This window comes from Aquarana catesbeiana, linkage group LG01 (assembly GCF_042186555.1).
Source record: "Aquarana catesbeiana isolate 2022-GZ linkage group LG01, ASM4218655v1, whole genome shotgun sequence".
Lineage (NCBI taxonomy): Eukaryota > Metazoa > Chordata > Amphibia > Anura > Ranidae > Aquarana > Aquarana catesbeiana.
In genome coordinates this window covers 652,345,803-652,406,750 of record NC_133324.1, presented here as the reverse complement: position 1 = coordinate 652,406,750, position 60,948 = coordinate 652,345,803, and the positions used below count along the sequence as shown (strand labels likewise).

Below are 60,948 nucleotides of genomic sequence, written 5' to 3'. Positions count from 1 at the left end.
TGTGTTCCCTCACCATGTTCTAACTGTAGTGGGGATGGGCTACCTAGGACATGAGAGAAATCACTGCTCCCAATGACAGGGAGCAGTAGATCCCTGTCATGTCACTAGGCAGAACAGGGAAATGCCTTGTTTCTGCCTCTCCTCATCTCTTCTAGGCATTTCCCCATTCTGCCTCTCCTTGTCACGATCGCAGGCCGCCGGTGGACATCGAGTCCGCAGGACCCATGGGCATGCGCCACCGGCCCAGGATTACGAAGGGATGTATGGTTACGACCTTTAGCACACCTGTGCCATTTTGTCAACGTGCATTGGCGTGCGGCGCTCGGGAAGAGGTTAATGGCTGTGTATGCTGGGCATAATTCTCAGTATCTGTTCTTATTCTGTATGTATGGACCCTGCACAGTACCACTTCTCTTGTCCTGTATGCCGAGTGTAATTCTCGGTATTGGTTCTTATTCTGTATGTATGGAATCTAAGTGCCACTTCTCTTGTCCTGTATGATGGGTATAATTCTCAGTATCTGTTATTATTTTGCATGCATGGACCCTGACAGTACCACTTCTCTGGTCTCATATGCTGGGTGTAATTCTTAGTAACGTATTATTGTATGTAACTTCATACTGCGTCACTGAATGATCCTGAGCAGGGTCGTCATCGGGGTTGTTCCACGGTTCTCCTATAGGGGGTATGGACAGCAGGCAGATCAGATGGTGGGGTTGGTAAGAGCAATTGCAGAACGATGCCCTGTGCTGCTCTCTGCAGCAACCTCTCTCCCTCTTGCCAGCTTTCAGCTGCTGGGTGGAGAGACACAGACAAGGCGGATCCAGGGGGCTGCTAATTTCCACCCAGATTTCAGTTGTGCCCCCTCCCCAGCCCTTCCTTCGATGTGATGCCTGAGTGGCTGCTGATCTCCCCCCCACCATCGCCCGCACTCAGAGCTGGGAAAGGGGAATGGCATCCTGGAGCAGTGAGAAGATAAGTGGCAGAGTGGGGAGATGGCATCGGACTGTACACACACACACAGTTTGATTACCGTCCCCCATCTCCTCCAAGGGCTGCTCATCTCCCAGCAGTAAGAAATGTGGATGGGGGGCGGTAATCAAACTGTGTGTGTGTGCAGTCCAATGCCATCTAAGAGCGATCCTCTCTCATGTGCTGGAGGAGTGCTGTAGTGACAGGAGAGGGTGAAGAGGGGAAGGTTACAGGGAAATTGTACACAATGAGGGGGCAATAATAGTTTGTGCTTTGGATGGGGGGGATTTGTGCTAGGAGAAGGGATTGGAGGGGATTTGTGCTAGGAGTAGGGATTGGAGGGGATTTGTGCTAGGAGGAGGGATTGGGGGGGATTGGTGCTGGGGGAGGAATGGGGGATTGGTGCTAGGAATTTGTGCTAGGAAGAGGGATGGGGGGATTTGTGCTGTGAGGAGAGATTGTGGGGATTTGTGCTGTGAGGAGGGATTGGGGGGATTTGTGCTGTGAGGAGGGATTGGGGGGGATTTGTGCTGTGAGGAGGGATTGGGGGGGATTTGTGCTAGGGGGAGGGATTTGTGCTAGGAAGAGGGATGGGAGGGAGGAATTCGTGCTAGGAGGAGGGATGGGGGGGATTTGTGCTTGGAGGAGGGATTGGGGGGATTTGGACTTAAAGAAGTGATGGGGGGGGGATTTGAGCCAGGAGAAGGGATTGGGGGTATTTTTGTTAGGAGCAGGGATTGGGGGGGGGGGGGGTATTTGTGCTGTGAGGAGGGATTGGAGGGGATTTGTGCTAGGGGGGGGGATTGGGGGGTTGTGCTAGGGGGAGGGATTAGGGGGGATTTGTGCTAGGGGGAGGGTGATTGGGGGAGATCTATGCTAGAAGAAGTGATTTGGGGGATTGTGCTGGGGGGGGGATTGGGAATATTTGTGCTGGGAGGAGAGATTGGGGGGATTTGGGCTAGGAGAAGGGATTGGGGGGATTTTTGTTAGGAGGAGGTATTGGGGGGGTATTTGTGCTGTGAGGAGGGATTTGTGCCGGGAAGAGGGATTGGAGGGGATTTGTGCTGGGAGGAGGGATTGGGGCAATTTGTACTTGGAGGAGGGATTGGGGAGGGGATTTGGGCTTAAAGAAGTGATGGGGGGGATTTGGGCAAGGAGAAGGGATTGGGGGGGGGTCTGTGCTAGAAGAAGTGGTTGGGGGGGATTTATGCTGCGAGGAGGTATTTTTTTGGGGTGGGAGATTTGTGCTAGGAGGGATTGGGGGGATTTGTGCTGGGAGGAGGGATTGGGGGGATTTGTGCTGGGAGGAGGGATTGGAGGGGATTTGTGCTGGGGGGAGGGATTGGGAATATCTGTGCTGGGAGGAGGGATTGGGAATATCTGTGCTGGGAGGAGGGATTGGGGGGATTTGTGCTGGGAGGAGGTATTTTTTTGGGGGGGGAGACTTGCGCTAGGAGGAGGGATTGGGGGGGATTTGTGCTGGGAGGAGGGATTGGGGCAATTTGTGCCGGGAGGATATCTGTGGGGGATCTGTGCTAGAGGAAGTGATTGGGAGGATTTGTGCTGAGAGGAGGGATTGGGGGGGGATTTGTGATGGGAGGAGTTTTTTTTGGGGGGGGGGAACTTGAGCTAAGAGGAGGGATTGGGGGGGTTGTGCACACCATGTGTGATGTCCATCCATGTTACCTGCCCCCCCCCCCCCCATGTATCCATCTATAAACTATACACAGTGACAGATCTCAGATCATTGCATTGCAATGTCCCCTCCCCTTCCTCCTCCTGGGTGTGTCTCTCATCTCCCCCCCCCCACTGTGTGTGTCTCATCTCTGCCCCCCCTCCTGTGTGTGTCTCATCTCTGCCCCCCCCCCCCCTCTTCCTGCATGGATGTGCACCCTGGAGCCAAATGAAAAAATCAAGTACAGGCACGTGATTTTGCGCACAAGGGCCACCCTGCTGCAGTATATGTACATGGGGCGGTCCTTAATGCAGACCTCCACCCAGCACTCCTCTTGCACAATTGGCACTTTTGGGGAGGAGGTGGGAAGCATAACCTGATTTTGAATAGGTACCCGCTTTCCACTTCCGTTCCGAGTTCCCGCAGCGCTCTGAACGGAAGTTCTCCTCCCTCCCCCCCTAAGTCTTCTGGGACACTGACAGGTCCCAGAAGACTGCATCCACCAATCACAATGAACAGCGTGACTCACGCATGCACAGTGGGCATCCTGCTTTAAAGCTGCAAGCTGTCACAGCCGGGTGCCCCTAGTGAAGATGCCAGCGATGGGGACCGAAGACAGCGGGTGATACTGGTTGGGGTGAGCACCCCGCTGGATCATGGGACGGGTGAGTGGTTTGTTTTTTAAAATTAAGCAGCTGCAGTTTTTGTAGCCATCGATTTTTATTTTTTCCATAGGTGGCTGGAACTCTTCTTTAACTGCTTCCCACCCACCGCACATCATATGACGTCATCGGGTTTGAGCGGTGATATCTGAATGATGCCTGCAGCTACAGACATCATTCACATATCTTCTTTTAGCGCCAGATGCTGACCATAGAGATTTCCGGCAGACCTGATGGTCCCCGGAGTCTCTATGATCTTTCGGAGGCCAGGCGCGATGTTATGATGTCACGCCCGGCCCCTGCATTTGAAAAAATGTCGCCCGGCTCAGCTGGGAAGCTGAGGTCTTCTTCCTTCTTTTTTTTATTTCAGGCTTCCCAGCCTAGAGGTGAAATGTGAGGACTTATTGACGCAATATGTCACTGCAAAGAGGACCTGTCATGCTTATTCCTAGTACAAGGGATTTTTACATTCCTTGTACTAGGAATAAAAAGTGTTAAAAAAAAAAAAAAAAAAAGTAAAAAAGTTTCAAACTAAAAAAATAAAAGTAAAGTAAAATGAATAATAAAAAAAAAATGTTTAACCACTTGCAGTCTTAATTTGCCAGGAGGGTGTCCCTGGACATCCTCCCGTGCTTGAGTGGCTTGCGCGCCCCCTGCAAGGCGCTCTGTGATCAGCGAGTCTATGAGACTCGCCTGATCACAGATCGTAGTAAGGGTTGAGCTATTTTTCCTCCTCACGCTGATAGCGTGAGCAGGGGAAAAAAAAGCCAGTCACCGGCGGCTGCAAGAGGGACATCGGTCCCAATCGTGGAGGTACCTACCAGTGCCCACCACCGCCACCTACTAGTGCCCACAGTGTCACCTACTAGTGCCCACAGTGCCGCTTATAAATTAATCACTGCATCATTACCAGTGCTGCCTATCAATACCATCTACCAGTGCCACCTATCACTGCCACCCATGAGTGCCACTCATCAGTGCCACCCATCAGTGTCGTTTTATCTGTGCCTTTCAGTGTCGCCTTATCTGTGCCCATCAGCGAATATCAATGAAGGAGAAAAATTACCCGTTTTATTTATAATTTTATAACATATATGGGTGGTTATGCCTGTCTTGCCACTATTTTTGATCTAAGCGCTTTTTATTGTTTTATACCTGACTTCAATCTTTAAGTCAGGGTGTATTGTATTGCCTTGTTTTTAAATAAAGCTTTTCAAAAAGCTGATTCACACTATGGGGAAGTCTTCTTTTTGATCCCCATTTTACTTGAGGGCCTATATCCACTCTATGGAGGCAACATCCTTGTAAGCAGTTTCTCACTCGCATCTTGGATACCGGGAGTTGCCGAGACCAGAGAGGTTCGGTCGGGGAGTGCCGCAGTGTTTCTCCATCATCTCCAGCCGCTGTGGAATCACCTCTCATCTCCATCTTAAGCCTGTCTGACTCCTAAGCCACTGGCTGAGGGGTCCACCATTGCCGGTAAGGGTATTTTTGCCTATCCCCTTTTACACATATGTTGGATACCTTATCCTGTGGATGCCATCCCCGGATCTAAGGACCCCATACCATTGGTTTCGGTTGCTGTTGACCTTCCAGCCACATTCCTAGATGCCTACCCATTCATTGATGTTGGACTTCTAGCTATGTCAGCTACTTATAAGTTCACGCTGGACTTTTAGTTTTGACAGCAGTTCATGTTGTTATTGTGTCATATTATTTTCAATTTTATCTGTTCACTTCATGTTTACCATATATTTGTGCCACTGCACCTTTAAGAGGTCCTTGTTAGTTTAATTTTTCACGCTTTTCCAAAGTAATTTGGGATCTATAGTGAGTAATTACCCCTTGCAATTTTTCTATCACTACCCCACAGTGACCCAATTCTGCCAATGTTAGCTACCACTTTATGCAGGATCCTTTAGTGTCTTATTGTTACGTTTTAACACACAGATTGCCCCCATTATCACTTTCGCACCACGCATTTTGATTAACGCTTAGTTATTAGTCTATACACGATTAATTTTGTGTTTCATTAAATACACTTTATTGGGCTGTTGTCCTTTCAGATATCTATTCTGTCAGGCTTTGCCCAATAACGCACATGTATTGTTTAGCGCCACACTTATCCACCTTATACCTTCGTTACAATTAGTCTGATTGTCGTGTTGGCTGCTCTTTTCACTCTGTTTTGGTTGGCGCACTATTATTTTTGTTTTTTAGTTATGAAACGTTTTTGTTTTTTCAAAAATTTCTGTCTTTTTTTGTTTGTTTAGCAAAAATAAAAACCCAAATGGTGATTAAATACCACCAAAAGAAAGCTTCATTTGTGTGAAAAAAAATGATAAAAAATTCATTTGGATACAGTGTAGCATGACCGCACAATTGTCATTCAAAGTGTGACAGCGCTGAAAGCTGGTCTGGGCAGGAGGGGGGTTTAAGTGCCCAGTAAGCAAGAGGTTAAAGCGCCCCTGTCCCCATGTGCTCGCATGCAGAAGCGAACGCATACGTAAGTCACGCCCACATATGTAAACACGTGTGAGGTATCACCGTGAAGGTTAGAGTGAGAGCAATAATTCTAGCCCTAGATCTAGTAAAAAAAATTAAAGTGTCGCTCATGGGAATTTTTAAGTACCGAAGTTTGGCGCCATTCCATGAGCGTGTGCAGTTTTGAAGCATGACATGTTGGGTATACATTTACTCTGCGTAACATTATCTTTCACATTATGTACAAAATTGGGCGAGATCAAAAATTGCAACAACCGCCGTTTTATTCTCTAGGGTCTCTGCTAAAAAAAAAAAAAAAAAAACATATATAATGTTTGGTGGTTCTATGTAATTTTCTAGCAAAAAAAAAGGATTTTTACATGTAGAAATGTCAGAATTGGTCTTGTAGTTAAGCGGTTAAATTGGGGCACTGGGTGTGGGGGGGAGGGGGGAGAGAAGATACCCCCCCAGTGGTGAGGCTGCATCAGGAAATGTGCAGACTCTGCTTATTCTATATAAAAACAAAATGAATTAGAATGCCCAGACAGAGTGCCTATGTACACGGGTACAAAATATTCTGCACTCAGGTCTGTAATGTGTACATTTTATATGGATCTGAATGCAGCTGTGTGTTATTCTATGGTGCACACAGCTGAGCTCGGCTCTCTCATCTGCATTTATAAAAAATAATAATCAGTTCCCTCGGTCCTCCATATGATTTATTATTATTAATGATGTACACTTGTAAACATTTGTACTTACATTTACATGCATACAGTACTGAGTGTAAATATACGCCATCAGCCCTGAATGGCCGCCGAGCATTTTTACTTGCAAGTGGCCTGAATGGAAGTTTGTGTCCTAGCTTGTATAAATGCTGTGTGGACGGGGGGGCTACCTGCGTCCTAGCAGTCAAGGAGGTTAGGTGGGGGGGGGCTTCCTAGTAAATAGGGGAAAATTTGTACTCCATGCATGTAACATTATTACAGACATTGCATGCTAACAGATGTTACATAGGGTATTACTGCCAGCAAGATCACATATATATATATATATATATATATATATATATATATATATATATATATATATACACACACAAGCAGTATCTCATAAAAGTGAGTACATCCCTCACATTTTTGTAAATATTTTTGTAAATATTTTCTTCTATCTTTTCATGTGACAACACTGAAGAAATGACACTTTGCTACAATGTAAAGTAGTGAGTGTACAGCTTGTATAACAGTGTAAATTTGCTGTTCCCTCAAAATAACTCAACACACAGCCATTAATGTCTAAACCGCTGGCAACAAAAGTGAGTACACCCCTAAGTGAAAATGTCCAAATTGGGCCCAAATTGTCAATATTTTGTGTGGCCACCATTATTTTCTAGCACTGCCTTAACCCTCTTGGGCATGGAGTTCACCAGAGCTTCACAGGTTGCCACTGGAGTCCTCTTCCACTCCTCCATGACAACATCACCAAGCTGGTGGATGTTAGAGACCTTGCGCTCCTCCGCCTTCCATTTGAGAATGCCCCACAGATGCTCAATAGGGTTTAGGTCTGGAGGCATGCTTGGCCAGTCCACCACCTTTACCCTCAGCTTCTTTAGCAAGGCAGTGTCCGTCTTGGAGGTGTGTTTGGGGTCGTTATGTTGGAATACTGCCCTGCAGCCCAGTCTCTGAAAGGAGGAGATCATTCTCTGCTTCAGTATGTCACAGTACATGTTAGTATTCATGGTTCCCTCAATGAAATGTAGCTCCCCAGTACTAGCAGCACTCATGTAGCCCCAGACCATGACACTCCCACCACTATAGAACAGAGAGAAGCACACCGCTCCAGGCAAACTCAGGTGCAGGATGGATCACAGGTGCAGACCTCGGCTCACCACCGTGGAAGACGAAGCAAGACAAGGAATTGGTCGCACACTGGAACTCCAAATTATCTCGATGTCATCTTTATTGTCAAAAAAGGGTCAGACAGATACAGGAAATGGTAGACGTTTCACAAGCGATAGCTTGCTTGTTCACAACCCTGGGTTGTGAACAAGCAAGCTATCGCTTGTGAAACGTCTACCACTGCCTGTATCTGTCTGACCCTTCTTTGACAATAAAGATGACATCGAGATAATTTGGAGTTCCAGTGTGCGACCAATTCCTTGTCTTGTTCGACTCCCACCACCACCATGCTTGACTGTAGGCAATACACACTTGTCTTTGTACTCCTCACCTGGTTGCCGTCACACACGGTTGACACCATCTGAACCAAATAAGTTTATCTTGGTCTCATCAGACCACAGGACATGGTTCCAGTAATTCATATCCTTAGTCTGCATCTCTTCAGCAAACTGTTTGCAGGCTTTCTTGTGCATCATCTTTAGAAGAGGCTTCCTTCTGGGACGACAGCCATGCAGACCAATTTGATGCGGTGTGTGGTGTATGGTCTGAGCACTGACAGGCTGACCCCCCACCCCTTCAACCTCTGCAGCAATACTGGCAGCACTCATACATCTATTTCCCAAAGACAACCTCTGGATAGGACGCTGAGCACGTGCACTAAACTTCTTTGGTCGACCATGGCGAGGCCTGTTCTGAGTTTAACCTGTCCTGTTAAACCACTGTATGGTCTTGGCCACCGTGCTGCAGCTCAGTTTCAGGATCTTGGCAATCTTCTTATAGCCTAGGCCATCTTTATGTAGAGCAACAATTCTTTTTTTTACTTCCTCAGAGAGTTCTTTATCATGAGATACCATGTTGATCTTCCATTGACCGGTATGAGAGAGTGAGAGAGATAACACCAAATTTAACACACCTGCTCCCCATTCTCACCTGAGACCTTGTAATACTAACGAGTGGGATTTCCCTATCAGAGTCAAATGACACCGGGGAGGGAAAAAGGCAAATTGGGCCCAATTTGGAAATTTTCACTCAGCGGTGTATTCACTTTTGTTGCTAGCAGTTTAGACAGTAATGGCTGTGTGTCAAGTTATTTTGAGGGGACAGCAAATTTACACTGTTATACAAGCTGTACACTCACTACTTTACATGGTAGCAAAGTGTCATTTCTTCAGTGTTTTTGCATGAAAAGATATAATAAAATATTTACAAAAAAGTGAGGGGTGTACTCACTTTTGTGAGATACTGTATGTGCATGAAGCCAGAGATGGTATTGCGAAGCATTTCCTTGTTCCCATAATGCTTGTTCTGCCACTCTGATTTGTGAGGTGTAATGAGGAGTCCTAGCAGTGCTGAGAGCCTACACCCGGGGGAATGTATTCCTTACCTCTTGCTGCTCATCTTATACACAAGATTTAGTACTCGTGGTGTGGAAGAAGAAGGTGCATTCATGAGGTATCTGGGATACTTTCTCCCAAAGGAAACCGTGAACCTGAATCTGCCTGCAGCACCACCTTCCAGAGAATGGGGTGAAGTATATTCTTGTGCTGTGTATTTGTGTGTGGAACTGGTTGGCTCTATACACGGTTTCACCCCTAGTATTTGTTGGGTGACCGGGTCAGTGGGACTTCCGCTTTACCTCCTGAATGCATTCTTGAAGCAATAATTGTGCTCTACTGCTTTGTTTCACAATGCTAGTATGGGAGTATGTGGGGTATAATTTGTCTCAGAAGTTAAAGCAGAGTAATAATATGGAGCCACTGAGGGCTCCTCCTAGTGTCTAAACTGCAAAATGCACTAAGATGTGTTAGGCCCCTTCCACATGGAGTCTGTCTGCTTAGCAGGGAATCCTTCAGCTAATCCCCACTGAGCAGGCAGATGGTTGGTCCATGTCCGCTCCGCTTATGCAAATGTAAACAGACCGTCTGTCTGTCTAACCCGACTGTTATCTGATCTGCCAGATGGATGGGGAACAGATCCCGACTGTTTTTAGTGGATTGGATGTCCATAGAGCAGACTGGAGGGTCCAATTGAGTCCACCCAATAAACTGACAGGTGGACCCGATCGATCCTCTGCTGTGAAAGAAACCTCAAAATATCCTACCCATTTTCTGGATTAAATGTCAGATTTTTACACAAAAAAATAAAAAGATATGCAAATATGTGCTCAAAAATAAACCCATGGCAAAAAGTCCCAGCAATCTTTCATGCATGAAACCCAATGTGTTATTGTGCTGCCATCCCAGTAAGTGGGAAATGTGGTGGGAAAACATAAAGGGGTCTGTCTATATATGTTGCATGAATGTAACAAGAATTTGCCCATCCTTCACAAATTCTGACTGTATTTTGCTTAATTCAGTGACCTCATCAGCTCCATCTAGCAGCCATAATGCAGTATTTTCCTGATTGAAGTATTCCAGGAAAAATATCACATTATAGACACTAGATGGTGCTGATGATCATAGGAAATCAACGTATTAACCACTTGACCACTGGGGACTTAAACCCCATTCCTAACCAGACCAATTTTCAGCATTCGGTGCTCTCACACTTTGAATGACAATTACTAAGTCATGCAACACTATACCCATATGTCCTTTTTTCACACAAATAGAGCTTTCTTTTAGTGGTATTTAATCACCGCTGGGTTTTTTATTTTTTGTGCTATATATCAAAAAAGACTGAAAATTCGGTAAAAAAAAAAAAAAAATCTTTGTTTTTGTTCAAATTTATTGGCACTGAGCAGCGCTGTGGGCACTACAGATCCAGCCCACAGCGCTGCTACAAAAGATCTCCCCCCCTCTCCCCTCGCACTGTACAGATCGGTACAGAGGGGGGAGGGAGGAACTGCCGTCATTTGACGGAGCGATCACGTGGTAAACGCCCGCTACCAGCGGCCATTTACTGTCATGCGCCAGGTCTTCCGGACCCAGCGGTCATGGTTATTTCGGGGAGCGCGTCCAAGGGGGCGCACGAGAGCAGCATTCTGGGAGGATATCCTCCCAGAATAAGCCGACCGCGCTGTAGCCGTCTTTCGGCTATGGCCTGGTCGGCAAGTGGTTAAAGTGATACTAAAGTCTCCTTGTGTATGAGCTGTTTTTTACAGCCCCTTTCACACAAGACGTACTCCGCTTCCATGGAGTCCGCCGGTTCATCGGGAGATCTCTCCGTTGATCTCCGCTGAGCCGGCGGATGACAGGTCCCTCTCTGCTCACTGAGCGGGGAGGGGCTTGTCGAGCGCCGCTGCTGCCTATGGAGAGATCGGACGAAAATGGACAGCATGTCCGTTTTCATCAGATCTCACCCGATCCGATAGCGACGGATCCGAACATAGAGCCATCCGTCTGCTTTTAGCGGATCGGACCGGGTCGGATGTCAGCGGACATGTCTCCGCTGACATCCATCGCTCCTTAGGTCTGATCGTGTGAAAGGGGCCTAAAGCTTTTTACACACTGATCACCAGCATAGTAACACACAGTGTAAAACACAATGTCCCAAAACAAACACGTCCCCAAAACACATATGTTCCAGTAAAATTACATGTCCCAATGATTATCTGCACTCACATGTCCGTGATCACCTGCGCACATCTGTACATGATCATTTGCGTACATCTGTCCGTGATCACACGAACCAATTATTATACACTTAACTTTTTTTTACTAAAGACATGTAGCAGAATACATTTTGACTGAAATTTATGACAAAATTTGATTTTATTGGATGTCTTTTAAAATAGAATAAAGAAAATATTTTTATTTTTTCCAAATTTCCGCTCTTTTTTCGCTTATATCGCAAAAAACTGAGTCGTGAATAAGTACCACCAAAAGAAAGCTCTATTTGTGCGAACAAAATGATAAAAATTTCATTTGGGTACAGCGTAGCATGACCGCGCAATTGTCATTGAAAATGCGAGACCGCTGAAAGCTGAAAATTGGCCTGGGAAGGAAGGGGGCAAAAGTGCCCAGTATTGATGTGGTTAAAAATAACAAACATGTTAAACATACCTGCTCTGTGCAGTGATTTTGCACAAGGCAGCCCAGATCCTCCTCTTCTTGGGTCCATTGCTGGCACTTCTGGCCCTTCCCTCCTATCGAGTGACCCCACAGCAAGCAGCTTGCTATGGGGGGCACCCGAGCCGCTGCTTTGTTTGTCCATTCAGACACGGAGCCGCGGTTCAGCCCCTTCAAGTAACGCTGTAGCCAAATAAATATTATATCCTTTTATAGATTTTACATATAATTAACCACTTATCTACTGGGCACTTCCACCCCCTTTCTGCCCAGGCCATTTTTCAGCTTTCAGCTCTGTCACACTTTGAATGACAATTGCGCGGTCATACAACACTATACCCAAATGAAATTTTTATCATTTTTTCACACAAATAGAGCTTTCTTTTGGTGGTATTTAATCACAGCTGGAATTTTTATTTTTTGCTAAGCAAACAAAAAAAAATGGAAAATTAAAAAAAAAAAAAAATCATGTTTCATAGTTTATTATAAAATTTTGCAAACAGGTCATTTTTCTCCTTCATTGATATGCGCTGATGAGGCGGCACTGGTGGGCACTGATAGGCTGCACTAATAGGCACAGATAAGGCGGTACTGATGGGCACTGATAGGTGGCACTAATGTGCAGCACTGTTGATGGGGCACTGATAGGCGGCACTGTTGTCTACTGCTAGGTGGCACTGGCGGGTGGCACAGGTGGACACTGAGGAGCTGGCGGCAGCTCTCCGTGATTGTTCCTCTCACAGCCGCCGGTGATTGGCTTTTTTCTTTCTCCTCATGCTGTCAGTGCGAGGAGAAGAAAATAGCCTATTACCGGCTCTGTTTACATCACATGATCAGCTGTCATTGGCTGACAGCTGTTCACGTGGTAAGGGGTTGGGATCAACCCCTTACTCTGATCTGTGATCCAGCGAGTCTCATGGACTCGCTAATCACAAAGCGCCACACGCCCTGCAGGAGGTGCGCAGGCCGCTCGGGCACGGGAGGACGTCAATAGACGCCCGCCCGGCAAAGCAGGTCTGCGCTGTAGCCGTCATTCGGCTATAGCACGGATCTGAAGAAGTTAAACTGTACTATGGTAATTTTAATGGCTGGGCACCCCTGTGATGAGGACACAGAGGGAACCTTCTGACATGTCCTATGCTCATTGGTTCTCTGTGGCAGACTGAATATCTTTCATTTCCTCTGCACAAATCCCCCCCCCCCATGTATCCATCTATAAACTAAACACAGTGACAGACCTCCGATCATTGTCCCCTCCCCCTCCTCCTGGGTGTGTAGATGAGAAGGGGGGAGGGGGTTCCTCGGTGTACAGCCGGTCAGTGGGGAGGAGGGATGGAGGGACGATCGCTGTGTGTGGGGGGGTCCAGGCATCCTACAAGAGATGCGGGGAACGGGGGAAGGTGTCCGGGGTGACCACACTAGCGCGCCCCCTTCAGGCCAGCCGGTTACCGGAGCTCAGTGTCAGAACTTGCACTGGGCTCCGGACTTTATTCAGCACAAACTCGTCAGGACAGAGGTGACAGAAGAGTCTCATGGGGCCCCTGGAGACACTCGGGGCCCCCTACATCTGTACTGTCTGTCCCCAGAAGCGGCTCTAGGCTTTGTGAGGCCTTAGGCAAAACTTAGACATGAGGCCCTACTCACTGCCCCTAATGGGAAAAATAATAGAAGCGATAAAAAATAACTGTGTGCCCCTCCCCCACAGCTCTGCTGGCTTCTCTCCGCTGACTGCTATAGGGGATCTTTAGGATGGAGACCGGGAAAAGGGGCTGGTAAATGTAATTTACAAACTCCTTCCTTTTCTAAATGAACACAGTGAGTGATCGGTACTGATCACTCACTGTGTTCATTCATAACTGAGGCATAGTAAACTGTGTTCACTATGCTTTTGTTTATGAATTAACAGGAGCCTCTGTCCCCTGTTCATTAAACTGCAGTACAGCTGAGGCTACAGAGAAGGACTGGGTTCTCAGTCCCTTTCTTGGTTTTAAAAGAAAGATATCAGGGCTCTGTAAAGACCCCTGATATCTCACAAAAAAACAAAACATTTTAAAAATTATAATAAAAAAACTAAAAAAATTACATCCAAAATTTCTACTCAAAGTAAAAAGCCATGCCCAATATGAAGCATCATTTAGCCACACTCACTGTTTTCTGTGGTGCTCTGTGTATGCCACAGACCACCAACTCCCTAGTAGGGGCCCCAATGCATTACTTTGCCCATGATGCTATTATGATGGCATTCTACAATGGCAGTAAACCTGAGTAGGAAAAGAAAAGTGGAGAGTATGATGGCGGGTAGTATGTAGATGAGAGGAGTGCGGAGTGTAAAAGGAGAGAGAGACCCCAGAGAGTTGAGGCTCCTGTGCACAGTACTGGGAAAGGACTCAGGTAAGTACCAAGGGGCAGCACACAAAATGGTTTTTATTTTCATGCATAAAATGGATAAAAGATAAAAACCTACAGCTCTTAGGCTGGCCATACATTATCCCTTTCAGGACTAAGCCTATTTTTGACATTTGGTGTTTACAAGTTAAAATCCGTATTTTTTGCTAGAAAATTACTTAGAGCCCCCAAATATTATATATATATTTTTTAGCAGAGAATCTAGAGAATAAAATGGTGATTGTTGCAATATTTTATATCACACGGTATTTGTGCAGCGGTGTTTTAAATGCAACTTTTTGGGAAAAGGGACACTTTCATGAATTAAAAAAAAAAACAAACAGTAAAGTTAGCCCAATTTTTTTATATAATGTGAAAGATGATGTTACACCGAATAAATAGATACCAAACATGTCACGCTTTATAATTGCACGCGCTCGTGGAATGGCGACATACTACGTTACCTAAAAATCTCCATCGGCGACGCTTTCAATTTTTTTTACGGTTACCAGGTTAGAGTTACACAGGAGATCTAGTGCTAGAATTATTCCTCTCACTCTGACGGTCGCGGCGATACCTCACATGTGTGATTTGAACACCGTTTACATATGCGGGCGCGACTTCCCTAAGCGTTTTCTTTGCTGCGCGAGCACGCGGGCGCTGTAAATAAAAAAAATGTTTTTCTTAATTATTTTTATATTTATAAATTGTGTTTAAAAAAAAAATTTGATCACTTTTATTGCTGTAACAAGGAATGTTAACCTCCCCTGTGACAGTAATAGGTGGTGACAGGCACTCTTTATGGAGGGATCAGGGGTCTAAAAGACCGATCCCTCCATTGCACTTCAAAGTATTCAGATCGCCGTTTTCTGCGATTCTGAATACTTTTTTTAAAACCGGCGCCATTGGCAGCCGAGTAAACGGGAAGTGACGTCATGATGTCGCTTCCGTGTTTACTATTAGGAGGCCGGAATGAAGCCGCTTACGTCTTCGTTCCAGACTGTCACTAGCCGCCGGAGGCAGGGGATTGGTGGATCGGGAGGCCCGGTAAGAGCGGCGGGAGGGGGGGGACGTCCCCTCCCGCTCCTCCGGTATAACAGCCGATCGGCTTTGAACGCATCGGTTGTTATACCTGGAAAGCTGATCACCGGCTCTAAAAAAAAACGGTACCGGGATGATGCCTGCTGCTGTGGGCATCATCCTTGTATAACCCCCGAAAGCCGAGTACACACATCTGCGTACGCTCGGCGGGAAGGGGTTATACAATTTTCTTGTACAACTTTCCTTTAGATTTACTATATATTTTAGGAGGTCAAATCTAAACACTTTCAGTTTGTATGCAGTCAGGCAGGCCCTTGCACTACATAGTTGAAGATAAATCTAATGAAAATTGAATAAGACAATTGTATAGTGTATGGCCAGCTTTATAACCATTTTAACTGTTTGGGGGGGTGGAGGTTATTTAATTTATAATGCTATTTGTAATAGGCAGCATGGAGGGGAGTATCTGCTGTGAGGCAAACAAGGCATTTGCCTGGAGTGGTGCCACCCCCCGGGGGATCGCACGTAGCAGAATGACGGCTACAATGTGGTCATCCAGGTGTGGCGCACACCTAATGCACTCCGATCACTGTGTCCTTCAGAACAGCTGATCAAAAATTGGGGTTAAAAGCCAATCACAGAAGTTCTTTACTACGTGATCAGCGGAGTTCAATCATCGCTGATCACCATGTAAACTTGCCGGTTATCGACATTCCTTTCCTCCTGCTGTCACAGTGAGAAAAGAGGAGAGAGCCAGTAAACGGCCAGTGTAAAAGGAGACATCTACACTGATAACCAGGACACCGATTGTCCGTGTCCAGATGATCAGTGCAGCCCCAACAGTGCCCATCAGTGCTGTGTATTAGTGCCCATCAGTGCTGTGTATTAGTGCCCATCAGTGCTGTGTATTAGTGCCCATCAGTGCCACATATTAGTGCCCATCAGTGCCACATATTAGTGCCCATCAGTGCTGTGTATTAGTGCCCATCAGTGCTGTGTATTAGTGCCCATCAGTGCTGTGTATTAGTGCCCATCAGTGCTGTGTATTAGTGCCCATCAGTGCCACATATTAGTGCAGCTTCATCACTGCCTCCTTATCAGTGCCAACCAGTGCCGCATATCCGTGCCCACCAGTGTTGTCACGTCCTCTGTCCTGCTAAGCCCATCCTCTGCCCTCATGTCTCGGGGTCTGATGAGGAAGCCGCAGCTGATCAGTGTGAATATCTGTGTCTTCCCATCAGACCCGGAGACAATACCAGTATACTGCGCCTGGGGGGGGGGGGGCACATTTAGATGGTGGGAGGCGGGCACTCAATTTTAGTTTGCCTAGGGTAGCACAAAAATGGCACTGATGCTGCAGCATACAGGAGTTAACCACTTGTCATCCGTGCTATAGCCGAATGACGACTACAGCACGGACCTGAATTTCCAGGAGGCCGTCATAAAACGTCCTCCCCTGTGCATGCGCCCTGCGATCACTGAGACTCAGGTGATCACCAATCCGAGTAAGGGGCTGGTCCCGCCCCCTTACCATGTGATCAGCTGTCAGTCAATGACAGCCGATCACATGATCAAAACAAAAGCTCTGTGATCGTTTTTTATTTCCTCCTCACACTGACAGCGCGAGGAGGAAAAAAAGCCGATCACCAACTTATCAGCAAGAGACATCGGTCCTGAAGAGGAAGAGGCAATTCTGCCTCATATGTGCCACCAGTACCCCCTCACAGTGCCCATCAGTGCCACCTATCAATGCCCATGAGTGCCACCTATCAGTGCCCACCAGTGGTGCCAATCAGTGCCACCGATCAGTGCCGCCTCTTCAGCGTACATCAATGACGGAGAAAAATTACCTTTTTTAAAATTTTATAAAATATAAAAACATTTTTTTTTTTTTTAACAAAAAATAAAAACCACAAAGGTGATCAAATACCACCAAAAGCTCTATTTGTAGGAAAAAGTGATAAAAATGTCATTTGTGTACAGAGTTGTATGACTGTGTAATTGTCACTCAAAGTGCGTCAGCGCTGAAAGCTGAAAATCGGTCTGGATAGGAGGGGGTTTAAGTGTCCAGTAAACAAGAGGTTAATGAACCTGACACTGGGGCCACTAATGCAGCACAGAGGGGTTAATGAACTGCCACTGGTCACTCTCCCTCCATGCTGCATATTACTGATAGCATTACAAATGAACGACCCCCCCCCCCCTCCTGCACGGGGCTTCACTGGCTCCTCGCGGTACTCACTCTCCTCAGCCTTCTCATCCCGCATCCCGGCCTCTGTATGACATCACGCGGGGCGGGACTAGAAAGTTCCTGTGGGGTGGAGATCACTCGGCCTCACACAAGTGATGGCTCTGGACTTTGTGTGCTGGTGATGTACATAGAACATATCGCTATGTGCTCCGCCCACATAGAACACAGGGGGGAGGGGCCGGCGCGTGTCTCTCCTGCCTGCAGCAGGGCGGCGCGAGCGGCCTTTTTTAGGAGGCATCAGAGACCGCCCCGCCCCCTCAGTCCGCCCCGCCCCCTCCTGACAGGTTCCGCCTCCACCCCTACAACTCACAGCAGGCAGCGCTCTAATGCCCCGTACACACGATCCGAAAATCGTACGAAAAATGCCGCATTCGAAACGATCGTACGATAATCGGATCGTTAGTACAGAGCTTTCGAGAGCCGATCAGGACAGTTCATCCGATATTATTCTATCGGACATGCACGGAAATTTTTTCCGTACGATGCCCGATCGTACGATTTTCGTTTAATCGGTACAGCTATCGTTCGAAAATGCAATACAAATGCATTGCAACACATGACATCGTTTCCGAATTTTTATTCTGTCGTACGGGAATTTTCGGGACTTTAGTAAACTCATCAGATTCGATGTGAGATTAGCAGGCAAACAAAAACGGACGATCATTTGTCCGATATTCGGATCGTGTGTATGGGGCTTAAGATGCTTTACCAGTCCGGGCCGCTCTCCCCGCCAGCTTAGGGACATTCTCTCCCACACACCTATCAGGCAAATTAGAGAGCCCCCTCTGGCTGTCCCCCCCCCATAAGATTACATGAAAGTAATGACACTTACTATCTCTCTCCGATGAAAGAGCTGCGGTGTAGTGTCAGATGACTCCGCTATAGGGCGCTGTTCTCTGTCACAAGAACTCCGAGAAGATACTTCCTTACCGGTCGCTGGCGAAGTCAAAATGGCGCCGGCTCAGCCTTCGGGAGGTTGATATGATGCATTTCTCAGCCCTCTCCGCCAATCAGAGGCAGCGCGCGCGTCAACACGCGCTGCCTGTGAGTTTCCAATGTACGCTGACCGGAGTAGCGGCAGCTGCAGTGCTTTGTGCCTGAGGGGGGCAGAGAGTATGCAGATCCCGGAGGAGGAACAGAGGGGTACCATGTCTTACAGGTAGGTGAAGTGTGGAGGCCGGGGAGTGTCTGTGTGGGGGAGGGGCTGTGTGTGTCCCGACAGTGCTCTGTATGTGACAGATATCCTTCCTCCCGTGTGTCATTTCTGTCCCCCCTCCTGTGTGTCATCTCTGTCCCCCCCCTCCTGTGTGTCATCTCTGTCCCCCCCCTCCTGTGTGTCATCTCTGTCCCTCCCCTCCTGTGTGTCATCTCTGTCCCCCCCTCCTGTGTGTGTGTCATCTCTGTCCCCCCCCTCCTGTGTGTTTGTCATCTCTGCCCCCCCTTCTGTGTGTTTGTCATCTCTGTCCCCCCCTCCTGTGTGTTTGTCATCTCTGTCCCCCCCTCCTGTGTGTTTGTCATCTCTGCCCCCCCTCCTGTGTGTTTGTCATCTCTGCCCCCCCCTCCTGTGTGTTTGTCATCTCTGCCCCCCCTCCTGTGTGTTTGTCATCTCTGCCCCCCTCCTGTGTGTTTGTCATCTCTGCCCCCCGCCTGTGTGTTTGTCATCTCTGCCCCCCCTCCTGTGTGTTTGTCATCTCTGCCCCCCCCCTCCTGTGTGTTTGTCATCTCTGCCCCCCCCCCTCCTGTGTGTTTGTCATCTCTGTCCCCCCCCCTCCTGTGTGTTTGTCATCTCTGTCCCCCCCTCCTGTGTGTTTGTCATCTCTGTCCCCCCCTCCTGTGTGTTTGTCATCTCTGCCCCCCCTCCTGTGTGTTTGTCATCTCTGCCCCCCCTCCTGTGTGTTTGTCATCTCTGCCCCCCCTCCTGTGTGTTTGTCATCTCTGCCCCCCCCTCCTGTGTGTTTGTCATCTCTGCCCCCCTCCTGTGTGTTTGTCATCTCTGCCCCCCCTCCTGTGTGTTTGTCATCTCTGCCCCCCCTCCTGTGTGTTTGTCATCTCTGCCCCCCCTCCTGTGTGTTTGTCATCTCTGCCCCCCCCTCCTGTGTGTTTGTCATCTCTGCCCCCCCTCCTGTGTGTTTGTCATCTCTGCCCCCCCTCCTGTGTGTTTGTCATCTCTGCCCCCCCCCTCCTGTGTGTTTGTCATCTCTGCCCCCCCCCTCCTGTGTGTTTGTCATCTCTGCCCCCCCTCCTGTGTGTTTGTCATCTCTGCCCCCCCTCCTGTGTGTTTGTCATCTCTGCCCCCCCTTCTGTGTGTTTGTCATCTCTGCCCCCCCCTTCTGTGTGTGTCTCATCTCTGCCCCCCCTCCCGTGTGTCATCTCTGTCCCCCCCCCTCCTGTGTGTTTGTCATCTCTGTCCCCCCCCTGTGTGTTTGTCATCTCTGCCCCCCCTCCTGTGTGTTTGTCATCTCTGCCCCCCCTCCTGTGTGTTTGTCATCTCTGTCCCCCCTCCTGTGTGTTTGTCATCTCTGCCCCCCCTCCTGTGTGTGTTGTCATCTCTGCCCCCCCTCCTGTGTGTGTTGTCATCTCTGCCCCCCCTCCTGTGTGTTTGTCATCTCTGCCCCCCCTCCTGTGTGTTTGTCATCTCTGCCCCCCCTCCAGTGTGTTTGTCATCTCTGCCCCCCCTCCAGTGTGTTTGTCATCTCTGCCCCCCCTCCTGTGTGTTTGTCATCTCTGCCCCCCCTCCTGTGTGTTTGTCATCTCTGCCCCCCGCCTGTGTGTTTGTCATCTCTGCCCCCTCCTCCTGTGTGTTTGTCATCTCTGCCCCCCACCTTCTGTGTGTGTCTCATCTCTGCCCCCCCCCTCCCGTGTGTCATCTCTGTCCCCCCCCCTCCTGTGTGTTTGTCATCTCTGTCCCCCCCTCCTGTGTGTTTGTCATCTCTGTCCCCCCCTCCTGTGTGTTTGTCATCTCTGTCCCCCCCTCCTGTGTGTTTGTCATCTCTGCCCCCCCTCCTGTGTGTTTGTCATCTCTGTCCCCCCCCTCCTGTGTGTTTGTCATCTCTGTCCCCCCCCCTCCTGTGTGTCATCTCTGTCCCCCCCTCCTGTGTGTTTGTCATCTCTGTCCCCCCCTCCTGTGTGTTTGTCATCTCTGTCCCCCCCTCCTGTGTGTTTGTCATCTCTGCCCCACCCCCTCCTGTGTGTTTGTCATCTCTGCCCACCCCCCTGTGTGTTTGTCATCTCTGCCCACCCCCCTGTGTGTTTGTCATCTCTGCCCCCCCCTCCTGTGTGTTTGTCATCTCTGCCCCCCCCCTCCTGTGTGTTTGTCATCTCTGCCCCCCCCTCCTGTGTGTTTGTCATCTCTGCCCCCCCCCCTCCTGTGTGTTTGTCATCTCTGCCCCCCCTTCTGTGTGTTTGTCATCTCTGCCCCCCCCTTCTGTGTGTTTGTCATCTCTGCCCCCCTCCTGTGTGTTTGTCATCTCTGCCCCCCCCCCTCCTGTGTGTCATCTCTGCCCCCCCTCCTGTGTGTCATCGTGTGTCATCTCTGCCCCCCCCCCTCCTGTGTGTTTGTCATCTTTGCCCCCCCCTCCTGTGTGTTTGTCATCTCTGCCACCCCTCCTGTGTGTTTGTCATCTCTGCCCCCCCCCCCTCCTGTGTGTTTGTCATCTCTGGCCCCCCCTCCTGTGTGTTTGTCATCTCTGACCCCCCCTCCTGTGTGTTTGTCATCTCTGACCCCCCCTCCTGTGTTTGTCATCTCTGCCCCCCCTCCTGTGTGTTTGTCATCTCTGCCTCCCCCTCCTGTGTGTTTGTCATCTCTGCCCCCCCCCGTGTGTTTGTCATCTCTGCCCCCCCTCCTGTGTGTCATCTCTGCCCCCCCCCTCCTGTGTGTCATCTCTGCCCCCCCCCTCCTGTGTGTCATCTCTGCCCCCCCCTCCTGTGTGTCATCTCTGCCCCCCCCTCCTGTGTGTCATCTCTGCCCCCCCCCCGTGTGTTTGTCATCTCTGCCCCCCCCTCCTGTGTGTCATCTCTGCCCCCCCCTCCTGTGTGTCATCTCTGCCCCCCCCTCCTGTGTGTCATCTCTGCCCCCCCCTCCTGTGTGTCATCTCTGCCCCCCCCTCCTGTGTGTCATCTCTGCCCCCCCTCCTGTGTGTCATCTCTGCCCCCCCCCTCCTGTGTGTCATCTCTGCCCCCCCCTCCTGTGTGTCATCTCTGCCCCCCCTCCTGTGTGTCATCTCTGCCCCCCCTCCTGTGTGTCATCTCTGCCCCCCCTCCTGTGTGTCATCTCTGCCCCCCCCTCCTGTGTGTCATCTCTGCCCCCCCCCCTCCTGTGTGTCATCTCTGCCCCCCCCTCCTGTGTGTCATCTCTGCCCCCCCCTCCTGTGTGTCATCTCTGCCCCCCCCTCCTGTGTGTCATCTCTGCCCCCCCCTCCTGTGTGTCATCTCTGCCCCCCCCTCCTGCGTGTCATCTCTGCCCCCCCTCCTGTGTGTCATCTCTGCCCCCCCCCTCCTGTGTGTCATCTCTGCCCCCCCCTCCTGTGTGTCATCTCTGCCCCCCCCTCCTGTGTGTCATCTCTGCCCCCCCCTCCTGTGTGTCATCTCTGCCCCCCCTCCTGTGTGTCATCTCTGCCCCCCCCTCCTGTGTGTCATCTCTGCCCCCCCTCCTGTGTGTCATCTCTGCCCCCCCGTGTGTTTGTCATCTCTGCCCCCCCCGTGTGTTTGTCATCTCTGCCCCCCCCGTGTGTTTGTCATCTCTGCCCCCCCCGTGTGTTTGTCATCTCTGCCCCCCCCCCGTGTGTTTGTCATCTCTGCCCCCCCCGTGTGTTTGTCATCTCTGCCCCCCCCCCTCCTGTGTGTGTCTCATCTCTGTCCCCCCCTCCTGTGTGTTTGTCATCTCTGTCCCCCCCTCCTGTGTGTTTGTCATCTCTGTCCCCCCCCTCCTGTGTGTTTGTCATCTCTGTCCCCCCCCTCCTGTGTGTCATCTCTGTCCCCCCCTCCTGTGTGTTTGTCATCTCTGTCCCCCCCTCCTGTGTGTTTGTCATCTCTGCCCCCCCCCTCCTGTGTGTTTGTCATCTCTGCCCACCCCCCTGTGTGTTTGTCATCTCTGCCCACCCCCCTGTGTGTTTGTCATCTCTGCCCCCCCCCTCCTGTGTGTTTGTCATCTCTGCCCCCCCCTCCTGTGTGTTTGTCATCTCTGCCCCCCCCTCCTGTGTGTTTGTCATCTCTGCCCCCCCCCCTCCTGTGTGTTTGTCATCTCTGCCCCCCCCCTCCTGTGTGTTTGTCATCTCTGCCCCCCCTTCTGTGTGTTTGTCATCTCTTCCCCCCCTTCTGTGTGTTTGTCATCTCTGCCCCCCTCCTGTGTGTTTGTCATCTCTGCCCCCCCCTCCTGTGTGTCATCTCTGCCCCCCCCTCCTGTGTGTCATCTCTGCCCCCCCTCCTGTGTGTCATCGTGTGTCATCTCTGCCCCCCCCTCCTGTGTGTTTGTCATCTTTGCCCCCCCCTCCTGTGTGTTTGTCATCTCTGCCCCCCCCCTCCTGTGTGTTTGTCATCTCTGCCCCCCCTCCTGTGTGTTTGTCATCTCTGACCCCCCCTCCTGTGTGTTTGTCATCTCTGACCCCCCCTCCTGTGTGTTTGTCATCTCTGACCCCCCCTCCTGTGTGTTTGTCATCTCTGCCCCCCCTCCTGTGTGTTTGTCATCTCTGCCTCCCCCTCCTGTGTGTTTGTCATCTCTGCCCCCCCCCCCGTGTGTTTGTCATCTCTGCCCCCCCCTCCTGTGTGTTTGTCATCTCTGCCCCCCCCTCCTGTGTGTTTGTCATCTCTGCCCCCCCCCTCCTGTGTGTTTGTCATCTCTGCCCCCCCTCCTGTGTGTTTGTCATCTCTGCCCCCCCCTCCTGTGTGTTTGTCATCTCTGCCCCCCCTCCTGTGTGTGTCTCATCTGTGCCCCCCCTGTGTGTGTCTCATCTCTGCCCCCCCCTCCTGTGTGTTATCTCTGCCCCCCCTCCTGTGTGTTATCTCTGCCCCCCCTCCTGTGTGTCATCTCTGCCCCCCCTCCTGTGTGTCATCTCTGCCCCCCCCTCCTGTGTGTCATCTCTGCCCCCCCTCCTGTGTGTCATCTCTGCCCCCCCCCTCCTGTGTGTCATCTCTGCCCCCCCCCTCCTGTGTGTCATCTCTGCCCCCCCCTCCTGTGTGTCATCTCTGCCCCCCCCTCCTGTGTGTCATCTCTGCCCCCCCTCCTGTGTGTCATCGTGTGTCATCTCTGCCCCCCCCCTCCTGTGTGTTTGTCATCTCTGCCCCCCCCTCCTGTGTGTTTGTCATCTCTGACCCCCCCTCCTGTGTGTTTGTCATCTCTGACCCCCCCTCCTGTGTTTGTCATCTCTGCCCCCCCTCCTGTGTGTTTGTCATCTCTACCTCCCCCCCCCGTGTGTTTGTCATCTCTGCCCCCCCCGTGTGTTTGTCATCTCTGCCCCCCCCCTCCTGTGTGTTTGTCATCTCTGCCCCCCCTCCTGTGTGTTTGTCATCTCTGCCCCCCCCCTCCTGTGTGTTTGTCATCTCTGCCCCCCCCTCCTGTGTGTTTGTCATCTCTGCCCCCCCCCTCCTGTGTGTTTGTCATCTCTGCCCCCCCTCCTGTGTGTGTCTCATCTGTGCCCCCCCTGTGTGTGTCTCATCTCTGCCCCCCCCTCCTGTGTGTTATCTCTGCCCCCCCTCCTGTGTGTCATCTCTGCCCCCCCCTCCTGTGTGTCATCTCTGCCCCCCCTCCTGTGTGTCATCTCTGCCCCCCCTCCTGTGTGTCATCTCTGCCCCCCCTCCTGTGTGTCATCTCTGCCCCCCCCTCCTGTGTGTCATCTCTGCCCCCCCCTCCTGTGTGTCATCTCTGCCCCCCCTCCTGTGTGTCATCTCTGCCCCCCCTCCTGTGTGTCATCTCTGCCCCCCCTCCTGTGTGTCATCTCTGCCCCCCCCTCCTGTGTGTCATCTCTGCCCCCCCCTCCTGTGTGTCATCTCTGCCCCCCCCTCCTGTGTGTCATCTCTGCCCCCCCCTCCTGTGTGTCATCTCTGCCCCCCCTCCTGTGTGTTTGTCATCTCTGCCCCCCCCTCCTGTGTGTTTGTCATCTCTGCCCCCCCCTCCTGTGTGTTTGTCATCTCTGCCCCCCCCCTCCTGTGTGTTTGTCATCTCTGCCCCCCCCCCTCCTGTGTGTTTGTCATCTCTGCCCCCCCCCCTCCTGTGTGTTTGTCATCTCTGCCCCCCCCTCCTGTGTGTTTGTCATCTCTGCCCCCCCCTCCTGTGTGTCATCTCTGCCCCCCCCTCCTGTGTGTCATCTCTGCCCCCCCTCCTGTGTGTCATCTCTGCCCCCCCCTCCTGTGTGTCATCTCTGCCCCCCCCTCCTGTGTGTCATCTCTGCCCCCCCCCTCCTGTGTGTCATCTCTGCCCCCCCTCCTGTGTGTCATCTCTGCCCCCCCCTCCTGTGTGTCATCTCTGCCCCCCCCTCCTGTGTGTCATCTCTGCCCCCCCTCCTGTGTGTCATCTCTGCCCCCCCCCTCCTGTGTGTCATCTCTGCCCCCCCCCTCCTGTGTGTCATCTCTGCCCCCCCCTCCTGTGTGTCATCTCTGCCCCCCCTCCTGTGTGTCATCTCTGCCCCCCCCTCCTGTGTGTCATCTCTGCCCCCCCCCCTCCTGTGTGTCATCTCTGCCCCCCCTCCTGTGTGTCATCTCTGCCCCCCCCTCCTGTGTGTCATCTCTGCCCCCCCCTCCTGTGTGTCATCTCTGCCCCCCCCCTCCTGTGTGTCATCTCTGCCCCCCCCCTCCTGTGTGTTATCTCTGCCCCCCCCTCCTGTGTGTCATCTCTGCCCCCCCTCCTGTGTGTCATCTCTGCCCCCCCCTCCTGTGTGTCATCTCTGCCCCCCCCCTCCTGTGTGTCATCTCTGCCCCCCCCCTCCTGTGTGTCATCTCTGCCCCCCCCCTCCTGTGTGTCATCTCTGCCCCCCCCTCCTGTGTGTCATCTCTGCCCCCCCTCCTGTGTGTCATCTCTGCCCCCCCCCTCCTGTGTGTCATCTCTGCCCCCCCGTGTGTTTGTCATCTCTGCCCCCCCCGTGTGTTTGTCATCTCTGCCCCCCCGTGTGTTTGTCATCTCTGCCCCCCCGTGTGTTTGTCATCTCTGCCCCCCCCCCGTGTGTTTGTCATCTCTGCCCCCCCCCTCCTGTGTGTGTCTCATCTCTGCCCCCCCCTCCTGTGTGTGTCTCATCTCTGCCCCCCCCTCCTGTGTGTGTCTCATCTCTGCCCCCCCCTCCTGTGTGTGTCTCATCTCTGCCCCCCCTCCTGTGTCTCATCTCTGCCCCCCCCTCCTGTGTCTCATCTCTGGCCCCCCCCTCCTGTGTGTCATCTCTGCCCCCCCCTCCTGTGTGTCATCTCTGCCCCCCCTCCTATGTGTCATCTCTGCCCCCCCCCTCCTGTGTGTGTCTCATCTCTGCCCCCCCTCCTGTGTGTGTCTCATCTCCCCCCCCCCCTCCTGTGTGTCATCTCTGCCCCCCCCTCCTGTGTGTCATCTCTGCCCCCCCACCTCCTGTGTGTGTCTCATCCCAGCCCCCCCCCCCCCCCCCCAGTAGTGAGGCTGCATCAGGAAATGTGCAGACTTTGCTTATTCTATATAAAAACAAAATGAATTAGAATGCCCAGACAGAGTACCTATGTACACGGGTACAAAATATTCTGCACTCAGGTCTGTAATGTGTACATTTTATATGGATCTGAATGCAGCTGTGTGTTATTCTATGGTGCACACAGCTGAGCTCGGCTCTCTCATCTGCATTTATAAAAAATAATAATCAGTTCCCTCGGTCCTCCATATGATTTATTATTATTAATGATGTACACTTGTAAACATTTGTACTTACATTTACATGCATACAGTACTGAGTGTAAATATACGCCATCAGCCCTGAATGGCCGCCGAGCATTTTCACTTGCAAGTGGCCTGAAAGAAAAGCCCGAAGCAAAGCAAATGAAATGACATAGGCGGAGGGCTTACATGACTGGGGAAACAGGGTAATAGTATCAGGAGAGGGAGTGTATCAGGTTGGTGCTGGGGGGAGGGGTTGGAGAGGAGATAAAAGGGAGGCCCCTCCCTATGAGTCATCACAGTTTTGGGAAAAGTTCAACAGAAGCATGTCAGAGGTGGAGCAGCTCTTGGCCCAGCTCAGGGAGGAAGCAGCATTGCAGGGTCTCTGGTTGGCTGCAGGACACTTTGAGGCTTATTTTACCATGAACAGCAGCAGGTGACATTACAGGGGGGAGGTAGGGAAATCAGGCGTGTAGGCCCAGGCCGCTGGAGCGATTTTCTCACCGGACCGTCGCTCTAGGCCACAGCGTCAGTCGGGGGGTACCCTGCCAGGGACTCCCGACGGGACCCTCGGCCTAGTGGGCAGCAGCGTGGGATGGGGGGAGTCCTGTGCGGTCTCCCCTTTAGCACAGGAGGTCACCAAGAGGACAGTCTGGGGGCTCCGGGGCGGCATTGCGGCCTACTAGGCAGTGGAAACAGGAGGGCACGGGCCCGCCCCTAGCGCTACGTCAGTCGGCCTGAGGCCTACCATTGAGGAACAAAGCAAAAGGGGTTCCCGGGCTTTCTTATGCACCGCCAAGGGACCTTAGGAGGAGCAGTGGGGGACAGCCGGGGAGGACTTCCAGGCAAGCGGAGGCCAGCAGGACTGAGGCCCCACACACTGGTCCTGGTAAGGCCGTCCAGAAGCCGGTGAGCGGGTACGCAATGCGGGGGGGTTTGGAGGTTGGCGGAACCATCGGCAACTGGTGCTGTTATGCCTGGTGGGCTCTCAGAAGAGGAAGAGGGGTCTGGACAGAGGTCGGCAGGAGAACTGGGAGTCGGAAGAAGAGGCTGCTCCCCCCCCCAGCAGTGCAACGTCGTTGGAAAGCAGATGGTCGGCTGATGGGGCAACTCCTGTGCAGCCCGGTAAGTCACCTTTACACTTATATCATGAGGGATTGTCTGTTAGCATAGGGCAAGAGGGCAGGACAGATGGGTCCGGCGGGAAGGACAGCGGTGGCTGAGGCAGCTGGGGGGGCTGCAGGGTTACTGGGTTTTCTTGCTGGGACATAGGAATTGATGCAAAAGTTGGGGCATGCGGATAGAGCCCCCGCTGGGCTGGTGTCAGCCTGGGTCCCGCCAGCAAGAGTAGTCGGCCAAGCCATTTTGCTGGGGGGTGCGGTAGCTCCGGCCTTGACAACATGCCCATCACAGGTAACACAGGTGGGGTTGCGCAGGGGACGACCAAGGTGGTGGTGGCGGGGGAAGCTGCGGGCAGACAGGCAGTCATCAGACTAGCTGGTTCTGCAAAATGCGAGGTCTATGTTTACTATGAGGGGCCATTGGGTGCACACTTGAAGCCTGAAGTATGAGAAAAGATGTGGTAGGGTGAGTATGCGGAGATTTTTTCCCTGCTGCAGTTAGCAAAAATTTAACCTGGATAGGGTTAAACCGGATCATTCAAAGGAGGACGGACAGAAGAGGGGATACCGGTTGATCCCGACGACATTTGCCAACTGGCTACAGGAGTTTTACCATCAGTGCAAGGGTAAGTGGGGAAAAGAACCCCGAATACTGTTCGGCACTCTTTTGTTACTAGGATTTGATAGGGGAGGCGGATAGAGCTTACGGGGGCACGGAGTGGCTGAGGTATGTTGAGCATTTTCGTCAGTGGAGAGTTATCCGGCCGGCGTTGAGATAGGACCACAAGGACATCAGCCTGTGACTGTGCTTGAGGACGGCTGCGTGGGCTCCGCACCAGTTAATTTTCAGGGGAGGCCGGTGGACTTTCGGCTCAGGGACAGGCGGCCGGCAACAAAAAAGGGGTATGCTGGCAGTACAATGCTAGGACCTGCACGTTCAGAGGGATGTGCCGATACAAGCACTAGTGTTCAGGGGTGGATGGTCTCATCAGTCGTCCAGAGGTTACAAGCAAGGAATAGGTCGTGCTGGAGAGGCTGGACACAAGAGGGAGGACCACAGTGATGGTGAAAAGCATGTGGCCGTTTTCTCTGTAGGTATCCGGATTGGAAAGTGGCTCAGTTGCGGGATTCAGGTTTCACAGCTGGCGTTAGGATTCCATGTATTTTAGAGGTGATTCCCTGGTGTCTTGCACTTTGTGATCAACCATGCGACAGCCAGATGTAGTTTCTGAGGAACTTAGTAGGGAAGTTGCATGGGGTTGCATGGAGGGCCCCTTTCCGTCTGCACTGTTTCGCTGATTTGGTAGTTTCCTCTTTGGAGTAGTGCCAAAGTAGGAGCCCAACAAATTTAGGTTGATTCACCACTTTCTTTTCGAAAAGGGGGTCGGTTAATGATGCCATTGACCAGGAGACATGTTCGGTGAGTAGTACATCGTTCGCTGCTGCGGTGGGTTGGGTGCGTCATTACGGCAAGGGGGCATTGATGGCAAAGGTGGAGGTGGAATCAGTTTTTCGGCTACCCCCAGTTCACCCGGATAGCTTCCGGTTGCTGGGGGTGTCATTGGAATGAGTAATTTTGCATCGTCCAATGCCCACCGATGTGTTGCTATGTATTCCTGTGCACTGTTTGAGCAATTTAGCTCAGTTGTGGGAGGGGTGGTAAGGGATGTGTTGGGTGGGAATTCGATCATCCATTACCTGGACGATTTCATTTGCATGGTACCAGCTTCTTCCAGAATCTGCGCGGGGCTCCTGGCTACGTGGGAACACAGAGCGGACCGGTTTGGCATTCCGGTGGCACCTGAGAAGACGGGGGAGCCTAGCACGGTCATCATGTTCCTGGGCGTTGTCTGGGACTCGGGTTCAATGGAACGCAGGTTGTCGGTAGATAAGCTGGCGAATTTAAAAGCGGAAATTGCAGGTGTGATTGGTTTAAGCGTGGTCATCACGTTCCTGGGCGTTGTCTTGGACTCGGGTGCAATGGAACGCAGGTTGTCGGTAGATAAGCTGGCGAATTTAAAAGGGGAAATTGCAGGTGTGATTGTTTACGCAAAGTCAGCTGCGAGTACTGCAATCGTTCGTGGGTAAGCGGAATTTGGCATGTCACATTCGACCAATGGGGGCGGGTTTTTCTATCATTGGTTTTGGCAAGTACAGCTGGGATCAGGTCTCCCACGAGCATTGTGCGCTTGGTTAAAGCGCACAGGGAGGACTTGAGGGTATGGCATACCTTTTTTTGTTTGGGAATCCTTTCATGGACGGGCTCTATGGATTTTAGGGCCCGTTAGCGATTTTGACATGAAAATTATTACAGATACTGCTGGCTCTACAGGTTTTGGGGTTTTTTATTCCAGGGTCAGTGGAGTGCTGGTCCATGGCCGTGGTCATGGCTTGAAGCGGGAGTTAGGAAGAATTTAGTGTTGCTGGAATTGTTTCCGGTGGGGCTGGCAGTGAAATTGTGGGGTGCTTCGTTCAGGGATCTGAAGGGGATGGAAGGAAGGGCTGGCGTTCGTTCAAAAGGCTGGTGAAGGGTCAGCTGGCCTGGCAGTTCGTTTACTGGTGTTGTATTTCAGGTGAGGCATATGGAAGAGGGGGTGTCCACTCCTGCTGTGAATATGAAGTTAGCTGGTTTAGCTTTCCTATTCAAATTACAAGGTCAACCTGATTTCACACGAGATTTTGGGGTGAGATGGGCGATTAAGAGTTACCGGCGATCGGTGGCCCGCCAGGAGACCAGTAACCTTTGTCATGATGCGGGGTATGGTAGCATGTTTGGGGGAGTGTGTTGATCTGAATATCAGGCCATCTTGTTCAAGGTGGCCTTTTTTGTTAGCGTTCTTTGGGGTGTTTCGGATAGAGGAGTTGGTCAGTCCTTAAAATGGTTCATGGGGGAATTGGGAGTCACAAGGTTATATGTGGAGATGACGGGTTGGCTTTATTTTTGCGTAGATCGAAGACCGATCAAATGGGTAAAAGGGTCAGTACAGGTTCTCCAGTGCCAGGCTCACTGCTGTGCCTCATGTAGATGGATCTACTGTATCGCGCTTTCATATTGTTGATGATTTTTTGTAAGAAAATGTTTACGGGCATTGGGGTGGGTAGAGAAGGAGTTTTCCTCTCATTCATTTTGGATAGGGGCTGCTACGGAGGCAGCCAGAAGTGGACTGGATGTGGATTCGGTAAAAGCGTATTGGGTGGTGGGAATCAAGGAGGTCCCAGACAGCAGTTCGGCCTTATGTTAGGCCCTGCGTGGTATGGAATACTATTTGGTCATGGTGGCTGGGTTTTGCTCTCTTATAATTTCAGAATCGGTGGCAGGAATGGTCTGGATAATGGGTCATTCCTAGGTGTTCTGGGGGGCCAGGAGGGGTGATGTTGGGTAAGAAGGCAGGCATATGGGTTTTTATAGATGGAAGGCTGTATTCGTGGTTGGGAGTCCCCGGGATGTTATGGGGTAGGATTGTTACTGAAGTGCATCGGTATGCCAAAAGGGACAGGCTGCCCGACGTTTTTGCACGTGGGCGGCAACGGTTTGGGGGTTAGGTCCATGTTGGACATTACGCGGGACATCAAATTCGATGTGTGGCGGTTATTGAGGGATTTTCCTGGCATGGTCATTGTTTTGGTCGGACATGGTGGCTCGTACAACATGGCGGATGGCCAGGTCGGTGGAAAGGGTTAGTAGGGCCAGGAGAAAGATTAATAGGGATGTGAGCAAGTTCATGGTTAGGCATGGGGGATTGGCTAGTAGGCACGTGGAATTGGAGTTTGAGAAATGGAGATACCTGAGGGCAGATGGGGTGTATTTGCATGAGGTGGGTATTGACATGTGGGTGTTCGGATTACAAGAGGGTATTCAGAGAGCACTTCGGGTGTGGAGGGGCACCCATAGGTAAGGTGTTTCCTTTGGGTGCTGTGGCGGGTGTTGGTCTTTGCAGGGGAAGGAAGATATTTCAGAAGGAAGAGTTCAGGAACTATCGTTGCTATGGGTCCTGATGGTGGTTTCCAGCTAATGGAGATTAGCTGGAAAGTGTTAATGGGGGCACTGCGGTTAGTGGTTGTCTCTGAGCCAGCATGTCGGCTTGAGGCCTATTAATACACTTGGAGAGGTACCGCAGTGCAGTATTGTTTTTCCACAGATGGTTATGAAGTTCCTGCAAAGACCAACGCTAGGAGATTGATGGGTTGATTAACAGATGTTTTAATGTTTTATGTTATTTTGAATATATATATTTGTTTAAATAAATTAGGCTGCTACGGCCTTGTTAACTCCAACTTTGGTGTGGTCTCAATTAATAAGGTAAGGTTAAGAGGTTGGGGTATATAAGTGGTGGTAGAGTTACCTCTGTTATACAACAGTCAAGAAAAGCCCGAAGCAAAGCAAATGAAATGACATAGGCGGAGGGCTTACATGACTGGGGAAACAGGGTAATAGTATCAGGAGAGGGAGTGTATCAGGTTGGTGCTGGGGGGAGGGGTTGGAGAGGAGATAAAAGGGAGGCCCCTCCCTATGAGTCATCACAGTTTTGGGAAAAGTTCCCGCCCACCCTCCCTTTGGCTTCATTGTTTTTGGCTGTTTTGTATTTCTTGCTTTTCATTTCGGACAGGTTCGTTGAATCCTGCAATGTCGTGGCAGTGGCGGGTGTTGGTCTTTGCAGGGGAAGGAAGATATTTCAGAAGGAAGAGTTCAGGAACTATCGTTGCTATGGGTCCTGATGGTGGTTTCCAGCTAATGGAGATTAGCTGGAAAGTGTTAATGGGGGCACTGCGGTTAGTGGTTGTCTCTGAGCCAGCATGTCGGCTTGAGGCCTATTAATACACTTGGAGAGGTACCGCAGTGCAGTATTGTTTTTCCACAGATGGTTATGAAGTTCCTGCAAAGACCAACGCTAGGAGATTGATGGGTTGATTAACAGATGTTTTAATGTTTTATGTTATTTTGAATATATATATTTGTTTAAATAAATTAGGCTGCTACGGCCTTGTTAACTCCAACTTTGGTGTGGTCTCAATTAATAAGGTAAGGTTAAGAGGTTGGGGTATATAAGTGGTGGTAGAGTTACCTCTGTTATACAACAGTCATGGAAGTTTGTGTCCTAGCTTGTATAAATGCTGTGCGGTGGGGGGGCTACCTGTGTCCTAGCAGTCAAGGAGGTTAGGTGGGAGGGCTTCCTAGTAAATCGGGTACATTTGTACTTCATGCATGTAACATTATTACAGACATTGCATGCTAACAGATGTTACATAGGGTATTACTGCCAGCAAGATCACACATATGTTATATATATATTACTATGTACATGAGCCCAGAGCTGGACTTGCTAACCATTTCCTTGTTCTGCCACTCTGATTTGTGAGGTGTAATGAGGAGTCCTAGCAGTGCTGAGAGCCTACACCCGGGGGAATGTATTCCTTACCTCTTGCTGCTCATCTTATACACAAGATTTAGTACTCGTGGTGTGGAAGAAGAAGGGGCATCCATGAGGTATCTGGGATACTTTCTCCCAAAGGAAACCGTGAACCTGAATCTGCCTGCAGCACCACCTTCCAGAGAATGGGGTGAAGTATATTCTTGTGCTGTGTATTTGTGTGTGGAACTGGTTGGCTCTATACACGGTTTCACCCCTAGTATTTGTTGGGTGACCGGGTCAGTGGGACTTCCGCTTTACCTCCTGAATGCATTCTTGAAGCAATAATTGTGCTCTACTGCTTTGTTTCACAATGCTAGTATGGGAGTATGTGGGGTATAATTTGTCTCAGAAGTTAAAGCAGAGTAATAATACGGAGCCACTGAGGGCTCCCCCAAGTGTCTAAACTGCAAAATGCACTAAGATGTGTTAGGCCCCTTCCACATGGAGTCTGTCTGCTCAGCAGGGAATCCTTCAGCTAATCCCCACTGAGCAGGCAGATGGCTGGTCCATATCCGCTCCGCTTATGAAGACACAGCCCGCTCTATGGGCGGTCCAATGTAAACGGACTGTCTGTCTGTCTGTCTAACCCGACTGTTATCTGATCCGCCAGATGGATGGGGAACAGATCCCACCTGTTTTAGCAGATCAGATGTCCGTAGAGCAGACTGGAGGGTCCAATTGAGTCCGCCCGATAAATTGACAGGTGGACCCGATCGATCCTCTAGTGTGAAAGGAGCCTTAAAATATCCTACCCATTTTCTGGATGAAATGTCAGATTTTTACACAAAAAAAATTTAAAAATCTGCAAATGCGTGCTCAAAAATAAACACATTGCAAAATAAAATAGCAAAAAAGCCCCAGCGATCCTTCATGCATGAAACCCAACGTGTTATTGTGCTGCCATCCCAGTAAGTGGGAAAACATAAAGGGGTCTGTTTATATAAACAAAACCAAAAAAGTGTTGCATGAATGTAACAAGCATTTGCCCATCCTTCAGATTCTGACTGTATTTTGCTTAATTCAGTGACATCATCAGCTCCATCTAGCAGCCATAATGCCGTATTTTCCAGATTTGAAGTACTCCAGGAAAATTATCACATTATGGGCACTAGATGGTGCTGATGATCATAGGAAATCAACGTATTAAAGTGATACTAAAGTACAAATTTTCATTTTCTTTTCTTTAAAAATTACAAACATGTTAAATCGTACCTGCTCTGTGCAGTGATTTTGCACAGAGCAGCCCAGATCCTCCTCTTCTTGGGTCTCTTGTCGGCGCTTCTGGTCCTTCCCTCCTATTGAGTGGCCCCACAGCAAACAGCTTGCTATGGGGGCACCCGAGCCGCTGCTCTGTGTGTCCATTCAGACACGGAGCCGCGGTTCAGCCCGCCCCCACTCTTCTCATTGGCTAACTGATTTTGACAGCAGCAGTGTCTCAGCCAATCGGGAGGGAGAATCCCGGACAGCAGACACACTTGTGCAACATTGTTGGATTGAGATGAGGCTCAGGTAAGTATTAGGGGGCCTGCTGCACACTGAAGGTTTATCTTCATGCATAGAATGCATGAAGATAAAAAAAACCTTCTGCCCTTACAACTTCCTTCAAGCTGTTTTTTAATAATAAAAATCTTTATTTTATATAGTGCCTTTTTAAAGGTAGCTTCTCAACACGCTTTTAGACCCCACATGATTGAACTGCTCTAAGTAGTTATTTATTGTGCATTACAGCAAACTGCATTCCTAAAAAAACAGGAGGGGGGGGGGGACAAGGGAAGGAGGGAGGGGATACTCGGTATAGAGAATATCGAGTGAAAAAAGGTTACTCTAGCAACAAAATTGATCAGAATATAAATATATAAAAAATGGCAAACATATAGAGGCATTCAAGAAGGCAAACACATTATGACTAATGGCAGGTAACCATATCAAAAAGATGATGTTACAGACAGGACAACATGTAAAGACAAAATACACAACAACACATAACACGGTCCGGACTTAGTATGGTGGTCAGCAGCTATGGAATTCCAATTGGTCAATGCAATCACAATACAGGATTACAGTCATATAATGGGTGAATTCATTAATTTGGTATAACGGGCTGCTGAGCATCATACAGCTGGGAGAACAGGAGGGATAGAAGGACGGGTTGAGGGATAACCAATGACAAATGTCTGGCAGGACCCGCTCATAGGGGGTGGCTGGGTGTGAGAATTGTGACTGTAAGTATCTTCAATGATGGGGACTGTAAGGGCAACCTCAAATTCTCAGGCAGTCCATGGAGTACAAATGTCACTTAATTGGCCAAGTCCACATCATAGTGATTTGCAGGGTATTAATAATTGAATGTTCCCGATTGTCAAGTTAAACGTCCAAGATGAAGCTATGCTACTAAGCTCCAGCGAAACGCGCTGACGTCATCAACGGCGCTGTCACGCTTCACAGTGCTATGGGAGCCGAACAGCCGTGAGGAACAAGACGAACGCCATAGCGGACGCTAAACGGCTTTTAGCCATCTAAGAGATTGGGAACACCAACGACGAATCTATACAACAATAAGCCTGGTAACATATGGTGATCGCCATCGTTGGCTGTGAGAATCCTGCTGCTATTAAAGCCTCCTGGATCACACTACCAAAGAAAGACATCGGACCAGCCCTCTACAACACATATGAGTGGTAATGTATGAACACTCCGAGTAGTCATCAATTGGTGTCTTTACATGCCTGCATCTTGAAGCACAGTGCATTAAGCTTAGTCACTTGGCATTATAAAATACTGGAACACCGTGCACAATGCCTTACTGCTTCTAGTGACCACAATAGGAGGCCGTCATTAAATACCAGGAGCAGTGACCTGTAATTTAACTTGACAATCGGGAACATTCAATTATTAATACCCTGCAAATCACTATGATGTGGACTTGGCCAATTAAGTGACATTTGTACTCCATGGACTGCCTGAGAATTTGAGGTTGCCCTTACAGTCCCCATCATTGAAGATACTTACAGTCACAATTCTCACGCCCAGCCACCCCCTATGAGCGGGTCCTGCCAGACATTTGTCATTGGTTATCCCTCAACCCGTCCTTCTATCCCTCCTGTTCTCCCAGCTGTATGATGCTCAGCAGCCCGTTATACCAAATTAATGAATTCACCCATTATATGACTGTAATCCTGTATTGTGATTGCATTGACCAATTGGAATTCCATAGCTGCTGACCACCATACTAAGTCCGGACCGTGTTATGTGTTGTTGTGTATTTTGTCTTTACATGTTGTCCTGTCTGTAACATCATCTTTTTGATATGGTTACCTGCCATTAGTCATAATGTGTTTGCCTTCTTGAATGCCTCTATATGTTTGCTATTTTTACCAATAAACTGCCAATTTTGATATATTTATATTCCGATCAATTTTGCTGCTAGAGTAACCTCTTTTCACTCGATATTCTCTATACCAAGTATCCCCTCCCCCCTCCTGGTTTTTTAGTGTCTGGTTTTGGTTACAGCAACAACACCACACTAGGTGTTTGGTCAGTAACTGGTCAGTCATTTGATTGACCATTCATTTAGATAGGACTTGCCCTGTGTCCCTTCCCTCCCATCCCCCACTCTTTAAAACTGCATTCCTAGTATAGAAATATTCTCTCTTATTCCTTGATCACACATCTTCATCACAGCCAAAGTGGAGGATCAGAGTTCAGATTGGCTTATTGTTCATTTTAGCGGATGCCGGTGATGGTCCTTTTAGACAAACTTCTACTGAAATGTGAGGACTGCCATTGCCAACCTTCTTAATTTGCTAGTTGCTTACCTTTTCCTTCAATATCTTCTTAGTCACGGGCCTGGAAAAATCCTGCACAAAAAGACATCATAAATCCTAGTGTGCATATTAGTTTTGCGTCGGTAACTTTACAAAGTTGTGATGTCCGAGGATCAGCATTATAGCCGGGCAATGAGTGCACTGGGAGCCCTGAAGGAACGATTGACAGCGGCAGCCACTATATTCACTCCATAAGTCCTAAATCTGTTGGTTTCAAGTCAAAGCACCAACAGCCCTCACATCCTACACAGTACAGTTCAGATTTACTGTGATAATAAATCAAAAATCTATCCAAATCGATGACTAAACAGACTCCGCTTCTCTCAACAGGTACAAGAGAACTCTCCTGGACACAGAGCTGGGCTTGAACCTTTCTTTGACTTCATTGTTTCAATAAATGGCCTTAGACTGGTAAGTTGAAAATGTTCTAGTCTGTATTCTATGTTTACATTATGTGTGTCTTACAACTTCACACACAAACCTAAAAAATGTTAAAAAAAAAAAAAAAACTCCTGCGCTGCTATGTCCATCTTTAGCACTTGTTTAAAATGGAGTAGCAGCTCACATTTCATGCCATTCAACATAGTTCTGTTCAGATCAACACAAACTTTGGGTTCGATGAGGAAAATCCATCCACTTATGGGCTAATACAAGCTGGGTGGTATGACTGGAAAGACCTGTTATTTTGTAGTATCAGAGGCAGAACAAAATAGTGTTGTCTGGAGACTCCGCTCTGGCTTAGAAATCCGTTACCATTAGACCCCTTTCACACTGAGGCGCTTTACAGGCGTTTTTGCACTAAAAATAGCGCCTGAAAACTGCCCATTCTGCAGCCCCAGTGTGAAAGCCCGAGTGCTTTCAAACTGGGGCGGTGTGCTTGCAGGACAGGAAAAAAAAGTCCTGCAAGCAGCATCTTTGGAGCGGTGAAGGAGCAATGTATACAGCACTCCTCTGCCCATTGAAATTGAAAGCAGCGCTAAGCGGTCACTTTTAACCCCTTCTGGGGGGTTAAAAGCGTGTCGCTATAACAGTGGTAAAGTGCTGCTAAAATGCGCAGTGCTCCAACGCCACCCCAGTGTGAAAGGGGTCTTAGATTTCTGAGCCGGAGTTGTGCCTTGGAAAAAAAATTCATAAGTCTCTGAGCTGGATCAGCAGGGGGTCCAAACTGAGAGACCCACATGAGACCTCAAGTGGAGGGGATTCCACTTAATTCTTGAATGTGAAGAATACGTTTTAACAACTCCAGAAGATTTACCCCCTTCATGACCAGGCCATTTTTTTGTGACATGGCACTGCGTTTACTTTAACTGACAATTGCATGGTTGTGCGACACTGTACCCAAATAAAATTTATGTCGTCCCCCCCCTCACAAATAGAGCTTTTTTTTGGTGGTATTTGATCATCACTGCAGTTTTTCTCTTTTGCACTTTAAACAAAAAAAGACCAACTGTTTTGCAAAAAACAATATTTTTTTTTATTTCTACTATAAAACATCCAATAAAAAAATTTAAAATCTAATTTCTTCACCAATTTAGGGCAAAATGTATTCTGCTACATATTTTTAGTAAAAATAATCACAATAAGTGTATATTGATTCGGGGTTCAAGGGGTTGAATGCGTGGCCAACATGTGTTACTGTGTGTGTTTTTTTTTTTTTTTCTTTTTGTTTTTTTTTTTGTTTTCTTTCTGAAGAAAAGAAAACAGCACTTTGCTGCTGTCAGAGGAAAGACGTGTGTGTTTACCTACACAGGGCTGTTTTTGGTAATGTCCAGAGCCGATCGTTAGGTGTCTGTGACCAATCAGCGGCAGGCAGCTGCTGATCGGTTGGCGCTGCAGCCAATTGCAGCACAGCTGGGAAGGCGGGGGGTGTGCAGGTCACATACTAGGTACATGATCCATGATCTAGCGGCCGCCCTGCTGAAGTATATGTGCGGTAGGCGGTCATAAAGTAGTTAAGCTGGCCTCACTTTGACTCATGGATTCATATTTTTGGAGGGGCCTTTGTTTTAGGATTTGTACTAAAGAGCTTTCCTGTTCTCGTCAGTCTTTGTCAGGTTACAAAACGACAAATAACTTCCCAGTACACTTACACAGTTGGATGGGGCTAATTTGTTTTTTTTTGCTGGCTGCTATGGTAAAGACAGAGGGTTTAGTTGTACACATTTTCAAATCTATGTGAAAGCCACAATGCGTCGCCAAGGCTCCTCTGTATACTGTGTTCCTAACTGTATACTTTTCAGTCTCCCAAGTTAAAGCACATGTAGCAGGGGATACATTAAGGGCAGGTTTGCCTAGAGGGGGCGCCCCCTCCTTTAAAGATTCAGGGACAGGTTGGACACCCAGCAAAAGCACAATGACAGCTGAAAGCATCCAATGTGTCCCCACACACAATGCAGCCGAAAAGCTGTGCAGATAAGTGGCAACCACCCCAATCTATAACTAGCCTTTACAGTAAGGTGCACTTGGTGTATTACAAAATAACAAAAATATTCGCAGCACACTTACCAGCTAGCCTTGATTGGGGTGGTTGCCAAATATCTGCACAGCTTGTCTTTGTCAGGGTTCCGTTTGCTGCGTGTTCAGTTCCCCACAGGTACAGATCTGTAGTGGATATCACTTTTGGTACTCAAGCTTTGTGACAGCTTGATGCACTTCAAATCTTAGTCTGCTCATTGGGAGTCTGCTGGAGCTTAAACCAAGTGGAACTTTTTTAAGTGGATTTTTTCTCTGGCGATTCCCCTTCTTGGATGTGGTGGTGGAAGCTGCTATGGATGATTGACCTGGGAACCCTGGGATAGAGGAGAACCATATTTCAGAAACCACGGGATACCATCCATGAGGACGGCATTGGAATCTTATAGTGTCTGCTACCCCTGTAGGGGTATTGGGAGCCGGTAAATGGGGAGCCAAAGGGGGGAGCACAGAAGTCACGAATATCCTTCTTTGTGGGCACCACAGTCACTAATGCAGATGGAACTCAGTTCTGCTATCCACATAACATATATAATTTCTGACTAGACTTTTTGAACTTTTTATTTTTTATTTTTTCATTTATTATCAATAGCACTTTTTTCTCTTATTGGCCTGCATCTGTTATCAATTGTTGGAGCACGTTGGACTATTGTCAGAGATTGCACATGCACTATATATATTAGCACAGAATTGGTCAGCAATTTACAATTGATCAATACTTCACAGTTCCCCACTATATGTGGATGGTATGTTTTCTAATAATACTTTTTATTTTTTTCACTTTTTTGATGGTACTATTCAATGTATGGGCAATGAGATTTGTGTACACTAGTGTTATTTAACTTTTGTGTATTGCAATATCCACTTTATTTATTTATATACCCCCCTTAAGGGAGCGCCATAACCCCCACCAATACTTTTTCACAAATCTTAGTCTGAACCCACCAAAGCAATCCTGCTGGCACTGCATTACTTTAACAGACAATTGCGCGGTCGTTTGACGCTGTACACAAAATTGATGTCTATTTTTTTCCCACAAATAGAGCTTTCTTTTGGTGGTATTTGATCACGTCTGTGGTTTTTATTTTTTGCGCTATTTAAAAAAAAAAAAGGAACTGACCATTTTGAAAAAAACAGACTTTTACTTTCTAAACACACCCAATAAAAAATTTAAAAAAATCAAATGTCTTCATCAGTTTGGGCCAATATGTATTCTGCTACATATTTTTGGTAAAAAAAAAAATCCCAGTGAGCGTATATTGATTGGTTTGCGCAAAAGTTATAGTGTCTACAAACTTTGGGATATTTTTATGGAATTTTTATTTTTAGCGGGGCTGCGACATGCGGCAAACAAATCTTACACTAAGTGACACATTTTGGGGACCAATGACACCAATACAGTGATAAGTGCTAAAAAATATGCACTGTCACTGTACTAATGACACTGGGAAGGAAGGGGTTAACACCAGGGGCAATCAAAGGGTTAAACGTGCTCCTAGGGGGAGCTTTCTAACTGTGTGGGGGGTGCTTTGGCTGTGAGAAGAGAGATCCGTGTTCCTGCTTAGCAGAAACACAGGATTTCTGTCTCCCCTACTAACAGAACGGTGGTCTGCCTTGTTTACGTAGGCAGACCGCCACTCTGTCTCTCTTGGGAACGATCAGAGCAACTGCACTTGCAAAGTGCACAGTCTATTTATTTGTCTTTAGTAAATCAATCCCTTGTATTTAATAAGCTCCATGGATAATGACCATATCTCTTCCTTTTCCAGTATTTCTAGACCTTTCTTTTTAGTCTTGGTACCCTTTAAAAGAATGCAAAATCTTGAGGAGCCCCAGGTGAATTACATCTTGTTTTTTTATCAGAACCAACTGGCCTTTTATTTGGTGGTTAATAGACATCTACTGATTTTTTTTAAAAGTAAAATGGCCCAAAAAAATTAAACTTTTATTTTTTTTAAATTAATTTAATAGTATGTGTTATGCCATCAGCATGACCCACTCAAAAAATAAACATCCTACTCCTGATGTGCCACATGTGTGTGCATTATTTGTTGTTTGTACCCCTTTGTAGGGCCAGGAAAATGCCCTTATTTTTTATTTATTATTAATAAAAGAAAAATCTACTTTATATTGACTGAATATTTTTTTTATTACTATGACCCACCACCAAATAAAAAAAAGACTTTTCCAACTCCTGATGTCCATGAGGATACTGGAAAAGGGTGAGCAAACAGACAAATGGTAGAGATGGGCTCAAGCATGTTTGGATCGTAGTCTGAACCCACCACAGCAATCCTGCCAGGAAGCGGTTGTCTGTCCATAGCCAATCATAATCGGCGGAGGCATTGCCCACCCCTCAGCCACATGTACACAAGGGGCGTGTATTGGTGCGGCAGAGGGTCAGGGAATGCCTCAACTGCTTATGATTGGTCATGGACAGACAACCGCTTCCTGGCAGGATTGCTGTGTTGAGTTCAGACTAGGATCGGAATGTGCCTGAGCCCATCCCTTGTAAACAGCCCCAAGATATGGATTAGGTGTATTCAGCTGTTTACCTGGAGTTATGCTTTACCCATGAGCCTGGAACTACCGAGGTCTAATAATCCCATCTTATGTCATGACTGTTCATTCCGCTTATCTAAGGACAGCTCTAATAATAATATCTATGGCTCTTCCAGGGAGGTTTCCTTCTTCCTCTCAGTGGTGGGTGGACAGCTCTGATGTAGCCTGTATTGTGTACTCTGTGCCGCTTCGTATGCCAGGGTCTGGCTATGGGAAGTAAGTGCACCTATCAAATCCTTTAAATAATAAAATACAACGTTATTAGTAAAGGTACCATGCCTTGCAAAAGTATTCACACCCCTTTGAAATTTTCCACATTGTGTCATGTTACAAGCAAAAACATAAATGTACTTTATTAGGATTTTTTGTGATAGACCAACGCAAAGTGGCACATAATTGTGAAGTGGAAGGAAAATGATTTTCAATTTTTTTTTTTTTTTTTTTTACAAATATGTGAAGTGTGTGTGGAGTGCATTTGGATTCAGCCCCCTAACTCTGATACCCCTAACTAAATGGGTCCTAGTGGAACCCATTGCCTACAGAATTTACCTAATTAGTATATAGGGTCCACCTCTGTGTAATTTAATTTAATACAGCTATTCTGTGAAGCCCTCAGAGGTTTGTTAGAGAAACTTAGTGAATAAACACTAGGTTATAACAAAAAAAAAAAAAATATCCCAAGCTTTGAACATCTTGCTGAGCACTGTTCAATCCATCATCTAAAAAAGGGAAACTGTATGGCACAACTGCAAACCTACCAAGACATGGCCGTCCACCTAAATTGACAGGCTGGGCAGGAAGAGCATTAATCAGAGAAGCAGCCAAAAGGCCCATGGTAACTCTATATAACCTTTGCGCAAACCAATCAATATACGCTTATTGCGATTTATTTTTGGTTTAAAAAAAAAAAACATGTAGACTACATATTGGCCTACACTGAAGAAAAAAATTAGGTTTTTTTTATATATTATTGGGGGATATTTAGAAAGCTCTATTTGTGGGGAAAAAAGGATGTCCATATTATTTTTGGGTACAACGTTGCACAACCGCGCAATTGTCAGTTAAAGAAATGCAGTGCCAAATTGCAAAAAGTGCTCTGGTCAGGAAGGGGGTAAAATCTTCTGGGGCTGAAGTGGTTAAAGTTAATGTAAACCTGAGAATTATTATGTGTTGTGTTTTTTTGTTTTTTTTTTAATGAAGACTTATACCTGGTACAGTAGAGGATATCAAGTCATCTGTGCCTAGTCTGTCCACGAAGAGTTAGACCAGCTCTGAGCAATTCTCTTGTCGTTTTGTAGTAAGGCCTCATGTACGCTGCTGCTAAATGGACGTTCACAGGCAGTTGGCTGCTTTTTTCAGCTGCCCCTGAACTCATCCAATGTTATCTTATGTGTCTGTGTCGTTTTTAGGAAGTTGCGATTAGAAGCTTTTCTTTGAGGGCAAAAAAAATTAGTTTATACGCCGAAGTTTCAAATGCTAAACGCGGTACCTGCGTTTAGCCACGTTTCATTTACAGGCGTTTTTCATTTTTGGCCATTTTGGAAAGATAAAAAAAAGCGGCAAAACGGACGTTTTAAACGTGGGTTTTTATATGTCAAGTTAAATCGCTCAGGAGAGGTTGTAAAAATGTCCCGTGTACATTGAGCCTAAGATAAACAAATGATACACAGATAAATTTGTGTTGCCACATCCCCCACTGCTGTCTCCTTTCTTTATCTCATGAAGGAGCAGAGAGTGTGTTACAATTCCAGCTTCACCCCCCCCCCCCCTTTCTTCTCCAGCTCTCCCAGGATTGGCTGCTCCACACCTCAGCATGATTGGGCAGGCTGAAGTCATGTGGTGCCTTTCCTGAGTTTTGACTGGATGTTACTCATCATGGGGCATGATCAGTGTGACTGAAGAGTAGGAGAGTGTAGAGGTAGGCGGGGATTCTTGTGACATTATGACTCTGCCCACGAGCTCCGGCAAAGAGACCCACCCACTGATTCCAGAGTTTTGTGGGGCTCCTACTGCTAAAGGGGTTGACATTTGGAAGGTATGGATACATGAAGGAGGCTTGCATGTGTGTGTATATATACATTAATACTGTGCCATTAGATTACACTGGGACAGTGGTGTGTATCCATTTTAATCTAAAAATTTCTGGCGATTGACGTAGCCGGGTCAAATTTGATAAAGAGCTCTCTAAATCTTTTAAATAGAGGATCTCTGTTTTGTGTTTTTATTAGATAAATAGATTGCTATTAATAGACTGTAGATGGTATACACTCAACAGCCATTTTATTAGGTACACCTTGCTAGTACCAAGTTAGAGCCCCTTTAGCCTTCAGAACTGCCTTAAAGCAGAGTTCCACCCAAAAATGGAACTTCTGCTTTAAGTGATGGTGACCCCCTGACATGCCAAATTTGGGGGGGAGTGGATACCCTCCTCCTTTTTTTTTTTTTTTTTTTTTTTTTTTTAGAGGCATCCAGCTCCCACTTCCTCCTGGGGCTCCGCGGCGCTGGATGGAAGTGCACCCCCCCCTGCAATATTCTGGGACACGTTGCAGGTCCCAGAAGATTACCCGGCCAATCGCAGCGTGGCTCGTGCATGCGCGGTGCATGCCCGGCAGTGAAGCCACAGTCGGGCGCCCACAGTTACACTGCTGGCACCGCAGCGCGGAGGTGGAGAGGCGCGGGGCTTCATTCGCCCGCATCGCTGGACCGTGGGACAGGTGGGTGTTCGATACACTTTTTGTAGCTGCTGACTTTTAAATGGGTGGAACTCCTGCTTTAATTCTTCCTGCCATGGATTCAACAAGATGTTTGAAACATTCCGCAGAGATTTTGGTCCATATTGATATGATAGCATCACACGGTTGCTGCAGATTTGTTGGCTGCACATCCATGATGCGAATCTCCACCACATCCCAAAGGTGCTCTATTGGATTGAGATCTGGTGACTGTGGAGGCCATTGGAGTAAAGTGACTTCAGTGTCATGTTCAAGAAACCAGTGGTGAGATAATTTGAGCTTTGTGACATGGTGCATTATACTGCTGACCATTCTCTGTAAACCCGAGAGATGGTTGTGTGTGGAAATCCCAGTAGATCAGCAGCTTTTGAAATGCTCAGAGCAGCCTGTCTGGAACCAACAGCCATGCCACGTTCAAAGTCACTTAAATCCCCTTTCTTTCCTAATCTGATGCTCGGTTTGAATTTCCAGCAAGTCATCTTTACCAAGTCTAAATGTCTAAATTGAGCATGTGATTGGCTAATTAGGAATCTGTGATATATATATATATAGATATATATCTATATATCTATCTATCTATCTATCTATAGATATATATAGATATATATAGATATATATAGATAGATATAGATAGATATAGATAGATATATATATATATATATATATATATATATATATATATATATATATATATATATATATATATATATATATATATATATATATATATAGATCTATATATATATATATATATATATATATATATATATATATATATATATATATATATATAGATCTATATATATAGATCTATATATATATAGATCTATATATATATATATATATATATATATATATATATATATATATATATATATCTCTGTCTCTCTTGACCTTCCCTCTTAGATTGTAAGCTCTAAGGAGCAGGGCCCTCTGATTCCTACTGTTTTAAAGTGTATTGTATTTGTACTGTCTACCCTCAAGTTGTAAAGCGCTACGTAAACTGTTGGCGCTATATAAATCCTGTATAATAATAATTATATATTATAATTGGAGAGATTTTTTTTTCTTTTCTATCCAAATATGAAGTAACAATAAAACATGACAAAGGAAAAATGTTCACAGTTCAAATGTATTTTAGTGTGAAGGGGGATTAAAACCCATGCCCGGTTATTTTTATGCTCTGTGTACCATTGTGTAAATTTACCTTTGCTTCCTGTCCCAGAGATGCATCAGGAAATTTGAAGAAATCTCTTAGGCTGGGTTCACACTAGGGTTCGACCAATTATCGCGGCCGATATCCACTCCTTTTGAAAAATCGGTATCAGTAACAAACTTATCGATGTTACAGATATTGCTTCAAGTGTTTATACCGGGGTGATGCCTGCAGCTTCATTCTTTAGAGCTGATGGTCGGCTTTCTTGTAATAACAACCAATGCGGCTAAGCAACCTCTTGGCCGCTATCACAAGAAGCGGGAGGGGATGTCCGTCAGCTGGCCAGAGACCCAAACTGAGCCGATTGCTTTGTTCTGGTCTCAGATCTAGTACCTCGAAATTGATGTCATAACCTCACTTACGGATTACTCTCATCCTAGGCGCCAGGTGCGAGTTTAAAAAAAAATAAAGTGTTCAAAAGCGCCCATCTTGGCGTTTTGAATACATTTAGACCCCTTTTACACTGTGCCGCTTTACCGTCGTTTTAGCGGCGCTATTTGGCCGCTAGCAGGGCGTTTTTAACTCCCCGCTAGCGACTGAAAAGGGGTTAAATCCGCCCGCGAAACGCTGCCGCAGCGGCGTTTTGCCGGCAGTATCGCAGCGCTTCCCCATTTAATTTCATGTGGAGGAGCGGTGAGTTCACCGCTCCAAAGAAGCTGCTGGCAGGACTTTTTCTGACACCCTGCCAGCGCACCGCTCCCTCGGGCTTTCACACTGGAGTGAATGGAGCAGCTGTTTTAGGGCGGTTTACAGGCGCTATTTTTTACGCTATAGCACCTGCAAAATGCTCCAGTGTGAAAGGGGTTTTAAGTGGAGGGGTTTGGGGTCTTATAGACCCCCAGATCCCTCCATAAGAGTACCTGTCACTGTCTATTACACTCACAAGATGTTTACATTCCTTGTGACAGCAATAAAAGTGATTGAAAAAAAATGTAAAAGGACAGTGTAAAAATAAACTTTTAAATCTACAGAATATTGGCACCTGACAGCCTAAAAATCAGTATCTGCCCTGATAAAATTATATTGGTCGACCCCTAGTTCAGGAACGAATCAGGCCTGATATTTTGCCTGAATTCGGACCTGAAAATGAGTCAGACGCACAGGACCCCTGTGCAATTCATGCCGCGGATGCTCCAGAGATGTGTGAACTGGCTTCATTGAGAGCAGATCACAATCTCCTGTTGGATTTCCTATCCCTTTCTTTCTCAGTTCCAATGGGCAGGCAGACAGTAATACCGACTTGACAGGGTCGGACCCTTCCCAATCTATTCAAAACAAAAAAATCACCTAGAGATGCACTTCAGCTATATTCAAACTTTTTATTTCTGTTATCACCTGACCCCAACAATTGACACCACTGTGAAGGCAGTTATTGGCATTTTTACTTCTGTGACTGGTAAACTCCCCCAGTTTAGTGTTCATGGTGGAAGTGGACAGGAGAAATTGACACTTCAGAATGTCCAGGTAATTTCATTCCTTTCATTAAAGCTAAAGCATATATAGAGGGCTCGGCTTTTCTGTAAATGTTTCCTTTATACACAAAGTTCCTCTGGTGTAAAATGTACCCCCTGCCATCTTCATGGAGTTTCCTATAGTTATAAAGGCCCTAGATACAAAGACAGCTGCAGTGATTAGGATTGGGTCCCAGAAAAAGATCTTCTCTTATCCAAGAAATGTGAATTTTGGGTATTGAAAGCTTTAGGCATTATAAAAACTTCATGGTGTCACCATAACCATCTGTGGCTTTTACACACCTTAAGGCCCCTTTCACACTTATACGACTTGTCCCACGATTTTGTACTGCAAGTCATTCTCCATGATTTCAATGACTACCATTCATTTTGGCACGACTTTAAAGTAGTCCCTGCACTACTTTGGTACAACTTCTATGCGAGTTGTACTCCATAGACCTCAATGTTAAACCCTCAAGTAGCATGCAAATCGTGCCTGAATAATCGGGCTGATCGGGAAAGGAAAACTTTTTTTTTTTTTCTTTCTCGAACATCACGGGACACAGAGCCACAGTAATTACTGATGGGTTATATAGGGTATCACTGGTGATTGGACACTGGCACACCCTATCAGAAAGTTCAACCCCCTATATAATCCCTCCCCTTGCAGGGATACCTCAGTTTTTACGCCAGTGTCTTAGGTGATGGACGTGTAAAGATGTCCTGTGCTGAGCTCCAAAGGGAATATCCTGATATCCTGTACTGGGGCAAGCCAGGCAGACCGGATCCATTCAAAGTGTCCTTTCGTGGCCGAATTGGATGGTACCCGGGCCTCGTGTCCGAAGAAATTAGGTTTTACCTGTAACGCTTCTCTTTTTAGAGAGCTGGACCCTGCATATTAGAAAATGGTTTTCTAGCCTAATTTCTAGCCGGGTGCTTTACAGGTCCAGAACTGCAGGATCCCCCTATTCATAAGGGGCCCCAGTCTCTGACGGTTTTCTAAACGGAGCCCACCGTGAGAGGTGAAGATTGGGTCTGTGTAAACTGAACCCTGCGGCTGGATAAGGTAAGAGGAGATTCCACAGAATTTTTTAATTCTTGTAGGTTTTCTCCTTTAAGGTAAATGCATGCTATACCTATTGTGACCACCGGGGGCTGCCAAGAGCACAAACCTTGTCATGCTGATGTCTGTCTCAGTGTTCATGCTTCACAGCGTCTCCAGCCGGCTCAAGGTAGGATGGAATGGGGGATTTCTCATGTTTGAATGTTCCCCCTAGGCTAGGGGGAGGCCACAGGGGTTATACCGCTCGGGCACCGCCGCCTCCGCCGCCATTGCCGTTTTCAGGCAGGCCCTTCACTACCGGCCACTCTCCTTCCTCCCCCAGCCTTCCTCCATAGTGTTTCCGGAGGGTCGGCCAGCGCGTTTTTTCGAATTTCGAGGGGGGGGAGCGGGACGTCAGCACAGGTGCTTAGACTCCCACTCAGGCCAGCTGCAGGCCATTAAAGCACTCTGTACAGGTGCACACAGCCTTTGGAGGGACACAGAGCTGACGTCGCATGTAAGGTGGGACACAAGCATTCTCCTAGGCAGCATTTACTAAGGTAACACCAGACTGGGCATTGGGTAGCAGGGCTTTTAGCCGGACTACATCGCTCAGCAGTCAGTGTTCATTTTGTGATACCTCCACCTTGTTGCTTTGCACTATGGCTAGAAGAGGTTCAAACACCCCCAGAACCAGAGACACTAGGGGATCTCGTTCGGGTTCTGAGGACCCCCTGTCAGCAGCATCCCCCCCCCCCCCCCCTGAGGGGCCAGGGACAGCTAGCCAGGGAAGAGCCATTGGGGTCAGGGGCTATACCTGCCTCCGGCACTTCAGCCCCTGTATACATTACACAGGAGGTTTTTTCCTCAGCTATTAATGATTTAGAGGAAAGATTATTGGCCGTGATTACAGCTTCACTCTGTGGAAGAAAACGCACTAGGCCTTCCTCTGTTTCCCAAGACCCTCAGGAAGAGGAGCTCAGGGATAAAGGAGACAAATCCCTTTCAGAGGATCAGGATGGGATGGATGATTCCTCTTTGGAGGAATCAGGTGGAGAGGGACCCTCTGCGACTTCCCAAGAGGAGAAAGTCTTAGTGCAGATCCTACCTGGATTGGTCCGCTCCACATTTAAGTTGCCCGTACCTGAAACTGTTAAAGAATCCTCTTCTGCTTTGGGGTCACTGAAACCATCTCAAGCAGCACAGGCTTTTCCTGTTCATAATTTACTTGAAAAGCTCATTTATTCTGAGTGGAATCACCCAGACAAACGTTTTTTTCCGCCGAGAAAGTTTTCAACACTTTATCCGATGGAAGAAAAGTTTATTAAAATGTGGGGAATACTGGCCATTGATGCCGCCATTTCCTCCGTAAATAATAGTCTGACTTGTCCTGTAGACGATGCTCAGGGATCCTGTAGACAAGAAGATGGAATCCCTATTGAAGGATATTTTCTCCTTGGCAGGTTCAGTGGCTCAACCTGCAGTAGCAGCGATTGGAGTCTGTCAATACTTAGGAGACCATGTTAAGCAGGTTATCAAAGTATTACCTGAACAGCAGGCCCAGGGGTTTGCTAACCTTCCTGTGGCCTTATGTTACGTTGTTGACGCCATCAGAGATTCTATCGTGCAAACCTCTCGTCTTTCTCTGGGGTTGGTGCATATACGTAGAATCCTATGGTTGAAAAATTGGTCAGCCGAAGCACCATGTAAGAAGCTCCTGGCGGGGTTTCCATTTCGTGGTGAAAGGTTGTTTGGAGAGGACTTGGATAACTATATCAAGAGAATCTCTTGTGGGAAAAGCACTCTCTTACCTGTTAAGAAGAAGAGTAAGCGTCCCTCTTTCAAACGGACTCTTTCCCCAGCGCTTGGGGCTTCAGCCTCCAGGGAGTCTCGACGGCCTCCTCTGTCTGGGTCCAGGGACAAGAGTCAACCCCAGGGACAGAATTAGTCCTGGGGGAAGAAGCCTACTAGGCAAAACACTAAGACCTCTGCATGAGGGGGCGCCCCCGCTCGCACGAGTGGGGGGGAGACTGCGGCAGTTCTCAGGGCTCTGGCAGGAGGATTTCCAGGACAGATGGGTAATCTCCACGGTAACCTTTGGGTACAAGCTGGAGATCCAGGAATTTCCCTCTCCTCGGTTCCTCACATCAGGTGTTCCCAGAGACCCAGAAAAGAAGCAGTCGCTCCTTCTAGCGTTAGAGCGACTTTTGTTGCAGGAGGTCATTATGATGGTTCCCGCAAAGGACCAGGGATTGGGCTTCTATTCCAACCTTTTTACGGTCCAAAAACCAAATGGGGGTGTCAGACCCATTCTGGATTTAAGGGATCTGAACCGATTCTTAAGAATTCAATCCTTCCGCATGGAATCAATTCGGACAATAGCCTCCACCCTGCAGGGAGGAGAATTTCTGGCATCGATAGACATCAGAGATGCATATCTGCATGTGCCCATTTTTCCTGCTCATCAGAAGTTTCTGCGCTTCGAGATAGGAGGGCGCCATTTCCAGTTTGTGGCTCTGCCCTTTGGGATAGCCACTGCACCTCGAGTGTTCACAAAGATCTTGGCTCCTCCTCCTCTGGCCAGATTAAGGGCTCAGTGTATGGCTGTCATAGCATACCTAGACGACCTGCTCTTGATAGACCGGTTGGTAGCCTCTTTGAACGGAAACTTGAGGACCACAGTCAGGTATCTGGAACACCTGGGTTGGATCCTCAATTTAGAAAAATCTTTCCTAAAACCAGTAAGAAGACTGGAGTATTTAGGTCTGATCATAGATACAAGCCAGGAGAAAATATTTCTACCTCAGGCAAAGATCGCTGCTTTAAGAGAGCTGATTCTGGCAGTCAGGACCAAGAAGGGTCCCTCTGTCTGCCTTTGCATGAGGCTTCTAGAGAAGATGGTGTCTTCATTCGAAACAGTTCCCTATGCTCAATTTCATTCAAGAATGCTGCAACACAGTATTCTGTCGACCTGGACCAGAAGGTTCAGGCATTAGACTTTCTGATGCACTTGTCTCATGCGGTGCGTCAGAGCCTCAATTGGTGGCTCATTCCTGAAAACCTGCAGAAGGGGAAATCCTTTCTGCCAATTACCTGGACGGTGGTAATAGATGCCAGTCTGTCAGGTTGGGGAGCAGTTCTGGAACAGTCTGCGGTTCAGGGGGTATGGTCCAAGACAGAGAGTTCCTTACCCATCAACGTTCTGGAGATCCGGGCGATATATATCTAGCCCTAAAAGCCTGGACTATCAGGCTACAGGGTTGCCCGGTCAGGATCCAGTCTGACAATGCCACAGCAGTGGCTTATGTCAATCGTCAGGGAGGCACCCGGAGCCGAGCTGCTCAAAAGGAGGTAAACCAGATCTTAGTCTGGGCAGAGATGCATGTACCATGCATATCGGCAGTTTTCATTCCAGGGATAGAGAACTGGCAGGCGGACTATCTAAGTCGCCAGAAGTTACTTCCTGGGGAATGGTCTCTACATCCCGACTTCTTTTGGAACATATGCCAAAGATGGGGGGTCCCAGATGTAGATTGCATCCCGATTCAACAAAAAGATAGACAGATTTGTGGCAAGGACAAGAGAACCTCTTGCATGCGGGACGGATGCGTTGGTGATTCCGTGGCATCGGTTCTCACTGATTTATGCATTCCCGCCTATTCTGTTACTGCCGCGACTTCTTCGCAGGATCAGGCAAGAAGGTCCAGTGTTCCATCCTGCCTTACAAACACTAAATTTGACGGTTTGTCTATTGAGACCCACGTTCTGAGGAGTCATGGGCTTTCAGGTCCTGTCATATCTACCTTGATCAATGCAAGGAAGCCAGCTTCCAGAATGATTTATCATAGAGTCTGGAAAGCTTATGTTTCCTGGTGTGAATCCAGGGGTTGGCATCCCAGAAAATATGTCATAGGTAGAATTCTTGATTTTCTACAATTAGGATTAGAGATGAAGCTGGCCTTGAGTACCATCAAGGGCCAGGTCTCGGCTTTATCAGTATTATTTCAACGGCCACTTGCTTCACATTCTTTGGTCCGAAACTTTATGCAGGGGGTGATGCGTCTTAATCCTCCAGTTAAAGCGCCCCTAAACACCTGGGACTTGAACTTGGTCCTGGCTGTGTTACAGAAACGGCCTTTTGAACCAATAAGTCAGACTCCTTTGGTTTTGTTGACAAGGAAGTTAATTTTCCTGGTGGCCATCTCTTCTGCTAGAACAGTTTCAGAATTAGCAGCCCTTTCTTGTAAGGAGCCTTATTTGATTATACACAAGGATAGAGTGGTACTGCGCCCTCATCCTAGTTTTTTACCGAAGGTGGTTTCTGATTTTCATTTAAACCAAGACATTGTTCTGCCTTCCTTTTTTCCAGATCCCTGTTCTCCGGAAGAGAGATCTCTACATTCGTTGGATGTAGTAAGAGCAGTCAAGGCCTATCTCGGAGCAACTGCTCAGATTCGCAAAACGGATGTTTTGTTTGTGCTGCCAGACGGTCCCAATAGAGGACAGGCAGCGTCAAAAGCTACCATTTCTAAATGGATTCGTCAGTTGATTATTCAAAAGAATAATCAATAACAAAAGATTCCTTCGTTTCAGATCAGGGCACATTCCACAAGGGCTATTGGTGCTTCTTGGGCAGTGCATCACCAGGCCTCTATGGCTCAAATCTGTAAGGCCACAACCTGGTCTTCAGTCCATACATTCACCAGATTCTATCAGGTGGATGTGAGAAGGCATGAGGATATCGCCTTTGGGGGTAGTGTGCTGCAGGCAGCGGTACAGGGTCCTCAGGTCTGATTGCACCCTACTTGGTTGTGGTTCCCCCCCCTGCGGGCCCCCCCCCCCACCCCAAAGCACCTTGTTCCCATGTTGATGAGGACATGGGCCTCTCCCCGACAACCCTGGCCGTTGGTTGTCGGGGTCTATGGGCAGGGGGCTTATCGGAATCCGGGAGCCCCCTTTAATAAGGGGGAACCCAGATCCCGGCCCCCACCCTATGTGAATGAGTATGGGGTACATCGTACCCCTACCCATTCACCTAGGGAAAAAAGTGTCAATAAAAAACACACTACACAGGTTTTTAAAGTAATTTATTAGGCAGCGCTAGGGTCTTCTTCCGACTTTGGGGGTCTCTCGGCATCTCCTGGTGTCCTGATCTTCTGCCGGCTCCTCCGCTATCTTCTGCAGCTCAATTGCTAGCGGTGGCCCAGCCTTCTGCCTTCTTCTTTTCTTCCAGTGTTGACACGACGCTCTCTCCAGCTGCAATGGTCTCTGAGCTCTCCGCAATGGACTTATATAGGTGGTGACCCCACCCCCTTATGAGGTCACTGTCCCGGGGCATGCTGGGACTGTGCTGTCGTAAGGGGGCGTGGCCATCACTCAGTGACCACGCCCCGTAAAACGTCACAGTCCCAGCATGCCTAGGGACTGTGACGGCATAAGGGGGCGGGGTCACTGTCTATATAAGTCAGTTGCGGAGAGCTCAGAGACCATTGCAGCTGGAGAGAGCGTCGTGTCAACATCTCTGGAAGAGAAGAGGGAAGAAGACAATCCAGAAGTCCGGGCCACCGCTGGCAAAAGAGTGGCAGAAGATAGCGGTGGAGCCCCAAAGCACCCACCCCCCCATGTTGAGGGCATGCGGCCTGGTACGGTCCAGGAGGGGGGGGGGGGCGCTCGCTTGTCCCCACCCCCATTCCTGACCGGCTGGGCTGCGTGCTCAGATAAGGGTCTGGTATGGATTTTGGGGGGACCCCCACGCCGATTTTTCGGCGTAGGGGGTTCCCCTTACAATCCATACCAGACCTAAGGGCCTGGTATGCCCCTGGGGGGGAACCCACACCAGTTTTTTTATTTAAAACTTGGCGTGGAGTTCCCCCTTATGATTCATACCAACTACTGTATGTTTTCATTTGTTAATGCCAAAAATGTGGCAAAGTCGTACAAAGTAGTACTACTCCCAAATCGTGGCAAAATCGCTGCAGCGAAATCGAGGTAAAATCGTGCGACTTTGAAGTCGTATAAGTGTGAAAGGGGCCAAAGTGACACTTCTTCAGGGTAACTAAAGCCACCCTGAGCTTCCTATAAGCCAATCTAGTCAGTCTACCCAAAACATATTTTATATTTTTTTTTATTGTATTACTTTTTTCTTTTTATTTAACATACAGAATTAGGAGTATGACCAGTCGTACACTAAGGACTGTATAGGACAGTGGTCTCTAAACTGGGTCCCGTGAGCCGGAAGTTGCTTTGCTTACCTTTATTTCGCCCTTGAGGCACAATTCCTCCGACTGACACCAACAATGGGCCACAATTCCAATTCTGTCCACAGGCAATTTGTCCTCCCATTGATCACCAAGCCTGAGGTATTGTCCACTTGCTGGGACATTTTCTAATCCCTCTGGCCACAGCCACCCTCCCTAAAGTCCGAAGTGAACTGACCCTTTGCTTATTAAGTTTGGTGACCCCCCCTGGTATTGGATGTAACAATACTTTTTGAGTGGGTTAATTGAGAAATGGCAAGTGTATTGGTGTCAGAGCATAGGTGTGGAATGTGATTGAAAAATTATATCATTATGTTTGAAATTGTAGGAAGGGGTGTATGTAGTTGCTATGAATTGGTCTATTTGACCTCCAATGTATCTAATCAAGCCACAGGCTGATTTGTGTTGGACGTTTTTTTAACGCCACTAAGGACTGCACAGGCACCAGGTTTTACATGATTGTGTCATCTCTGGGCCAGCACTTCAATCTGGGAAGAAGATGAAGACCCGGGCTTATGCCTGAGCAAAGATGCCATCCTTCTGAAATGCAATGCCCGGAGGAGTGCTATGATCTGGAATATCTGGAAGTGTTACTCGGATACATTACTGAGCATACATGTGTTTATTATGAAAATATATATTGGATGTGAGGTCCTCTCTAAATGATATTGTCATGTCACTTCTTTCCACAGACCCAATTTTAACCGCTTGCCGCCCGCCATATAGCAGAATGACGGCGGCAAAGTGGTTTCAAAATCCTGACTAGACGTCATATGACGTCCGCAGGATATTGAGCCGCTGCGCGCCCCCGGGGACGCGCATCGCGGCGATCGTTGTTGCGGTGTGTCAGTCTGACACCCCGCAGCACCGATCTAGGTAAAGAGTCTCTGACGGAGACTCTTTACCACGTGATCAGCCGTGTCCAATCACGGCTGATTACGGCTGTCAATAGGAAGAGCCGGTTATCGGCTTTTCTTCACTTGCGTCTGACAGACGCGAGTAGAGGAGAGCCGATCGGCTGCTCTCCTGACGGGGGGGTCTGTGCTGATTGTTTATCAGCACAGCCCCCCCCTCGGATCCTACCCAGGACCACCAGGGAAGCCGCCCAGGACCACCAGGGAAGCGATCCACACTGGACCAACAGGTATGCCCCCTAGACCACCAGGCAGCTGCCAATCTGTGCCCAGGCAGCTGCCAATCTGTGCCCAGGCAGCTGCCAGTCAGTGCCCACTTCAATGCCTACCAGTGCCAGTGCCTCCAGGGATGCCCATCAGTGCCACATATCAGTGCCCAGCAGTGCCGCCTATCGGTGCCCATCAGTGCCACCTATCAGTGCCCAGCAGTGCCGCCTTTCATTGCCCATCAGTGTCGCCCATCAGTGCCTATTAGTGCCCATCAGTGCTGCATATGAGTGCCACCCATCAGTGCCGCATATCAGTGCCCATTGTCAGTGCCACCTCATCGGTGCCGCCGTATCAGTGCCTGTCAGTGCCGCCTTATCAGTGCCCATCAGTGAAAGAGAAAACTTACTTATTTATAATTTTTTTTAACAGAAACAAAAGCAAAACTTTTATTTTTTTCAAAATTTTCGGTCTTTATTTATTTGTTTAGCAAAAAATAAAAACTGCAGAGGTGATCAAATACCACCAAAAGAAAGCTCTATTTGTGGGAACAAAATGATAAAATTTTAGTTTGGATATAGTGTTGTATGACCGCGCAATTGTCATTCAAACTGCGACAGCACTGAAAGCTGAAAATTGGTCTGGGCAGGAAGGTGTCTAAGTGCCCTGTATTGAAGTGGTTAAGGATGGTGATGGTGTACTTGTTTTGCTCTGCGCAGCCTCTGGACACGTGGCTTACCAGGAGGACTTCTGGTTCTCAGCTAACGTGGATGAAAGGTTAGATCAATCATTTATATATTAAACTAATGACAATGTAGAATAGGAATTCTGACACATTTTTAAAGAGGAAATAAACCCTGATAGGGTTTACTTCCTCTTTGTTTCCCTGCAAAGGTAAAGCATAATGGGCTACTATGCATCGCATAGTAGCCCATTATGTGTCACTTACCTGACACAGGAGCCTGCGATGTCACCGCTGTCCCTTCTTCCACGAAGCATCCATCTTCTTTCCGTTAGAAACGGCACGCTCAGTGCGCCTGCACGCCGTTGTCTACGGCGCATGCGCCATAGACATCGGTGCCTGTCTTTTGGAAATATCTCCTAAACCGTGTAGGTTTAGGAGATATTTCTTGCACCTACAGGTAAGCCTTAATCTAGGCTTACCTGTAGTTAATAGTGATCTGTAAGGGTTTACAACCACTTTAAGGCAATATACTGTAAAAAAGGGGGAGTGAATTTCAGAATTCTAGTTTAAAACAGAAGTATAGGTTTTATTTTATTCTTCTTTTTTTTTTTTTTATTATTATTATCCTACTTATCTAGGTGGATGCAGCATCAGTCCCCTGCCGGCTTGAAGACTGAGAACCAAGCGATCAAACACTGCTGATCGTATGGTTCTCTGAGCTTCGTGAGCAGAGAGCTTGTAACGGTCAGTTACCGCTGTCTGCTCTGCCCCCTCTTCGCTCACTGCATTCGCTTCTGCGTGCGAGCATGGAGGGATGGGGCGCTTTAAATATTGTTATCTTATTTTTTTGTTTTTAGACTCTCCTCCCCTTTTTCAAAAAAATAAAAAAATAAAATTCTGATCACTTTTATTGCTGTCAGCAGGAATGTAAACATCCCTTGTGACAGTAATAGGCAGTGACCAGTACTCTTTATGGAGGGATCTGGTGTCTGGAAGACCCCAAATCCTTCCTTTGCACTTAAATCATTCCAAAAGCCAAGTTGGGCTGTTTTGAATACTGTCTTTTATTAACCACTTGCCAACCGGGCCATTGCCGGCTACAACGCGGTCGGCTTATTCTGGGAGGGCGTCCATGGACATCCCCCCAGAGTTACTCTCGCGCACCCCGTGGGGCGCGCTCTCGGAAATATCTGTGAGCACCAGGTCCGGAAGACCCAGCGCATCACGGATCACGGTAAATTGCTGCTGGTAGCAGCCGTTTACCATGTGATTGCTCCATCAAATGACGGAGCAATCACTTGTAAACAAACCGGCATCAAGTCATGACGCTGGTTCCTCCCTCCCCTCTCTGTACCGATCTGTACAGTGCGAGGGGGGGAGATCTTTGTAGCAGCGCTGTGGGCTGTATATGTAGTGTCCTCAGCGCTGCTCAGTGCCAATACTCTGCAGTACTCTGCCCATACTCTTTTCGGGACATATGTGTTTTGGGGACATTGTGTTTTACGCTGTGTGTTACTATGCTGGTGATCAGTGTGTAAAAAGCTGTAAAAAAAACAGCTCATACACAACGAGACTTTAGTATCACTTTAACCACTTGCCGACCGGGCCACAGCCGTAAGACGGCTACAGCGCGGTCAGCTTATTCTGGGAGGATGTCCTCCCAGAATGCTGCTCTCGGGCCCGCTTCCCGAAATAATCGTGACCGCCGGGTCCGGAAGACCCGGCGCATCACGGATCAGCTGGTAGCAGCCGTTTACCACGTGATCGCTCCGTTAAATGACGGAGCAATCACTTGTAAACAAACCGGCGTCAAGTCATGATGCTGGTTCCTCCCTCCCCTCTCTGTACCGATCTGTACAGTGCAAGGGGAGAGATCTTTTTTAGCAGCGCTGTGGGCTGGATATGTAGTGTCCACAGCGCTGCTCAGTGCCAATACTCTGCAGTACTCTGCCCATACTCTGCAATGCTGCCAATACTCGCCAATACATTTTAACAGAAACAAAGAATTTTCAGTCTTTTTTTTTTTTTTTTTTTTCAGTCTCTTTTTCAGCATCCCTTACTAAACTGTGCACTGTAAACGAATTGGATATTTTTTTTTTTCTCAGCACCTACTGAATATCTGCTGTTTTCATTTTTCACTTCCTCCTCCCTGGCCATGGACCATCGCATCATTTCCTGCTTGCAATGCCTTCTGGGAAGGGGCGGCAACTTCCTCTGACACTGCCGTTGCTATGGAAACATGACCTGAAACCTATTACACTGCTTGTGCTGCACTGAGCATGTGCGAGATCTGCAAGGATGAGATCCAGGAAGAAATACAGTCTGGCTTCAGATGCCCACACTTAAGATGGCCACGGCCTGCTGTAAGTTTATAAAATAACAACTACTGCTATAAACTAACAAAACAGACATTAGTTTACAGACTAACCTTACTAGAATACATTAAGCTTATGTATTATAGGGGTATTTTTATTTAAAAAGTGTAATTTCGGCTGGAACACCACTTTAAGAGGCAAAGTGCTTTCTTTTTTTTTTCTTTTTTTTTTTTTCTATTTTTCTGTTTGGCGGGTGTCGTGATGGACGATGGATACATCGAGAGACACTTTTTTTTTTTTTCTCTCTCTCTTTTAATAAAGGAATTGTCAAACAGTTTCCTGTCTTTCTTTCCTTGACACTTTTTTTGGTGAATGAATGGGTACGGGTACGATGCCCGATACCCATTCACATTGGGGGGGGGGGGGGCGTGTCGAGATCGGGCTGCTTCCAGATTCCGATAAGCCCCCCACCCACAGACCCCCGACAACCACAACCCAGGGACAAGGTGCTTTTGAGGTGGGGGGGGGGCGCCCCAAAGCACCCCACCCTCCCCCCCATGTTGAGGGCATGTGGCCTGGTATGGTTCAGGAGGGGGGGCGCTTGTGCATCTTTCCGCCCCAACCCCCTTTTCCTGACCTGCATGCTCATATAAGGGTCTGGTATGGATTTTGTGGTGGACCCCATGCCTTTGTTTAAAAAAAAAAAAAAAAATTTCTATTGCCGGGCATTCTTTATCTTTATATTCATCTGTCAGTGGGGAAGCCCGCTGACAGATGACTCATGACTCGGCTATTTCTTCACATAGAATTCAAATCAGTCGATCGTTTTTCGACCTATCTGAGTTCTAATTGTTCTGAAAAGTTGTAATTGATTAGAAAACAAACACCTAATTTTAACGGATTTCAACAAAATTCGTTACCATTTCATTCAGATACATCCGACTCTCCAAATAACCAAAAGTTTGTCGGAATTTTATTTGAACCGAGACGAATTGCACATTGTGTAGTCGGTGTGCCCCTTTCTCTTTCTTTTTCTGTACTGAAAAATAGATTTGAAGTTTGTAATGATGCTTTTAATGTAAAATATTGCTCTTAAGTTTATTCTGAATCTCTAGCATGCTGATGGCATGGGCTATTTTAACCCGTGTCCCAGCAATAGGACTCTAATGTAACAGAGAAGCCCTCAATGACTACTGTTTATATGGCCGGGCTGCCTACACAATATCATAGTGAATTAGTTCATCAGGCTAAAGTATCTTACCCATTACCAGATCTCTAGCCATGCTTTTAATACTTTTCTAACCATCATACCCCCTACAGGAGGATATGGGAATGACATACGACGAGCTTTCAGTTTATGGAAAGCTGAGAAAAGTCATGAAAAGTGGACCATACAGCATGTTCTGTAAACTACTTCTGATATGGAGGAAGATCTCACCTAGACAGGCAAGTACAGAATCCACTGTGCACCTTAACAGGTTCAAACATAAGGCAACCTAATACTTGGGTGGGAGTGGGAAGGGGTGGAACTTCTTTTTTTTTTTTTTTTTTTATAGGTGGAATTCTGCTTACTTCCTGTGCTGGTGACAGCAGGCAGCAATACAAAGAAACCTGAAAGGATCCGACCCTTCTTCATGCTGTCCTAAAAGGGGAAATAAAGTTGCTTTGGAGTTGAGCTTTAAAGGGTCAAACCACCTAAAAGTGATATTTTAGGTAATGGTGAAATCAGTCCCGGGAGTGTCTTGGTTATTCCGAATAGAACCCTTGTCATTGTTCCGGACTCTGTTTCTGTCTATCTAGGAATTTTATACGTTCTGCCACCTTTGTGTGTTCCAGCTCCTCCTGTTCCAGGCTCCTTTAAAGCAGACCTTCAGTGATTTTTTTCAACTTTCCATCTATTAAATCTTCTGCCCTTGTTGTTTTAACTTTGAATAGTAAAACCTTTTTTTTCTGCCATTAAATACCTTATACAGTCCATTTCCTGTTTCTTGCCTGAAAAAAAGCCTAGGCTTATGACATCATGCACAACGCGCGCCGCTCTCTCATGAGTTTGCCAGGAAGGAAGGGGGGATGAGTCATAAGAGGGCCAATGAGAGCTGCAGAGCTGGAGGTGTGCCTCTGTGTAAATCCAGGAAGTGAACAGGCAGCAGCTTCAGCTGCCCACAGTTAAAATGGCTTTAGCCAGACTCAGTGGAGGGAGATATCTACAGCATATTTGGCAAGTGCAGAATCACAGTGTATATAAAATAATATGCAAAGTGGTTGAAGGGAAGCTTCAGAATTGCAAAGATGTTTTTATTACAAATTATGTGAGCAGACTGCAGTTCCTTTTTAATATTACATGAATAAACAAACTGGGTGAGTGAGGAATGCTCATAATGGTCACGGGAGGTGAGCAGACCCAGGAACCTAGCGCAGAGATCTCACTAATAAAGTCCCTGGGACATACTTGACCATCACACCAACTGTATGACCAAAAGTATGTGGACAGCTCTCCAAACTATTCAGTTCAGGTGTTTTAGTGAAAAGTATTTTTACCCACTGCA

The 60,948-nt window shown here is 47.9% G+C and overlaps 1 long non-coding RNA gene across 1 annotated transcript; it reads left to right on the top strand.

Moving 5' to 3' along the window:
* Positions 1 to 18,457: 18,457 nt before the first annotated feature.
* On the top strand, positions 18,458 to 58,481 carry LOC141111418 (uncharacterized). The gene is made up of 3 exons (XR_012236424.1): positions 18,458 to 18,537; positions 36,880 to 36,960; positions 58,193 to 58,481. It is a non-coding gene; the product is annotated as an uncharacterized lncRNA (long non-coding RNA).
* Positions 58,482 to 60,948: the final 2,467 nt, after the last annotated feature.